At 37.0% G+C, this 72089-nt stretch overlaps 1 long non-coding RNA gene across 1 annotated transcript; it reads right to left on the reverse strand.

Moving 5' to 3' along the window:
* Positions 1 to 14576: 14576 nt before the first annotated feature.
* LOC311603004 lies at positions 14577 to 57236 on the reverse strand. Its single transcript, XR_014780920.1, has 5 exons — positions 57177 to 57236; positions 56271 to 56328; positions 54614 to 54772; positions 52361 to 52444; positions 14577 to 14668 (listed from the first exon to the last, which is right to left on the reverse strand). It is a non-coding gene; the product is annotated as an uncharacterized lncRNA (long non-coding RNA).
* Positions 57237 to 72089: the final 14853 nt, after the last annotated feature.

Consider the following 72089-nt stretch of genomic DNA (forward strand, 5'->3'; position numbering starts at 1 on the left):
CTTAAATGTGTTTGCTTCTTTTTTTTTTCTCTAAAGCTTTCAGGTGAGCTATTAATTTGCTAGTATGGCATCTCTCCAATTTTGTTTTGAAGGCACTTAGTGCTTTGAACTTTCCTCTTAGCACTGCTTTCATGGTGGCCCATAAGTTTGAATATGTTGTGATTTCGTTTTCACTTAATTTTAGGAAATCATTAATTTTTTTCTTTATTTCTTCCCTAACCCATGGTAATTGAGCAGGGAGTTGTTCAGTTTCCTTGCATATTTTTTTTATTTCTGTTGTTGCTGAGGTCTAGCTTTAGTCTCTGGTAGTCTAATAAAATACAATGTGTTAATTCAATTTTCTTATACCAATTTAAGTTTGCTATGGGCAGTTTTGGACACGGTTCTGTGCAAGTCCTGAGAGAAAGAAGTATTTTTTGTGGTTGGGGGTTAAAAGTTCTATAGATATCTATTAAGTCCATATGTTTCATGACCTCTGCTAATTTTATCATTTTTTATGTAGTTACTGTTTTGATGATCTGTCCACTGGTGAGAGTGGGCTGTTGAAGTCTCCCACTATTAATGTGTGGGGATCAATATGTGATTTTAGTTTTAATAATGTTTCTTTTACAAATGTGGGTGCCCCTGTATTTGGAGCATAGCTTTCAAGATTGAGATATCTTCTTGGGAGATTTTTTCCTTTAATGAGAATCAAGTGTACATCCAGTTCTCTTTTGATTGATTTTGGTTGAAAGTCTATATTTTATTAGATATTAGTGCAGCTACTCCACTTTGCTTCTTGTGTCCGTTTGCTTGGAAAACCTTTTTCTAGTCCTTTATGCTGAGATAATGTCTATCTTTGTTTCTGAGGTGTGTTTCTTGTACGCAGCAGAATGTTGGGCCCTGTATATGCATTCATTGTTAGTCTACACCTTTAAAAAAATTATTATTACTGATTTAGATTACATCCCAAATGCTATCCTGTATCCTGTAGCTTGTGTCTTCTTATTCCTGTCCTCCATCCCTCTTCTGCCCTATTCTTCTCCCCTAGACTTCTGACAGAAGGAACTTCCACCCCTTCCATAGGACCACACCTATCAGGTCTCATTCGATTAGCCTGTTTCTCCTTCTCTGTGTGCCACTGGGTCTCCCTAGCACAGGGAAATGATCAAATCAGGGACACAGAGTTCATGTCAGAGGCAGTATCCACTCTCCCTATAGCCATGGAGAATTACTCTTTTTTTTTTTTGATTCTTGACTATATTGATGTTGATAGATATTAGTGACCAATGATTGTTATTTGCTGTTGTGAAGTTACTTATATCCTGTGTTTTCTTGGGTATAGTTCACCTTGTTGGGTTGAAATTTTCCTTCTAGTATTTTTTATAGGGGTGGGCTAATGCATAGTAATTGTTTAAATTTGGTTTTGTCAAGGAATATCTTGTTTTATCCTTCTATTGTGATTGTAAGCTTTGGTGGGTATAGTAGTTTGGGCTGGCATCTGTCTCTTAGTGACTGTGTGACATCTCTCCACGTCCTTCAGGCTTTCATAGTCTCTGCTGAAAAGTCAGGTGTGATTCTGATAGTTCCACTTTTATCAGTTACTTGACTTTTTCCCCTGCCACTATATATATGCTTTTATGCAGATTTACTGCTAGAGTTATTATGTAACAGGAAGGATTTCTTTTCTTGTCTAGTCAATTTGGTCTTCTGTAGGCTTCTTGTATGTTTCCAGAGGGTCCAAATTTTAATTCTTTATGTGGCTATATTAAAGATAATTTGCTTTATAAAAGAGTATTATTTTTGTATTATTGGCATAGAGTTAGTGAATTATAATACTTACCTAAAAATCTTTACAATGATCTTTTTTAAGTACAGCAGATCTTTTCTTAGACCTAATCTTGTTATGGTTCATTCTCATATCATAATTACTTATCAAAAGTGGTCTTTAATCCTATCTCTGACCTTTAATATGTTCATTATTACTTCCTCACTCTGTATTTTTCCCTGTCATTTCTGAAAGAATTATTAGTCAATATGATATTCTTTTTGTCAGAAGGGGGCAAAGTCATCTATAATTTTAATAACATGGTAAAAATATCAAACCTGTGCCTCAGAAGACCTCAACAATTTTATTTAGTGCATGATCCTTGGACCTCTAGAACATCTGGGATAGAAGCTAGTGTTACTTATGAATATCAGTTAAAGCAAGATCTCAGATTCAAAATAGTTTAACTAGCTAAGCAAAAATGGGGCTCCACACATGTTTTTTTGTCATAGATTTTATTTCTATGCTAAAATTCCAGAGGAGACAACTAAAAGCAAAAAGGATTTATCTTTGTTCATGTTTTGGAGACTTCAGCCAGTGATCAGTAAGTTCCATTGCCATGGTCCTATGGTGAGAGAGAAAACCATTTCAGAGAGTATAGAGCAGAACACATAAAGAAGCTGATCTATTCACCTCACAGTAACCAGGAAGAAGACCTAGGACAGAGGGCAATGCTGTCAACATGTCCAAGACAAGCCCCCTAGTGATCTAATTTCTCAACTAAAACCCACTTTCTACTCTTAAATTTCAACTACAAAGTGACATCATAGTATGAATTTCTCATGATATTGACCTATTTGTTATATTAGACCCACAAACCTTTCAGATGCCCATTTTATATCTAAGCATTAGCAATATACTATATAGAAACACTGTATTATATAAACATTAACAGTGTCTCACTTTCCTCCTAATAATAATAATCATTGAGTTGTGGAGCATGAAAGAGCAATCTCATTGCACTCATAAATATTTGGTGTATGTGGACCTATATGTCATCCTCAGGAGAGTATTTCTACTAAAAAATGTTATACAAGGCCTTTGTAAGCCTCTCATAATCGGAAATGCTCAACTAAACTGGAATACAAACACACACATACACACACACACACACACACACACACACACACACACACACACACACACACTTTTTACCATCTCCTTAGGAAGGTACAATTTTTCTAACATTACTCAAGAATAAGAACTGAATACTAGAGCTGAAAAAGCATATATTGTTCTATGGTGAGAAGCAGAGCCCAGGTGTCTTAAAAGAAAGTGAAGCTCAAACGTCTCATTAAAGGCCTTCACCTCCTCCATCTGCTGGGTTATACCAGCCTCTCTGAAATGTGCTGGAAAACACAGAACTCAACCAAAATTATCAATAAGTAACTAACTCTTACCCATGATGCTAAACACTTTCAAGCAATTTTGAGGGAATAAGAGGTGTTTAAAAATTTAAAATATAAATCATATTGACAAATATTACAGCATTTGATAGAATGTGGTGTGAAGACTGACACCAAGCATGTGTGAATGTATGCATCAATCCTGTCACCTCAGATTTAAGATGTGTTACTTGCTATGATTTACAGGTACAGGGACCTAAAAAAAGATAGCATCATGTCTTTATGGCACAAAATGGTCCTGCCATACATTATTACATGTATTAGTATTGACCAGTGCAAACATGAAATTACGGGTCTATAATTCTGTTATTTTACGTGTGTGGTAATGCGCTAATGAATCCTAATTCGAGCTATTATTTTTTATGAGACTAACCTCAATACTTACTGTTGGTTACATTACTTAAAATGCTTTAAAGTAAGTGTGAAAAAACCTGAAGCTGCAATTTTTCATTTGTTTAATCATTTCTCAAAACATAAATAATATGTAACTATAGGTTAAATGGGCCTGCTTACAGAAATGAAGATAAAATGTTTCCATTTCTTTTCTATTACTATGATAAAAAAAAATAGCCCAGCAAACAACTTAAGAGAGGAAGAGACTATTTTGGCTTACAGTTCCAGGTTTCAGTCCATTCTGGAAATTAGGTTATAGAAAGAGCTTGGGGGAGCTGGTCTCATTGTATCCAGAGTCAAGAAACAGAAAAAGACAAAACATCATGGCTCACTGTTTCCTTTTATGACGTCCTACATGCCATCAGGGGAATTGGTTCCACCCAAGGGTGTGGGCTTCCAAATTCAGTTAACTTTCCTAATCAAGACAACCCTTCACAGACATGCAGAGAGGCCCATCTCCTAGTCGTAGGCTTTGATCTTTTTTTTTTTTTTTTTTTATTCTTGTTACATCTCAATGGTTATCCCCTCCCTTGTATCCTCCCGTTCTTCCCTCCCTCCCATTTTCCCCTTACTCCCTTCCCCTATGACTGTTCCTGAGGGGGATTACCTCCCCCTCTATATGTTCATAGGGTATCAAGTCTCCTCTTGGTAACCTGCTGTCCTTCCTCTGAGTGCCATCAGGTCTCCCCCTCCAGGGGACATGGTCAAAGGTGAGGCACCAGAGTATGTGAGAAAGTAATATCCCACTCTCCACTCTACTGTGGAGAGTGTTCCGTCCATTGGCTAGATCTGAGTAGGGGTTTAAGGTTTACCGCCTGTATTGTCCTTGGCTGGTGCCTTAGTTTGAGCGGGACCCCTATGCCCAAATCTGCCTATCATAATGTTCTACTTGTAGGCGTCTAGGACCCTCTGGGTCCTTCTACTTTGCCTTTCTCCCATGATTCTCTCATCTAGAATCCCACTAGAATGTCCTCTCCTCTGTCTCAGTTTCCTGGTAAGTGAAGGCTTTCGTGGGACATGCCCCTTGGGCTAATATGCAGATATAAGTGAGTATATACCATTTGAGTCTTTCTGCTTCTGGGTTAACTCACTCATTATGATCATTTCTAGCTCAATCCATTTATCCACAAATTTCGGGAATTTTAAAGACCTCAACATAAAACCAGAGACACTAAGTCACTTAGAAGAAAAAATGGGAAAGAGCTTGGAACATATTGGCACAGGAGACAACTTCCTGAACAGAACACCAACAGCCCAGACATTAATGTCAACAATTAATAAATGGGACCTCATGAGGCTGAGAAGCTTCTGTAAGGCAGGAGACACGGTAAAGAGAACAAAGCGACAGTCTACAGACTGGGAAAAGATCTTCACCAACCCTACGTCTGACAAAGGTCTAATATCCAAAATATATAAGGAACTTAAGAAATTAAATACCACCAAACCAAATAACCCAATCGAGAAATGGGGCATGGAACTAAACAGAGAATTCTCAACAGAGGAATATCAAATGGCTGAGAAACACTTAAAGAAATGCTCAACCTCCTTAGTCATCAGGGAAATGCAAATCAAAACAACTCTGAGATTCCATCTTACACCCATCAGAATGGCTAAGATCAAAAATTCAAGCGACACCACATGCTGGCGAGGATGTGGGGAGAGAGGAACACTCCTTCATTGCTGGTGGGAATGCAAACTAGCACAACCACTTTGGAAATCTATCTGGTGCTATCTCAGAAAAATGGGAATAAGGCTTCCTCAAGACCCAGCTATTCCACTCCTTGGAATATATCCAGAAGATGCTCCAGCACACAACAAGAAAATGTGCTCAACCATGTTCATAGCAGCCTTATTCATAATAGCCAGAACATGGAAACAGCCTAAGTGTCCCTCAATAGAAGAATGGATAAAGAAACTGTGGTACATATACACTATGGAATACTATTCAGCTATTAAAAACAAGGCTTTGATCTTTTAACACCTACTTTTTGGAGGTTCTTTAATGCCTCTACCGCCTTTCCAACACACTTGCCCTAGATAGGAGAGCAAGATGGTTAATAGGAACAGGAGTTGACCATTTCTAGACTCAGTTCCATGGGGTGATTATATTATTCATCATCAGGATTCCAGAATACCCATTAAACAGCAAACCAGAATTTCATAAAAAGTGACTGTAAGTGGAGCAGGTGGAACCTGGAATGTCAGAACATTCTCTGTAGCAGAGCGATGAACATCCAAGCAATGCAAAGCAATGCAAAAGCATTTGAACTTTGTTATTTGGACTATTTATACTCTCACGTAGTCTGTACAGGATATGTTGCAACTAGCAAAGACCATGCTTCTGTATGAGGCAGTTCCCTTTCTAGTGGACAAACATCGCACACTCTCTCACAAGTCTCTTTCCACCAGATAAACATCACATGCCTTCACACAAGTCTGTTTCACATCCCACACTTGGGACCAAAACAAAAACTTGTTTACATTCACTGCATCCAATATCATGCAATCTCACAAGTTAGGTTTTTAAATTCCTACATCTAAAAACTTTGTAGCTGGACCCCTGAGCCCAAATCTGCCTATCATAATGTTCTACTTGTAGGTTTTTAGGACCCTCTGGATCCTTCTACTTTGCCATTCTCCCATGCTTCTCTCATCTAGAGTCCCAATAGAATGTCCTCCCCTCTGTCTCAGTTTCCTGGTAAGTGAAGGCTTTCGTGGCACATGCCCCTTGGGCTAATATGCAGATATAAGTGAGTATATACCATGTGACCATGTCCCCTGGAGGGGGAGACCTGGTGGCACTCAGAGGAAGGACAGCAGGTTACCAAGAAGAGACTTGATACCCTATGAACATATATTCAGGGGGAGGTAATTCCCCTGAGGAACAGTCATAGGGGAGGGGAATAAGGGGAAAATGGGAGGGAGGGAAGAATGGGAGGATACAAGGGATGGGATAACCATTGAGATGTAACAAGAATAAATTAATAAAGGAGAAAAATAAATAAATAAAAACTTTGTAGCCAAATATCTGATTGTGTAAATATAAATTTCATATATGATGAAGTACTTTTCCAATGTTTTAAACTATTTAACATTAAAATACCATTTTAATCTCAAAGGGCAGGCATAAAAAGGGCAGGCAGCAGAGTGGACTTGGCTTGTAGAGTTAAGTTTGCACCTTTGATACTATATAACTTGAGACAATAAAAATAGTATAAATATTTTATATGAAGATGTAAACCTAAGGCTTGGCTAGTAACATCATATCTACTCTTCAGGAAGAGGGAAAGCCTGAATGTAGATGTTTGTATGTGATTATGGTATGAATGAATGTGGCCTTTGTTGTGTGTGTGTTAATGTCTCTGATAAACAATCAAATAGAAGAGACACCTCAAGTTGTGTCTATGACACTGTATCCAACTGAGAGGATTCACCTGAATTTGATACTAAATAACAAGAAAAAGTGGAGAAAACAAGCTCAGCACCAACATTCACTGTTCTCTCCTCCTCACCAGGCAATGGGCCTAGGTACCTCAAACTCCTGCTTTTACACCTAGAATTGCTTTAACCATGATGCTTTCTCATCATGGATTATACCTTCAGCTGTGAGCCAAGAATCCTTTCTTCATTTCCTAAATTGCATTTTTCACAGCAATTTGAAACAGAGAGGACAGAAAAGTGATTCTCAGAACTAGGGCCATTACTTTCATTAATATATCCGTGTGGTCATCAGGCATTTGAAGCTGGTTTTTAATGTAGAAAACTATGTTACAGCATGTTGGAAAACTTAGAGAATGCCATAGGCTGAGCTTAGTGGGCAATTATGGAGTAAATTTGGGACATCAGAATTTTGAAACAGCTGTGGACGTTTCATCAGGTATCAGAGAAGAACAAAGATTCTTTGGGGAAGTAGGCTACAGACCATTCATGTTACATTCTGCCAAAAACAAACAAACAAACAAAAACAGAAAAACCTCTTTTGCTTGCATTCTATCTGTGCCCTAAAAATTTGAGTGAGGATAATGTCAAAAGTAGTGGGATAAGGTGTTTTGCAGGAAAAGTTTGAAGAAGCATAACATACAGGTTTACTCTGGCTATTGTTCATTGCTGTAGACAGGAGGGGAAGAAATATATGTTTTTAGATGTGCATCTAGATGAGGAAAGAAATGTGAGTCTAAAAATGCAGATGAGGCAGACACACACACACACACACACACACACACACACACACACACACACATAAAACCCGAGCTGTATGTAATAGACCTTACAGTTTGTGCTGAAAGAACACAAAAGTACCATCAAAGAGTCCACAACTGAAGGTTGAGGGTTGTGGAATTTCAAACTTACCTGAAAGAAGAAAGTATTGAAAACTGGAAATACCATTGGAATGTTTTTTCCACTGGTAAACAATTACCTAGTAAACATTCTTCTGCATTCAGCAGCCAAACTCACAGAAATCACTATAAGTGTGGTAAGATTACAGCTCATGATGGTAACAGAAATGGTAGCATCATCCACAGGTTGTCATTTTATAGGCAACTAAAATTCAAGAGTGAAAAGATCACAGAGACATACATTGAGATTACAAAAAACCCCTAGGGCCAGGTGATGCATGGCAAGTATGCATTTCCTGGAAAAAGATCCCAAAAGGCCAGCACATGTGGCTGTGAGAAAATGAATCTTAAAATGTAATGGAATCCCAGGATGATGAAGATTTTAGGATTATGAGGTGTATGCCCAGGAAAGTTATAGGCACTCTGTAGAGTTAGGCCAAAAGAGAGGCTATGTGGGCTGTGGATGACAAGTCTGCTCAAGTCTGATAGATCCCAGATACCATTAAAAGCTGGAAATGTCATACACTAAGCTCCCTGCGGGACTTAGTCTTTGCCCTGTTTGGTTTTTACCTCAATGTAGCCCATTCTGGCCTTGCTAGGAACCCATTCATACCCCCCTTGAAATAGAACAAAACAAAAACAAACCCTTTTACTTTGGCACTGTATATTGGAAGTTCTTAACTTCTTTGGGGATTTTATAGGGAATCCTTAAGTATCAGAATCTTTGAACTTTTGAAGAATGTTGGGTCTATTAAAGACTATATAGAGTATTTAGTTGGATTGAATGCATTTTGTGTTCTGAGATTGGCGTGAGTCCCTGAGGGCAGCATTGTAAGGCTGTGATCTAACACTGACATTGAGATGTCAAGTTAGTAAGGGGTGGGATTTTGAATGTTAATCTTCAATGCCAATGAATGGGTTTAGAGTCACCTAGGAGATCCACATTTGGATGAGTTGTTGAGAGAGTTCATAGGTTTAACCTCCGAGGAAAGACCTAAATGTCGGAAGTGTTGTCTAGTAGATTATGGTGAATAAAGGGGAAGAAAGGAAAAAAGGAAGCTGAGCACCAGTATACATTGTTCTGTACTTCCTGATTGGATACAACATGACAATCTTCCTGACAGTTTGCCACTCTTTACTTACCCTGGTGGACTGTATCCCAAGGTATTAGGTAGAACAATCTATTCTCTCATTGTTGCTTTTGTCAGTCATTTTGTTATAAGAAAAGTTAATAGTGCCTGCATGGATGTATGAATGTACAAGTCTGCTTTCATCCACTGTACTGTGTTGATGTGTGATTTGATAATAGTGCAGGAAAACTCTCAATTTCTTTCTTATAAATCATACAAATGTCATTATGCATAAAAGATAATTTTAGTAATATTTTGGCTTTAGGATCCAGTTCTAAAATAAATTATTATTGTGCTCTGTTACAAAAGTTTAGATATATCTTTCTCAGTATCATTACTCATTTGACTACTTGATAAGAGATGAAGTCATCACAAACCTTTTAAGAAAAACTATTGATAAATATTCAAACATATCCTCCATAACCTTCATTTATTTATTATAAATCTTGTTTACAATACTATGTTAAGTAGTATGGGTCTTCTTAGAGAGTGAAACAATTTGTCATGCAGTTTCAACTGATTTTGCCTTCAAACATGCCCTTTTACTTTCAGAAGTTCTTGGAGACACTATGGATGAGAGGAGGAAGAATGAATATGAAAACTCTTTTATACAGCATGACCACAGGAAGGGGTAAAGGTAGGGTGGACTGGGCAGCACACATTTTCCTGCCAGTTCTGTATGTGAAATTCATGGGGCACTCAGAAAATAGTGTGTATCTCAATCGACTCAGCTGGAAAGTTGAATTTCATAAAAATGGCATGCAGGGAGAATATAGAAGGGATGGTGTGCCCAGCAATTGAAGTGGGCTGTAGGGGATTCCCAACACATTCCATGTTTCAGATGATGAACACTCCAAGTAATACAAGAAAGGGAGAAAGGCTATTATCAAACACTGTCTTAGTCAACCAGTGGATTCCCTGCTGTCTGTGGACACAGGGGGATGAGAAAACAGGAAATATTGTTTGCTCTAAAGCATTTAGAAGTAATTTTCTTATAAAATTTACTTCTATCCTGTAAGTTGTCAGAAATCACTGAGAAGAAAGAAAGCTTCGGGCAAAGGAGCAGTCATTGAATCCATCATGTATAAATTCTCCTTTAGTGAGAATTTCTTCAATATCTAATTATCTCACATTTTGAGCTGACAGTTTTAGATAGAAATTTGACTTCAATTTATACAAAATTATTTTTACTCTCTAATTTCAAGAAATATGCTAATAATTGATTTTTTTATGTTTTGCTTCTAGCAGTCATTAAGAAAGGTGGAAGTGAGTTTGATAAGTAATATCTCACAGCACCAATTACTCATAAATTTTCCTCCTGGCCTAAACAATATATTCATACACCTAATTTAGTAATAAAATACTAAATTCACTGGCTATCAAATGTATTACATGGTGATCATCTGCAAGGTCTATAAAAGGAAACCAGTCATGGAGAACTAATAATGAGCACATCAACCATTATTACAACTCTCAGTAACAAAGAATAACATGTAGATATAGCATGTTATCTGCTATATCTGAAAGGTTAAAAAAATTCTATAGTAGTAATAGTAAACTGTCTTTGAATGCACCATTTATGGCTATTAGAATTGTTTCTATGCTAAAATTACCAGCAATGGGGGGGGGGGTTCAGAATCTGCAAGAAATAGATTTCAAGTTGAGGGAGATGATGTTTACCTCGAATCCCCCTAAGACACGAAAAGATATTCTGCTCTGGGGCAGATTTGCAAAGCTGCATAGCTAATATATATTCCCTTGCCCCCCCCCTAAATCAAACACATCAAATGCATGGAACTTTATGAACCTTCACAGGGTACGAAGATTGCACAAACCCCAGGATTTTAGCATCTTTGACAAAAAAGAACTGTAAACAAGAAATTTCATTAGTCTATACTTTACTTCCAGATTGTCTGGATTTCTGGGGCTGAAAAATACATGAATTAGCCTACTTGCCAAACTGGGTCTTTGTGTTAGACCACCATTTTAGAAACATTCCAACTCAAGCACTATATGTCCAGTTCTTTCTTTAAAATGTTAGTCATACCCTCCACAAAACTGGTAATTACAACAAAATTCAATAAGTTTTAAAATATGTAGTATATACTTGAATGCTTGATCCTAACAGAACCTACTTATAAGTTTGGTTTCTCTTTACAGGTAAGGCAATATTATCCTAAAACTGATGGTCTTTATCTGTGTGGTGTCATTTTTTAAAAAATTATGTACTTTCAAAAAGTCCACATGGATATTTATCCATATGATGATAAACAGTTTATAAGGGGGCAAATAATCAACTGTGATTGTTAAACTACATGAAATGCAAAGAAAGAAAGAAAGGCAGAAAGAATGCAAGCTAATGGTTCAGAGCCCAAGTAAGAGTGAACTATTTCTTTTGGTAAAATTACTTAGCTGTACTGATTACATAATAATAAAAATAAGCAAAAAATTATTGAAAATTACTTGTTCATTATAAAGTTTAATTTTATATAACATAATAATAATAACATATGATTTATTTATTTATTCATCATTTATATATTTAGCAGTAAGCATCCTTTTTCCTGAGCTAATCTCTATTCTGAGCACGTTACTGTTTCCAGTTCTCATTGGGACCAAGAAGGATAAATGTTCAACACAGAGATATGATTTCATTGGCTTTATTGTGCTTCTTTCTCAACATATCATCTGTTTGAATCTATGCTGAAGACATCTGAAAGTACTCTGGCTAATTAAAAAGAGAGGATTTAATACACGAATAAACATTATGCAAACTTACTAGAGGTGTAGAGGACAGGTTGCCTTAACTCTAAAGTGAACAACCAGTCAAAAGAATTTCTACCTTTGCTTTAGTTGAGCCCCTGGGACACTGATACTAAAGGCGTGGGCTCTAGGAGCATCCATACCATTTTAGCTAATCCATATAACAGGAAGCTATATACAGTTGGTTCTCTGCTGGATAAAGTAAAATGGAATACCCTGATGCTTGTTAGTTACTTACAAGTTTCTGGGATCTGTGCGGATACTTTTGCAGTAACATCTAGAACCTCCGTATTTGTGTTGGTCAACAGAAATGATGAACTCATGGCTTCCAGATTCATACAACTTCGATTAAATCATATTACAACAACTACCCATTCCAGCCTAAACCACACTCATGCCTTCTATACAAGGCATAAAAATTGGAGACTTTAGCCTCCCAGCTTCAAAAGTTCTGGAAAGAACACCCAAAAGTTGGTGTCATAGATACTGAGCATAAACCTGTCAAAATGCCCTCACAGTTTTTGACTGGGAAAAACCCCCACCTACATGTGTATCTCAGTTCCATCTGTTAGGACACTGCCCTGGGTTTTGTCACAAGCTGTTTTTTAAATTTATTTATTTATTCACCTTACCTCCTGATTGCAGCACCCTCCTCTTCTCCTACTCCATTTCACCCATTGCCCCATTCCCCCTCTATTCTCCTCCAATAAGGGGGGAGGTCCCTCATGGGTACCAACCTACCCTGGCACATTAAGTTGCTATAAGACTAGGCTCATTGTCTCCCCTGAAGTCAATCAAGGCAGCCCTGTTAGGGGAACAGGATCCAAAGGGTGGCATCAGAGTTAGAGAGGGCCCCACTCCAGTTATTGGGGAATCCACATGAAAACCAAGCAGCACATCTGCCAAATATGTGCAGGAAGCCTAGGACCAGTCCATGCATGTGCTTTGATTGGTCGTTCAGGCTCTGTGAGTCCCCATGGATCCATGTTAGTTGACTCTGTAGGTCTTCTTATGGAGTTCTTGACCCCTCTGTCTCCCTCAGTTATTCCCTCAACTCTTCCATAGGACTCCCCAAGTTCTGTGTAACGTTTTGACTGTGGGTCTCTGCATCTGTTTTCATCAGATGCTTGGTGAAGCCACTCAGAGGAGTTACGCTAGGCTCCTGTCTAAAATCATAGGAAAGTAAAAATAATAGTCTCAAGTAGGTCCAGACTTTGGTTGGCCATTCCCTCAGTCTTTGCTCTGTCTTTGTCACTGCACATCTTGTAGGCAGGACAAATTTTGGATCAAAGGTTTTGTAGGTGGGTTGGTGTCCTTGTCCTTCCACTGTGGAAGTGGTCACTCCATATCTCCCACTGCTAGGAGTCTCAGCTAGGGTGACCTCATAGACTTTCTGGGGTGTCCCCTATCCTAGGTATCTGGCAAGACCCAGAGATGACCCTCACCTCAGATTTCAATTCTCTCCCTGGACCTTTCTCCCTTGCTCTCTTTACTCCTAATTCCCACCCATCATCCTGTCCCCATCCCTTCTCTTACCCAGTTCCCTCCCTCCCTCCACCTCCAATGCCTACTTAATTTGCCCTTCTGAGTGAGATTCAAGCATCTTCCCTTGGGCTTTTCATGTAACTTTGCTTCTTTGGGTCTGTGGATGGTAGCATGGATATCCTGTAATCCATGGCTAATAACCACTCAGGATATTTTCAAGTTCTGTCCATTTTCCTGTAAATTTCAAGATGTTCTTTAAAAGAAAGCTTAATAATATTCCATTCTGTAAATATACCACATTTTTATCTATTCATTGATTGAGGGACATCTAGGTTGTTTCCAGATTCTGGCTATTACGAATAAGCCTCCTATGAGTATAGTTGAGTAAAAAATTCCCTTGCTGTATGGTGGAGCACTTTTCTGGTATATGACCAGGAATGGTATAGCTGGGTCTTGAGGTAGAAATATTCCAAATTTTCTGAGAAGCCACCAGATTGATATCCAGAGTCATTTGTACAAGTTTTCAGTCCCATTAGGAGTGGAGAAGTGTCCCTCTTTCTCCACAACCTTGCCTTTAGTCATATGGTTGCCTCTGGTGTGGCTGGGTGTTTCTGATACCTGCAGGAAGGCACATAGAGCTCTGATCAGGAGGCGAGATGTTCCTGGCATTTGACAACCTTCCTCGGTAAGTCAGGTTGGGCCGTGGGCCAGAGGCTGCAATCTGATGTCCCTGGGGTCTCAGTAGGCCTCCTTAGAAAGTTGAGTAGATCTGTGGGCCCAAGGCTAGAACTCAGGGAATAACCAGTGGCTCTCCCCTGCTGCCTGTGTCCCAGTGGGATCTGCTGGCAAGGGACTGGGATTAGGGAGTCTGAACTCGATGATCCTGAGATCTGGTCCAGCAGGTCTCAGGAAGGTGAGCCAGAGGCTGGGTGATCCTGGGGCCTGCGAGATCTCCTCAGGAAAGTGGGCAGAACTGTGGGCCAGAGGCTGGATTGTCACAAGGTTTTATTCTCTGTGTAGCTTCTTCCCGACAACATGAGATAAAACACTAAGGAAGTCTAGATTCAGGGTTCTTTACTTCTGCTATTCCACAGTCCGTGTGTCTTGAGGTTTGTTGCTGGAGTCCACATTGTCCTTCTGTTGTTTTGCCTGTAGTTTTTCCACAGGTCACCAGCAGGACTGATGTGATATGTAGTTCAGTTTTCCATATTTGTGGGCCTTTCTCCCTTCTCTAGATGTCAGCATGGAATGGGTAGGCATTCTTCAAGTCAAGGTCTGCTTCTGCAGGCGTTGCATTCTTCGTGCATTCTGTGCCATCACAAGGAAGCCTTGGCTGATAGCACTCTGCTATGGACAATGTGGAAGGAGGAAAACAGAGTATTAGGGTCCTCTCGGTTTTATACTCCTGTACCTCATATCTGGGACTCTTGAGTACTCTTGTGCTCCCAGAGTGGGTCTCTAGTCGTTCTTACCAACATGCCTGTGTGCTGGATCCCCAAAAGGGCTGTCCCTTGTGTCATACATGCACTGGGCCCATGGAGCCCATGGATCTAGCAGCCAGTGGCTGCTGCCCCAGCTGGGCTGTGGAATGTTACCTTTTTATTGCTTTGCTGCTGGGACAATCTGTATATTTTCTTTGGTAGTCTACCACTTATTTCATAGATTTCCTAAGTTCTTATTTAGATTCTCTTTGCAATAATGCCTTTTTTATTTTATCTTTATTTTAACTCGCTCCTTCACCTCTTCACCCTGGGGAAACTCGTATTCTGCCATCATTCACAGAATTCTATCTTTTAATCAACTTCAAATAAAGAATTACAGCACCCACTCTCTGATATTATATCCACTGATTCTATAGATAACCCACTACATATCTAAATATGGCTAGCTGAGTGAATGATAAATTTTGAATTAATTTATATTTTAATTTGTTGAAATTTTTGTTCTTGAGTACTATCATTTTTATTGATTTCATTTTTTATAATATGCTTATTCTTTTCATCAAGTATTTACTATGTCTTATCATGTGTATAGTAAATTCCTATGCAGTTTGTGAACATGACGCCTGATAAATGTGCAACAGCATCTTTCATATAAAAAGGCACAGTTGTGTATATGTTGTGAACTATGGATGTCCAAATCCTATATGCTTAATTCTTACATTATATACTTTTACATTACACTAAAACTGAAATATACCTGAGTTCTTTTGTGGTTGTTTGTTACCAAAGAGTTCTAACTTGGAAATAAAAATAAACACTGTACAGGTAGCTTTTACTATTTTAAATGTAGCTGCAACAACATCAACGTAATTTACATTGTCCAGCTAGCTCACTGTTTAGTGTATTTGAATTAAAGGATTATTCCACAAATGAAGTATTAAAGTTCAAAAACTATTCAATGAGAATATTTGGATAGTAATCAATTCTTTTATCTCTCTACATAATGGGATTCAGTAAGTAAACATTTCTTTTAGAAAAGGAGAATAAACAATTCATAGCATTACTACATTCCAGCATTGTTTTTAAAGGTAGTTGTTTATTTCATATATGTAACCAATCAGGTGCACAAAATAAGTTAAAATAAAATACTTCATACTATACTCATTTGTTTATATCTGTATAATTCTGTGCATATTTACGCAGTAGATATATGTGTTTGAGTGAGTGTGGGCATGTGTGTGTGTGTGTGTGTGTGTGTGTTTATGCATGTATGCATGGAGGTCAGAACTTAATATTAATGTTAGGTTTCTCCATTGTCCTACATTTTATCTTGTTAGACTGAATCTCTAACTGGTCCAAATTTCACCAATTGCCAAAATAGGAAGTTCTGAGCTTATCTCTGAATGAGTCTTCTGCACCAGGGTAAAAATTTCTTAGGTAGAAAAAGTTGGTCATAGATTCATTATTGGTTTTGTTGTTGTTGTGTTATGTAGCCAATATGTTTTCTGTCTGGCCTTTTGCATACAAAGTTTGCTCATTTCTGCCATAGACTAGTTAACAACTGTATCCTTCTACCTAGAACTGTTTTTACGGCCGAGGAACCAAAGGAAGGTTTATTTGTCCTTTCTTGGCAGTGGACGGAAGTGGGTATGGAATGATTTTCTTTTTTCAATGGCATATATTTCTAAGGTAAAAATTTCTATTCTATTATAAAATATATATTATAAAAAATGAGTTAGTTCACTTAAAAGAAGCCTCTATCCTATTTTCTGTCATTCTAATCCATTGTACTTTAGGAAAGCTTAGTGTCCAAATAATCACAACTGAAGAATACAGAGTTGTGGCAATTTATATCTACTAAATTTTGTCTTTTTTTAAATTACTCACATGGAAAGTTCATATTTACCCCTTTCCTATTATGAATTTTAGTTATTTCTTTTAACACTTCTAGCTTTAATCATCAAAATTCACATTAGTAACTGACTACCCAGGTCAACAGTTTGTGTTATTAGACATAAGTAAAATCCTGTTGATAACATATACTAAGACTAAAGAGCATGCCATCATGTCATGTTTACTTTCATCTCCAAGGTGTGGAAACTGCTGAGATGAAATTCTGTTTTTTTTTTTCAACTTGAAAGCCAAATTGACTCCCAAGCAGGAAACACCTCACTCCCTTATGATAGATAATTACAAAATGAACCCCACATGAGTTGATTAATGAGCAGTGCAGATCCCATAGCATCCTTATTAGCTTAATACAGCTATACTTTGGGATAAAAGCTATGGCACACTGAATAAACTTAATAATCAGGAATTTTGCATCAAGCAAAATGTTAGATTGAGTGTGAGAGAAATAAATAAGATGCATAAAGAATAAGCATATAAAATAAGATAACTTATTTCTCTGTCAACTAATATTTTCCCTCAATTATTGTAAACAAAAATCAATAATCAGCTTTCAATTTGTTTTCCATTTAATAATTTTATAATTTTTTTATTGTCTTGATAATGAGTGCTTCTTTATTTCTTTTTTTTCTTTGTCTACAGGTCATAAAGTGAATAAGATTATATGTTGAATTGTCTTAAAATAATTATGAGGATACTGGATGTTGATACTTTATGTTAAAGAATATTCATTTTATCCTATAATGTTCTCTTAAAACTCTCCTGGACAATTTGTTGTTAACATGTTTTGCTCTATTCTTAGTTATACCATAGTTACTTTGGTACTGAAGTTAGTCCTAGGATATAGGAAGTGCAGTAGGGTGTATTGCTCTTCCTTAAACATAATTGTTCTGAGAACTCTTCTGAACGCACAGTGGCTAAATTTTACTGTGGTTGTAGTGGAATGTGAATGCACTTCAATGCCACCTGACCTCAGAACCATATGCCATCTTTCTTTTTTTTTAATTTTTTTTATTAATTTATTCTTGTTACATCTCAATGGTTATTCCATCCCTTGTATCCTCCCATTCTTCCCTCCCTCCCATCTTCCCCTTATTCCCCTCCCCTATAATTTTTCAATTATTTCTCATTTATTGTTTATACTAAACTCTGACAAATATTACAATAAGCTTGTCTTCAATATTGCACAGGAGAAATATGTGGCTAATATTAACTTTAGAAATATACAAACAGAATACAATTCATTTCTTACACTGATAAATCATACAATTAAAAATATTTCATCTACTTGTGTTATTTTGATACTCTGAAACCCTCTTAGGTAAATAATTATTGTCTACTCTTTAAGAAACTAATGCTTGGGGACTGAAGAGATAGCTCAGTAATTAAGAGTACTTGTTCTTCCAAAGGACTAGAGTTTGGTTCCCAGTACTCAAGTGAGGGAACTCACAACTCTAGCTCCAAGAAATCTGATATCATCTTCTGGCCCTCAAAAGCACCCACAAACATATAATATATACACATGAACACACATAAGTAAAAATAACTATTTTTAAAAGAAAGCTGATGCTCATCTTCAATGATTAAACATTGAGTAAAGGTTTGCAATCTTTAATCCAGCAATTATTATATCTTATTATTTTCTTTACAATATATTTTGACACATAGATTTCACATATATCTGAGCCTTTCATAGGACTCTCTGGTAGCTCAAGCTGGCATCAAATATGAATCCACCTGGCTTATCTTCCTGAGTGCTTGGATAATAACTGTGGGCCAGCATGTCTGAATCTTTTTGTTCTTAGTAATAGACTGTTTTTCCTTTCAATGTTAAGATTTGGAGGGGGAAAAGCATCAAAAAATTTCCTTGATTAGCCATAGTTTCTTAATGGTAATGTGGTACTTATACTGCAGATTTGAATTACTCTTCATTTATCTTTCTGTTCCAAATATTGTTAGTTTCTTATGTGCGAGTTTGTATGAATTACATCTTTACCCCTTTGAAGAATACTACACTCAAATTCTTATTTGTAAACTGTAAACCATTTTTATAATTCTGCAACTCAGCCTGAAGTACAGCACATTTATTTTTATAATAGATGTAACTATTTTAAAGTGCAAATATTATCGCTCTAGAAAGAAAATATTTGATATTCAAAGTTTATTAGGTTCTTCTAAATGGACTCCCAAACATGATTACAGATTTCTCCAAAGCTGTCACATGATTAAAAACAAAAAAAAAGAAACAATAACAAAAAAAATCCAAAAAACTACTGCATGAGTACTGAACTTACATAATATCCACTTCCCAACCTCGTTCCATGTATCCGGTAACTCTTTCAAACTCGTAACTTCTTTAATTAGATAGATGATAATGATGATGGTAGGTAGGTAGATAGATGATAGATAGAAAGATAGATAGATGAGAGAGAGAGAGAGAGAGAGAGAGAGAGAGAGAGAGACAGAGAGAGAGAGAGAGAGAGAGAGAGAGAGAGAGAGATATGATAGGTAGATAGATAGATAGAAATATAGATAGATATCCTGCAGAGTACTTTTATTGTTGCTTGTATGTGTGTTTTCTTTGACTAATTATTTGAAATTAAATAACCTATCACAAAATCTGACGCTGGAGAAGACTTATTCACCTTTTCTCCACAACCATTCATTGCCAAGTAACTCATTATTTGGCTGTTGGGCCTTGTAAGATTTCCCTTACCCATGTAAGCGTGTCAACTGAGATTGTCCTCTTGAAGTCTTGTTTAGGCAGCCATGGTTTTGAGATTCATGGGTTCAGCTTCCCTGTCATCTGTAAAAAGCACTATATCACAGCAGATGCCCTGGTCCTCTTGCTCTTAGAGTTTTTTGTACCACTACACTTTTCTGAGATTTTCCCTTCACCTTAGGTTTTTGGGGTTTGTTACAGATGCATCAACTGAGGCTAGGCTCCTAATAATCAGTTGTTATCTGCAGTTTAATCAGTTGTAGACTTCTGAAATGGTCTGCATTTTATTCATAGAGAAGCTTCTAATGGGATTTTATACCAATTCCTATCTGTGGGTAAAAGAATGAAACAGCATCCTCAATAAATAATTATATATCTACCAGTAATAGCTAGAGTCATATATGTCACCTTGCACAAAAATCAATTCAAAATGAGTCAAAGATCTTAATTTAAAATCTGAAACTACTCGTGGGAAACACTTAAATATATGTACATGGGTAAGAAAAATAGCAATCAAAGTTGACAAATGAGTTACCTGAAATCAGAAACCTGTACAACAAAGAAAACAAAGAGAGGAGTAAACAGATATCCTACAAAATTGAAGGTTATCTTTGGCAGCTATACTTTGTACAGGATTAATATCTGGACTATATAAAGAATTAAAAGGAAAAACAAACCCCCTATCAATCTATGGCTGTGCTGACAAACAGAATTTCTTAAAAGAAGACATGTAAATACCGAGTACTTATTTTTAACTGCTCAATATCTCCAGAAATGAGATTCTATCTTACCCCAGTCACAACAGATGTCATCAAAGAAACAATGACAACAAATACTGACAAATATATTGGGGAGAAGGAGCCACTATCTAAATGCTTGTGGGAATGTGTGCTAGTAATGTACATACACATACACATATACATACACACATACACATAACACATACACATACACAGGCTAATATAGCCACTATGGGAACCAGTATGAAGGTTTCTTTTCTTTGGTTGGTTTTTGGTTTTTTGACACAGGGTTTCTCTGTGTAGCCTTGGGTGTCCTGGACTGGATTTGTAGACCAGGCTGGCTTCAAAGTGACAGAGATCCACTTGGCATTGCCTCCCTGAGTGCAGAGATTACAGATGTGCACCACTGTGCCCAGCATGTGAAGCTTTGTTAAAATGACTAAAAATAGAACGATCACATGGCCCAGATAAACCACTATTAGAAGCATGCAGAATGACTTTATATCCTACAATGTGGATTCATGTGCATCCATGTTTTACTGCTGCTCTATACACAATGGCTGGGAGGAGGAATCAGCCTAGATGCCCATCAACAGATGGGTATAAATAATGAAAGTATGGTAGATTTTCACAATGAATCTTATTCATCCACCTAGAAGAATACATTTTCCAAAATGTCAGAAAAATGGTTGGATCTGGAAATTTTAATATGAAGTGAGACAACCAGACTTGTAAAAACACATGCTGCAAGTTCTCGATTATGGAGATTTTAATGTTTTTATTATACATTAGAGTGCTAATATTGGGTATAAAAATAGAAGACAGTCAAAGTCATTTTCATTAATTGGGGATAATAGAGCATAAGTGATATGAAAGCAAAAGGAGGCTATCAGATGGAAACGAAGAAGGGTGTGTGAAGAAGAGAAAAGAGAAGATGATCAGCACAAACAGAGTATGGGTGAAAAGGTTACAATGAACCCAAATTTTAAAACAATCATTTTTTCATTGATATGGTCTCCATTTATATAGGCAGCAACTAACTATTTACCTGGCATAACTTGCTATTATTGTTATTATGTAATGTTGGAAAAATTAACAAGCAAAAATTAACTCCTTGAGAAAAAACTCTCAATTCTGGATGTTGAGATGGTCTAGATGGAAGCACCCTATCCAAAAGGGATACCTTGCTGTGTTATTCCATTGCATGATGTAGAAGGACAAAAAAAATGAGCAAGAAGTAAATGTGTTCTGTAATGACCACTCCAGTTCTGTTCAGTGGTACAGAACCAAATCACCTTCTGAGTCTACTTCTTAATACCATTAGATTCAGAATGCCTTTGTAAGGAGAAAAGCATTTTATTCACAGCAACATATGATGGAGAGAGGGTAAGAACAAGATCCGCCTATCTTTCTCTGGGAGGATGGACAGTTGATAGGCCTCTGTCTGCTGATAAACTGAACATAATGATGCTCTCAGCAACTTAGTCTCACACTCTACTGCAGAGACACAAGTCACTACAAGTCTGATGTGATCAGGATGACAATGCAGCTGATACCTTCTAGTACTTCTATTTCTAGGGGCTTTTCATGTCCATGCATATTATAACATTTGATATTTATAGATAAAGGGCTGGCTGGCATTTTATGGCCTGTTTAATTAGGATGGTTTGTAAATTCAGAAGATTTTATTTTCATCATTAAAAAAAAATCAAAATGATGTTCCTCCATCAATGTAATTGTAACTCAATGTTTTAAATACTCCAAACATAATCCTGACTGTGTGGGCAAGAATAATTACACAATTTTAGCATGTTCTTATCATTATTTGTTATTATGACATTACTTTTACTATTTTTCTTATCATGTAATGAGTTATACTCTTATATATAATATGATAGCCAAATCTTGGTCAGTTGTACTAGAAATGTGTGCTTTATTTTTCTTATACTATGAAGTGAGCTACAGAGGTTTAGTTCTGGACTTTCTTGACCACTCAATTATTCTTTGTGTCTTCATGACAGTACTACACTTTAAAAATATTTATTCTTATTTTATGTATAATCATGTTTTGTCTTCATGCATATATGTATGCCATGTACATACTCAATGTCTAGAGAGTTTGGAAAAGGGTGTTGGATGCCCAGAAAATGTACTTGTAGATGGTTGGTAGCCACTATATGGCTGCTGGGAATCAAACCCTGCTTCTCTGGACCAGGTAGTGTTCTTAAACTCTGACCTATCTCTCCAGATCCAGTGCAATATTGTTTTGATTGCTGTAGCCTTAAAACAAGATCAGGTCTTTCAAGAATTTTAACTCCTTTCTAGGATTATTTTTAAGCTACTTAAGGCCCTTTGATATTCTATTTAAATCTGAGGTTGAAGTTTCCTATTCCCATATAAACATAGTGCTAAGATTTTGAGAAGCATGAAATTTTTACTGTTATTATCACTGTTGTTTTTGATGATGATGATGATGATGTATTTTGTGAAGAATCAGAAAGCTTAAGCATGATGCACAGCCATAGATATTCTTACTGATATGCTGTCAGCTTCATCTTCACTAAATATATAGTTTATTCATTTTGCCATCTAGAAGGAAATTCCTATCGATAGTAGGAATTCCTTCCATATTTTTCTTTTTTTTTCTTTCTTAAAACCTCTTCTTGTTGTGTTTTTTCTATTTCTTGAGAATTTCATACATGGATATATAAAATATCATCATATTTACTCCTCATTCACTTTCAACTTCCTCTGGATCTCATATTATATAATTTAACTCTTTCTCTTTTCTCCTCAGTGCTCAAGTTTAACATTTTTTTCACATAAAATTTTTATTTTATTTCTATCAACTAATTAAGATAATTCTGGCTAAACTCATTGGCCCAAAGAATGAACTGATTAGTAGATTTTCCTTAAATTGCTTGTGGTGTCCCTGTGGTTGTTCTTATTTTCTTGTTTGGTACCCTGTATATTTTTACTGGTACATATGTCTTCATACACTAGTATGCTGAGTTCAGGCAAAGGCTACAAAGGTAATGCTTCTACTGCCAGTAGTTCTTTTTCTTTTGTAGCTTTATTCTTCTGCTGGTTTCTGTGTGGAACATGTAGCATAGTATGGCTAATTATTCATTTATTATTCATATTATACAGTCAAATTATTGCATTGCTCAAAACAATAAGGTCTACAATCCTAATCAGAATTATAGCAATCTCTTGTATATTTCAGAAGAAACCTACCTCAGATGTTTCAAAATATTTGTTCATTTACTTTCTAGAGCATCATTTCAAAGCAAAATCCTACTGAAGGATTGTGGGAAAAAGAGAGTCATTATCCTCATCTGAGTAGGCACTGGTGACCCTATCAGGCTCCAGTGGCTAATTCCAAATTTGCAGTTATTCAGATAACTCTGGCTAAACTCATTGGCCCAAAGAATGACCCGGTTAGCAGGAATCATTTATAGTTCAGTTAGAGAAGCTTCATTGGGCATGGCTTTAATAAAGATATTGCAAATATTCATGCCCACAGCTCAAAATTTTGTGCCATTGCTACACAAATGTGAATGATGGAACAATAGCAATCCAGGTTCTAAGGAAACAACAGCCATATTATATTCTCAAGAAAGGAGAAATGAATGTGAATTACTGAAAATGTAAAACATTTAATCACTCTGATGTTTATGTATTGTCCTTTTATTGGCATTTTAAATAGGGAGTGTGAGTAGTAGTGCTTGTAAAGCAAGAATAATAATGACCATTGAGAATTTTGTTCTGCCCTGTGGGATTTGAGAGTGTTTGAAAGAAATGAAAGCCAATCTGCATTATAATGCCATATATCAGTAGGAAGGAATGCTGCAAAAGAACGCCTGTCTGCCTGCCATAGGAGTAAGGACTGTGTGCAGGAGATGAACAAAGTGTATGATTGGAATCTAAAATACTTGCCTACTATTTACAACAATTTGTTGTATATATAAAGCCTCTTTTCTATTACAGAAAAGTAGAGATTACACAAATTAACAATAATCAGAGTCATTATTACTTAAGTGATAGACGTTTAGTCTCTTATTCTGTTTTCCCCAAAGAAAATACACATAAATAGTAAAAAAAAAAAAAAAAAAAAAAAAAAAAAGATTCTTTTAGAGAACTGTTTTGATTATTTTTTAAAATTCAATTTACATATGCCAATTGTGTCTAATTCTGGCCTTAAATTCCAGTTTTTGCTGCTGGTAATGTGCATGACTTTACAGATCCTTGTAGGCTTTGATCTTTTAAAACCTACTTTCTTTGGGGTTCTTCAATGCTTGCACCTCCTTTCCAACACACCCACCCTAGATAGGAGAGAAATGAGGTTAATAGGGACAATGGAAGTAGACCTTTTCGGACTCAGTTCCTTGGGCTGATTCTACTCTTTGTGCTCAGGATTCTAGCAGTCCCACTGAGCAGCAAAACCCATGATTCAGTAAAAGTGACCACAACCACAGCAGCCAGAACTCTGAACCTTGAATCATTCTCTGGAGCAATTCTTTCTAGGAGCATCTTGAAGTGGATCAGTGAACAGCCAGTCGATGTGAAGCTATACAGAAGCCAAAACTAACTCTCTGTTTTAGGTCTTATATTTATCTCCTCTCATAGTCCACACCAGGATGTTTAACAGCTGGCAAAAGCCATGCTCCTGCATAAGGCAGACATTCTTTTTGTGGATAAACATCATTTGTTTTCTCACAAGCATGTTTCACACCCCATATTTGGGATCAAAACAAAAGTTGTTTATTATATCCACTACAGTTTCTGGTCAAATTTCCTTTATTCTGCCAAATAAATAAATAAAAGAAACTTGTATTTAATGCTAGACTATACTCAGTGATAACTGTCATCTTAGCCATTTGTTCTTGTCAATTATGAATATCCTCTGGTCTGTCTAGCACAGTAAGTATGTTTCTATGAATACAATGCTTCTTGAATTACTAAGTCTTCAAATATCTTATTAACTTTATTCTTAATTGTAATACTTTATGTTAACACACATCAGTTAACACAATCTTTAGCATATTTAACACATCTTCAGTAACTCATGCAGCCTTTGCAGTGGCACAGTGAGATAGGTTTCATCACTGTAAGTTTTTTTTAATGTTAAGAACAAATGCCTAAAAAATAGCAGAGGTCCAATTTGAAATCATAGCGTCTTACAAGAAAAAGCACAATCATACACCAGAACTCCCTTCTCACATAGACCTCATCAATACAGAGAATCTGTGGAGGTGATCTGAGTCATATTCAAATTTTCATCTTGGGAAACAAGATCATTCAAAAGTCTATTCACATGTGATTTTTTAATTCAGATGGTCATACTTGGGTACTAACTATTAAGGCCTACAAAATGTGTCCTTATAATATGTGGTATTATTTTGAAAACACAGGTTACTAAGACAATCTATAAATTAATAAATATAGTTTCCATGGACTTCATGATGCAATTTCTACGAGGTTGCTACCCATGGTGCCTGGGACTTTACTGTGATGCAATTGGTTTTGTTTTACCCGTGCCCTTAGAATAAAAACATTTTCTCAATTTGAAATAAACATCATAAAACTCCAGAGTACTGTGGGCATTGTGTTCTGGAAAACCAGAACTCCAGAATGAGGTGACACTCTGCTACTGCTGCCTGGTAGAAAAATTCCATAAAGGAATGGAATTTTCAACTTGAAGATCCTTTGGAAGACAAACAATAAAGCATCCAAACTTCCTAGCCTAAATCACATATGCAGTCATTACCCAACATCTGAGGCTGAGGTATCACTGGAAACACTGATGTGAGCTGCTGTCAATGACCTCACTCCAGCTTGTGAAAAGTCTAGGACTTCTTACTCTTAAAAATATAAAGAAACTTTTAAAAACCTTTAGCCAAAGAATCCTTAAAGCAGTAAAAACATCTTTAAATGTCATATTCTGTAGAACTCTGAGGTTTTTGAAAACCTTCCCCATTTTGCCTTATCTGTTTATAGAATCATATCCGCTCTGTTACATCTAGGACGGTTTTAGGTCTAGATAGATGTTCTATATTGATAAAGATGAGATATACTAGATATTGATTTACATTCAGAATTTTAGATAGACCAAGATAGGAAATATGTTTTCTTCAAGGTTGCCAAATACAAATAGCCAAAACACTAAGAAAGTAACATTAATATAATTCCCGATTGTTTCATGGTTCTTCTTGCTGTATGTAGTTTATTTTATATCTGTGTAATAATGAAAATGAATATGTAAAAATTAAAAATATGTTTTAAAATCCATAGCCAAACTAAGAAAAATAAAAATGACACAGTTAACAAAATTGAAGATTAAAAAATATTTAATCTCAAAAATAAAAAGATAAAATAAAATAATAAAAAATCTAATTTAAATTAATAAAATTGAAGAGAAAAATCTATATTTGTAACTATAATCAAATGCCATTCTCAGCCTAAATCAGAAAAACCTTTCCTTATAGTTCAGGGTGATTTATGCAGAGGCACATGACTATTCAAGATACTGAGAATAAGTGATGGTTGAGAATTCACTTCTAAACAAGACATTTATACTACCCAATCTGAGGTGAAAAGAATGCCTCACAGAAGGGCATAGAAAGAACATAAGAGCCGGGAGATATAGAAAAAGGATGTAAAATGCCAGCTTCTAGTCAGGACATAGCTATTGTAACCAGAAATCCAAAGAAGCTGTGGTTACCTGCTGTTGGACATGGCAAGACTGGCTCTTCCAGCTTTCAGTCATGGATGGGGTGTGCAGCACATGGGATGCTACCCTTCCCTACTGCACTATTGGCTACTGAAGTATTCTGGGAGAAGGGGAGTCACTGCCTTCCACTGTGTAGCCACTGATGACTACTAAGTTCCAATGGATAGTTTCACACTTGTGGTTGTAGAGATTACCAACATTAAAGCAAGTGGCTCATAACATCAACACAAAAATCATGAATATGAGAAAAAGATGTGTAGAGAAGAGGAGAATAGTGACTGAAAGATGTATACAGAAACTAAAAGGGTAGAAGGAGAGCAATCTTTTTTAAAAATATATTTTTAAGTTTTTCACTATACATTCTGATTGTAGTCCCCTCCCATGTCTTCTGCTGGGCATAAAATCCCTCCTTCATCCATGTCCCCTTCCTCCAGTCGGCAGAAAGGGGGAGCCCTCCTCCCCAATCATCTGATCCCACCCTATCAAGTCTCATCTGCGTTGCTTGCATCCTTTTCCTCTGTGGTCTGGTAAGGCTGCCCTGCCAAGGGTAAATGATAAATAAATGGGCACCAGAATCCAAGTCAGAGGTAGCCCCTAATCCCCACATTATGGGACCCACAAAGAGTATGTGCTGCCTATGGACTGCATCTGAGAAGGGAGTCTAGGTCCTCACCATGCATAGTCTTTGATTGGTGGATCAGTCTGAGCAGCAGCACCCCCAACCACCACCAACCCCAGCGCCTGCCCCTGGCCCCCATTGGTCTCTTTGTGGATCTATGCTCCGCTCCAAAGTTTGACTGTGAATCTGCTTCAAATCCCCCACAGGGTAGAGTTTTTCAGAGGACCTCTATGGTAGGCTCCCAACCTGCTCCTTCTCTTCAGTCTATTCTATCTGCCCTTCTGAATGAGAATTAAGCATCCTCCCTAGGGTCTTCCTTGTCATCTAGCTTCCTTAGATCTCTGTATTTTAGTGTGGCGACCTTGTTTTATGTGGCTAATATTTGCTTATAAGTGAGTATATACCATGCGTGTCTTTCTGGGTGTGGGTTACCTCACTCAGAATGATTGTTTCTAGTTCCCTCCATTTGCCTGAAAATTTCAAGATTTCCTTGTTTTTAATAGCTGAGAAGTATTCCACTGTGTAATTATACCACATTTTCTTTATCCATTCTTTGATTGAGGGACATCTGGGTCGTTTCAAGATTGTGGCTATTACAAATAAAGCTTCTATGAACATAGTTAAGCAAATGTCCTTCCTGCATGGTGGAGTATCTTTCGGGTATTTCCCCAGGAATGATATAGCTGTATTTTGAGGGTAGAACTATTTCAAATTTTCTGAGACATTGCAAGATTGACTTCCAAAGTGGTTGTACAAGTTTCTACTCCCACCAGCAGTGGAGGAGTGTTCCCCTTTCTCCACATCCTCGACACCATGTGCTGTCACTTCAGTTTTTTTTTAAATGAGAGCAATCTTAATGTCTTACATACATGTATAAAATTCTCAGAGTATAAAAACATTTTTTAAAATCCCATTCATAATAGCTTCAAGAACAAAATATATATAAATGAAACTGAAAAAGAGTATAAAATATCTCTATGGAAACTTTAAGATACTGAAGAATAAATTAAAGAAAGTGCTAGAAGATGGAAAGACTCCTCTCCTCATGGGTAAGCAGAATATTGTAAAAGAATAGTGGCATTCTCAAAAACATTCTACAGGGGTATCACAAACCCATGGACATTCTAACGCAATTCTCCACAAAAATAGAAAAGGAGAGGTAGTCTTTCCCATGGAAAAGCACACCAACATTCAGCCCTGAAAATATACGTATAAGTGACATTATATGGGTTAAAAAAGTTGTACTTAGGAATATGTATCTATACATGCATCAATAAACATTAGCAGAAGGAGGCACAAATTTAAAGAAGAATGATCAGGGCTACTGGGACAGTTTTGAAAGAGAAAAAGGGGAGAAATATTATATTATAATGTAAAAACTTAAAAACCTTTAAAAAAGTAATCCTAAAATATACATAAAAGCAAAAGTATCTCAAAGGAATCAAAATAGAAAATAATTTAAATAGAAATAATAATTCTAAAGTTGTCACAATACCTGGTCTCAAATTACACTAGAATCATAGTAATAAAACTGCAAGGTAATGAAGGAAGCATGACATGTTGACCTATGGAATAGAATAAAAGACTCAGAATAAATTCCACACAGCTATAACTTCCTTTTCATGACAAGGTTGTAAATACATACATTAAAAAAGAAGGCTTTTTTACTAATAGTTTACTAGGAAACCTCCATATCTACACACCAAAAAGTAAAACTCTGTCCATCATCTCTCATGATGAATCAAAGATCTTAATTTAAAATCAGAACATTGAAACCATCACAAGAAAACATGAAAAAAATACTTCAAGATGGAAGCATAAGGAAGAATTTTCTGAAAGGAACTTCAATAACACAGGAAATAGTCCCAAGAATATACATATGGGTTACATAAAATTAAAATGCTTCTGCACAGCAAAGGAAAGAATCTCAGAGTGAAGAGACTACATACAGAAGGAAAAATGATTTTTCCATCTATACTTTAGATAAAGGATTCATTTTTAGAATATATGTTATATGTAAATTTCTAATATATATTTTATTGTCTTATAAGTTACTAAGCTATATGTGTGTGTGTCATACATATACATATATAACAAAACTTAAACACAAAAAATTAAATTTATCCAACTCACTCACCTCAGTCAGAATGGCTGTCATCAAGACAAGGGACAGTAAAATTTGGTGAGAATTCAGAGGGAGAGGAATCTTTATTCACTACTGACAGGAATGTAAACTCATGAAGCCAATATAAAAATCAATGTGGAAGTTTCTCAAGAAATTATAAACATAACATGTATATATAGTATAGCATTCTTTAGTATGTCTCCTAAGGAACTATAAGTTAGTGTACCAAAAAGATAGGTAGGAAGTGGAACATACCTATAGATCCATCAACAGGTGAGTATACAAAAACAAAGTATATATACAAAATTATTTTTATTTATCTATACAAAATAATACTTTTAATTTTAAAGGGAAATGTATACAATTGACAACATTGTATTAAACAATGTTGTAGTTTGCTTTCTATTGCTATGATCAAGGCCACAACTAAAATCAAATTGGGGAAGAAAAAACATCTTTCTTAATATAGTTTACAGTTCATCAAGATGGAAATTCAGGGTGGAACACAGGCAGAGGAGTGGAGGGAAAGTCTGAAATAGAGGCCAAGAAAGAATTATTCCTATTGGCTTGCTCTTCATATATTTTTCCTATATGCTTTTTTATATAATCCAGGATCACCTTCCCAGGAGTGGCATACTCATAATAATCTGGGCCTTCTCAAATCAATCATTTTTTTGTTTTTTAAAATATATTTTATTAATTTATTCATGTTACATGTCAATTGTTATCCCATTCCTTGCATCCTCCCATTCCTCTCTCCTTTCCATTTCCCCCTTACTCCCCTCCCTTATGTCTGTGACAGAGGGGACCTCCTCCCCTGTATATGCTCATAGGGTATCAAGTCTCTTCTTGGTAGCCTGCTATCCTTCCTCTGAGTTCCACCAGGCGTCCCCACCCAGGGGACATGGTCAAGTATGGAGCACCAGAGTTAGTGTGAACGCCAGTCCCCGCTCTCCATTCAACTCTGGAGAATGTCCTCCTGTCCATTGGCTAGATCTGGGTAGGGGTTCAAAGTTTACTGTACATTTAGCTGGTGCCATAGTTTGAGCAGGACCCCTTGGCCCAGATCTGCCCATTATAATGTTCTACTTGTAGGATTCTAGAACCCTCTGGGTCCTCCTATTTCCCCATTCTCCCTTGTTCCTCTTACCTAGAGTCCCAATAGGAAGTTTCCCCCTCTGTCCCACTTTCCTGGAAAGTGAAGACTTTCATGGGACATGCCCCTTGGCCTAGTGTTCAGATATAAGTGAGTATATACCATTTGACTCTTTCTGCTTCTGGGTTAACTCACTCATTATGATCATTTCTGGGGTCTCAAATCAATCATTAATCAAAAAAATTCCCTGCACACTTTCCTATAGACCACCTTCTTGAGTCTCAATCTCCATAGATGAATCTAGACGTGTCAAGTCAACAAAAAAGCCACCAGCACAATTGACCCCTGTCAATATGACACACAAACACACAGTACTAAACCATGGCTTTTTATTTCTTATTTATGTGCAAAATCTCACATAAGTATAAGACATAACTTTAAAAGCTCCAAAGTCTTAAGAAATTTTTAGAGATTTCAAAGTCAAGTTCTCTTTAAAAATTCATCACCTTTAAAGGTTTAAACTCTATTTGCTGTGAGATCTAGTAAACTGAAAAATAAACTTTATAATTCTCATCAAGGAGAGAACCAAGACACAGTAAAAAAAATAATCACACTGAAGCAAAACCAAATTCCAGTTGTGTTAGATTTCTGGAATTCTTTCTTTTTTTAATACTTATTTTTTATTACTAATTTATTCATATTACATCTCAGTTTTTAGCCCATCCCTTGTATCCTCCCATTCCTCCCTCCCTCCCGCTTCCCCCTCTACTCCTCTCCCCTATGTCTGTGACTGAGGGGGACCTCCTCCCTCTGTATATGCTCATAGGGTATGGAGTCTCTTCTTGGTGACCTATTATCCTCCCTCTGAGTGCCACCTGGAGTCCCCATCCAAGAGACATGGTCAAATATGGGGCACCAGAGTTTGTGTGAAAGTCAAATTTCTTTTTCCACTTAATGGTGGAGAATGTCCTGTCCATTGGCTAGTCTGGGTAGGGGTTCGAAGTTTACTGCCTATATATTCCTTGGCTGGTGCCATAGTTTGAGGAGGACCCCAGGGCCCAGACCCGCCTGTGGTTTTCCAGGACCCTAGGTGCCTGGAATTCTTTCAAGACCTTCTGGGCTCCATAGGGCTTGGGCAGCTCCATTTCTCTAGCCTCGCCATCCTCAGCACATAGCTTGACTGATAGGCTCAAATCATCTGCTCTTCATACCGGTTATTGTCATTAGTGAGTACTCTATGATCCTGACACGTACAATATGATGGAATCCCCACTGCTACTGATGTTGTGTCTTCACCGATGGCCGGCTTTTCCTGGCCTCTCACAATGCTAAACCTCAACTTCACTCTATTACTCCTTAAATCCTGTGAAACCTCATGCCACCAAAACCAAAACTACACAGGAAACTATTACACTCTACCAAGGTCAGATGACAGTATGAAATGCAACCTTGGCTCCCTCTGGACCAAAATTCTATGAACTGATTCTCAGAAAAAGCTCCCAAAAGGTTTCAACTCGTTGATTCTTTTCTCTTGTAATCACAGAAGCTTTTCAGTGTCAGCCAATTAGCATCAATAGTCCCCATTTTAAAGAATGCTTTCACTTCAGTTATGTTGATCTCTCATTAATAACAATTGACTCTAAAGCCACAGCCAACCAAAAATCACAAGTCTGTAATATCAAAGATTATGTGAACAGCCAGAATAGAGTCGTTGAGAGACTCCAACTTCCTTCTCTTTCCAGATGACTCTGGTTTGCATCAAGATGGGAAAAGGGATCCTAGCCGATACAGCCAGATTCAGATTGACAAATGTCACATGATCTTTTTGTATGTATAATATATAACTAAATATATGTTTTGTGTGTTTATGTGTATGATATGTATTATGTGGAAAGGTGATCATGAGAATGAGAGAAAAAATCTTTAAGTATAGAGCAAAAAAAGAAGTAAGAGAGTGATATAAGTGAAGGCTTTCATGGGACATGCCCCTTGGGCTAATATGCAGATATAAGTGAGTAAACTGAGACAGAGGGGAGGACATTCTAGTGGGACTCTAGATGAGAGAAGCATGGGAGAATGGCAAAGTAGAAGGATCCAGAGGGTCCTAGACGCCTACAAGTAGAACATTATGATAGGCAGATTTGGGTTCAGGGGTCCCGTTCAAACTAAGGCACCAGCCAAGGACAATACAGGTGGTAAACCTTAAACCCCTACCCAGATCTAGACAATGGACAGAACACTCTCCACAGTAGAGTGGAGAGGGGGATATTACTTTCTCACATACTCTGGTGCCTCACCTTTGACCATGTCCCCTGGAGGGGGAGACCTGGTGGCACTCAGAGGAAGGACAGCAGGTTACCGAGAAGAGACTTGATACCCTATGAACATATACAGGGGGAGGAAATCCCCCTCAGGAACAGTCATAGCGGAGGGGAATAAGGGGAAAATGGGAGGGAGGGAAGAATGGGAGGATACAAGGGATGGGATAACCATTGAGATGTAACAAGAATAAATTAATAAAGTAAAAAAAAAGAGAGTGATATAATTCATAGGACATAAAGACAGATGGAAACACTATTTGGGAAAGGAAAGTGATCAGCAAGAGTATTCAGTGGTTATGGGAAGGGGGTCTATGGAAGAAGAAGTAAAAATAAAATATGTCATGTACATGAAAGAAAATATAATAAAACCTGCTCTTTTGTATGCTAAATTCCAAAACTAAGCAAAGATCTGGTTATGCAGGTGTATACTTTTAATTGAAGAACTCAAGATACAGAGGGAGGTAGAGCTCTTAGTTTAAGGCCAGCCTGTTCTACATAGTGAGTTCTAAGAGCTATGCTGTGAGATATTGTCTAAAAAAATCAAATAAGGAAATAAATTACAAATAAAAGCTAGTATTGTATTGTTTAATAAAATAAACTGTCAGTTTTGGTAACCCATATATATACCCATGTTCAAATATTATCGTAAAAATAAAATATTTTGTCACAATATCATTGTAAAAAGAATCCAATTGCTTAGAAATAATCTAATTGCAAAAGAAATGTCTTTTTCTTTACACAATGTTGACTTTTCTGGTTTGATAATTTTATTTAAATTGAATTTTAGCAAAATAATATACTGATACATTAACAAACACTTTCTCAAAAACATGCAGTTTAAATAGTAGATAGTGATTCCTTATTTATAGCAATTTTACATTATTCTCCATGTGTTGTTTATGTACATTCTGGCTTTTATAATAGTTTTATTTTTAATTTCATACGTGACTACTACTTCTACATCACTCTCACTACTCATCTTCCAACTCCTCTTCTTTTCTCCCTCAATTTTATGATCTCTATTTTTGTTACACACACACACACATACATATATATATACAAATTAGATGGCTCTTCTTGCTTGTCAACTGGACTACATCTGGAATTACTAAGACCCAAAAATGGAAAGCATACCTGTGAGTTATTTCAGCTTAATTTGAGTAGGAAGATTACAACTAGAAGCAGTTCTAATCCAGATTTTTGAGGTAGAAAGACACAATTTTAATTGAGATCTAATCTGGACCAGGACTCCTGCTGAAAGCCTATATGAGGACATGCAAGGAGGAAGATTTTGCTCTTTTTCTGCTAGCTCTTGTCTTGCTACCTTGCTAGCAAGTCCATTTCTTGACTATTCTAGAGTATACTGGATACCAAATGAGCCAGCCAGCTTCATGGACAGAGAAATTATTGGGTTCTTGGAGTTTCTGTTCATATCCAGCCATTGTTTGGTTGTCTGGGCCACAGATTGTAAATCAATTTAACATATTTAAATATTATATATACATATATGTGTGTATGGACTTATGTATATATACACACATATATATGTAGGTATGCATGTATATATACATATATATTGGGGGAGAGAGATACAGTCTATAAGTTCTGATACTGTAGAAAAACATGACTAATACAACATATATGTGTGTGAATAAACATTTGCACACATTTTTATATAACATATTGAGTCCATATAGTTTTGTTCCTATGTATTTATCTAAGGTGACCACTTGGGATTGAATAAACTATGTGGAAGCTCATCCCTGAAGAAAACGGATTCTTACTCTCATTAGCTATTGACCATCTCTTTATGTAGAAGAGAGATCATGCTGAGTTCTCTGTGTCTTATTATCATGTCAACTGGTATTGCCATTATTCTGGTCTGTTCATCAAACACTTTGTTAAGAGTTCATGGGTATTCTGGACTTTAAAAGGTCATTTTCTCATCATGAGTAGGGGACACAGTATGTCATCAGGCATCCTTGGCATCTGGCTCTTAAAATCCTTCTATCCTATCTTCTGTGATTTCCCCCTGTACCTTATATGTGGGGGTTGCATTTCAGATATATCAGATGAGGCTTGGCTAAGACCCTATTTCTGAAGATACCATACACGTAGGACACAGTACTTGGAGTAATCAATTCAGAACTGACCTGCAAGCCTTCTCCCTGAGAATTAGCCTTCATAGCATAGAAAAGATCTATCCAAGCTCTCAAGGGAGAGGAGCATTGGTAGCCCAACATAGCTGCAAAGCCTATAAACTACAATGACTGCACCATCATGATAACCACAATAGTGCAATATTAGCACTTACTGTTTGGAGTATCCAACAACTGTTTAATTAATTATATTAAAATTCCACTTAACAGGATGGAATCCTAGTATTGTAATTTTAACCAATTACTTGACTACTACAAATTAGTTGACTATAGAGGTCATGGATCTGAGAGGAGAACCTACTACTGTCCGTTTCTAAAGCAATGTAATTTCTGTACAAATCCACAGGTAAGTGTAGCTCTCAATCGTCACACACAAAAAAAAGGCTTCTCTTTGCAACAAATAGAGACTTTTGATAGAACTGATCAAAATGCAGAAAATGTTTTAAACTTCTCAATAAATAATAAACGACTTCAGAATTAACCCAGTTAAATTTTTCTATAACTTACTGCCCTACATACTGGAGTGCAACTGTAACTACATAGAAACCTATTTCTCTTTCTAGTAAAGATTTAAATAGTTTCCTTATTCATCCCTTCCTCTCTCTCTCTCTCTCTCTCTCTCTCTCTCTCTCTCTCTGTGTGTGTGTGTGTGTGTGTGTGTGTGTCTGTGTGTGTGTGTTTTTTTATGTTAGTGTTTGTGTGTGTGTGTTGTTGGGAACCAAGACTAGAGCCAAGACAGATGCCATTTCCTTTAGACATAACCAATAAGACAATTGAATACTTACTGATTTTTGAGGAATCTCTTTGCAGTATTGTGTAGTAGATGAAATAAGTTACTTCATTATGGAGATTGTTTCTTTAGTTATTACTTGATCTTGCTTCATGTTGATGTTTTTGAAACTATTTCATTTACACTGATAATCCATATGCAATGTACTTTGATTATATTTGCCTCTGCTTCTCTTCCTCCAACTCCTCTCAAAACCCACCACCACCACATTTCTCTTTTCTTAACCCAGTGAAGCAAATCAGAATTACTACTGTAGGCATGTGTGTAGGATCATCCACCTGTGTATGACACATTACCATGAGCTGCATCCTTAAAGGAAACTTACTCTCCCTTTTCCAACTGCCATTGACTGTTAAAAGTTCCTAAGATGGAGGTCAGGTTTCATGAGCCCTTCCCAAAACCGTGGTGAAATTTTGACTGGTTTGATATTGTGCAGCTCTTGTGTAGGAAACCACACCTACTATGAGTTTATGTGTACAACAACCATATTAATTCTGAATAATGGTGTTTTTCAGTGGTTCTCTCCAATTCCTCACTCTTATATGCTTTCTGCTGCTACTTTCACAAAAATATCCAATGCTTGTGGGGAGTGGGGCATGATATAGATGTTCTGTTTAAGTCTGAGCACTGCACAGTCACTCATTCTCTGCACTCAGTCTCTGTGTTAACGGCTATCCTGCATAAAAGGAGGTTTCCTTTTTATTTATTTATTTATTTATTTATTTATTTATTTATTTTCTCCTTTATTAATTTATTCTTGTTACATCTCAATGGTTATCCCATCACTTGTATCCTCCCATTCTTCCCTCCCTCCCATTTTCCCCTTACTCCCCTCCCCTATGACTGTTCCTGAGGGGGATTACCTCCCCCTGTATATGCTCATAGGGTATCAAGTCTCTTCTTGGTAGCCTCCTATCCTTCCTCTGAGTGCCACCAGGTTTCCCCTTTCAGGGGACTTGGTCAAATATGAGGACTCTCTGGATCCTTCTACTTTGCTATTCTCCCATGCTTCTCTCATCTAGAGTCCAAATAGGATGTCCTCCCCTCTGTCTCAGTTTCCTGGTAAGCTGTACTAAACTACATATAATAAGCAAACTTGTTTTTATAGAGCAGTTTGATACTATCTTCATTTAGAAAATTAACAGAACCTAGTTCTCACCTAGTCCCTATAAACTTCCAAGACACAGGTTCTTAAGAAACCTTACAGTACCAAACATGAGTCCTATCTTGTTAAGTGGACCTTAAATATAAGCAGAAAGTGGTTGGCCACCTTCATAAATTTTACGCCACTATTACACAAATGGACATATGTTCCCCAACCAATGACTATTGTATATTACAGTGTCCACCAATATGCAACACACACACACACACACACACACACACACACACACACACACACATACACACAAAACTGCAACCTGCAAGTTTATGGTGAAGATACTAAAGGTGGGTCTATAAACATGAAAATAAAGATGCTGGAAAACAAGTCATGAATGTGAACTTGTTAAAAAAATCTTTTTCTAACGGACTTTGCTGACAGATGATTTAAAGTAAGGAAAGACTCAATAGGTGAATAAAATATAATTATGCAAAGACACAAAAATTATAAGTAACTTATAATACTGTTGTTGATAGAACTATGTGGCATAGTTATTTACAAAATACATAAAATTAGAAGTGACTCACACCTGCCAGGTACAAAGTGTCCCTAGAAAAACGGGGACATTTTGGTGGATGACTGGGGAAATGATTATATGGAAGCTTGACTATCAAAAGCTATTCTCTGGGATCAAAAGGAACAATACTGTTCAGTTGAAATTTCCTACCAAGTCAAAGCCCACTTGAAAGGAGCATAAAATTGCCTTTAATGATTTCTTCCTGTACTCACAAATCACCTGCTACCTCTGTGAATCCCAGCTTAGATCTTGGTATATCTGAGCATGTGGCTACTAGGAGGCATGTTGAAGAAAACTTTACTGAAAATAAGAGAGAAAAAGCTGCCACTTCTTAAGTTTAGAGCAATAGACTCCTTGAGTGTATATTGCATTACACAGAAATATTTTCTTTGAGAATGTTTTGATTTCAATTATATGAAAAAAAAGTTGGTATGCATTTTGGAAAATGTGTCAAAGCAACAAAAGCGTATTAATAATAGGAGTGGTCTCACTGGAAATTTCTTGACAAAGTGAAACATTTCAATGATGGCAACCTTCCTGAGGTAGAATTCAGCTATTGTTAAAATAGAGACAATTTATCTTTTAATTCAGCAATAATTCCAGTCCATTTAAGATGAATTCTCTATGATCTGAACAATAAGTGGTATTGTGTTGAATTAATGCTACTTATAAAGAATATTTTTCATATTTTCATTGTATTTTTGAAAAAGAAATACTTAGCACAGTTATCTTTGGTGAATTATACAAATTAGTATTTTTCCATTCCAGAATTCACACACATTTTGGTCTCTGTTCAAGATACTTGAGAGCACCATGAAATTAAATCCTTGGTAATGGAAGACTACTTCAAAATGGTCGGTAATCCAGAAAAAAAGATAGGCATGAACAAATTGCATGAAATACTAACTTAGAACAAATTGGATAAAATAATTTATTAAACAGTCAGCATGATAACCCAGTGATGCCATCTGGTAAAAAGGTAATTTTTGTTAGGAAGAAACTGTACAGAATATATCTAAGTTTGAATAAACTTCCTGAAGGCTTTAATTCAAAACTCCATTTTAAAAATTAAAATCTACTTCTAAAATTAAGCTAATAAATATATAGATGCCCAAACAAGAGATTAGGAGGGAAAACAACTGTTTTAAGAATTTATTCATAAATTAAAGATCTTATTCACTTAAACATACATCAATTTTTTATGTAAAATAACTTTTATTTTATTAGGGACATAATAGAGCTTTGTGTGTGTGTGTGACAGAGATATTTTTTCTTTTTTTTTCTCCTTTATTAATTTATTCTTGTTACATCTCAATGGTTATCCCATCCCTTGTATCCTCCCATTCTTCCCTTCCTCACATTTTCCCCTTATTCTCCTCCCCTATGACTGTTCCTGAGGGGGATTACCTTCCCTTGTATATGTTGATAGGGTATCAAGTCTCTTCTTGGTAACCTGCTGTCCTTCCTCTGAGTGCCACCAGGTCTCCCCCTCCAGGGGACATGGTCAAAAGTGAGGCACCAGAGTATGTGAGAAAATAATATCCCACTCTCCACTCTACTGTGGAGAGTGTTCTGTCCATTGTCTAGATCTGGGTACGGGTTTAAGGATTACCACCTGTATTGTCCTTGGCTGGTGCCTTAATTTGAACGGGACCCCTGGGCCCAAATCTGCCTGTCATAATGTTCTACTTGTAGGCTTCTAGGACCATCTGGATCCTTCTACTTTGCCATTCTCCCATGCTTCTCTCATCTAGAGTCCCACTAGAATGTCCTCCCCTCTGTCTCAGTTTCCTGGTAAGTGAAGGCTTTCATGGGACATGCCCCTTGGGCTAATATGCAGATATAAGTGACTATATACCATTTCAGTCTTTGTGCTTCTGGGTTAACTTACTCATTATGATCATTTCTAGCTCAATCCATTTATCCACAATTTTCGGGAATTCCTTGTTTTTAATAGCTGAGTATTCCATAGTGTATATGTACCACCATTTCTTTATCCATTCTTCTATTGAGGGACACTTAGGCTGTTTCCATGTTCTGGCTATTATGGATAAGGCTGCTATGAACATGGTTGAGCAAGTTTTCTTGTTGTGTGCTGGAGCATCTTCTGGGTATATTCCAAGGAGTGGAATAGCTGGGTCTTGAGGAAGCCCTATTCCCATTTTTCTGAGATAGCACCAGATAGATTTCCAAAGTGGTTGTACTAGTTTGCATTCCCACCAGCAATGAAGGAGTGTTCCTCTCTCTCCACATCCTCGCCAGCATGTGGTGTCGCTTGAATTTTTGATCTTAGCCATCCTGATGGGTGTAAGATGGAATCTCAGAGTTGTTTTGATTTGCATTTCCCTGATGATTAAGGAGGTTGAGCATTTCTTTAAGTGTTTCTCAGCCATTTGATATTCCTCTGTTGAGAATTCTCTGTTTAGTTCCAAGCTCCATTTCTCAATTGGGTTATTTGGTTTGGTGGTGTTTAATTTCTTGAGTTCTTTATATATTTTGGATATTAGACCTTTGTCAGATGTAGGGTTGGTGAAGATCTTTTCTCAGTTTGTAGGCTGTCGCTTTGTTCTCTTGACAGTGTCTCCTGCCTTACAGAAGCTTCTCAGCCTCATGAGGTCCCATTTATTAATTGTTGACATTAATGTCTGGGCTGTTGGTGTTCTGTTCAGGAAGTTGTCTCCTGTGCCAATATGTTCCAGGCTCTTCCCCACTTTTTCTTCCAAGTGACTTAGTGTCTCAGGTTTTATGTTGAGGTCTTTAATCCACTTGGATTTGAGTTTTGTACAAGGTGACAAATATGGGTCCAGTTGCATTTTTTTACACATAGACATCCAGTTAGACCAGCACCATTTGTTGAAGATGCTATCCCTTTTCCATCGAATGGATTTGGATTCTTTGTCAAAAATCAAGTGACCATATGTGTGTGGATTCATATCTGCGTCTTCGATTCGATTCCACTGATCAACCAGCCTGTTGCTGTGCCAGTACCATGCTGTTTTAATTACTATTGCTTTATAGTACAGTTTGAGATCAGGTATGGAGACTCCTCCAGAGCACCTTTTATTGTACAAGATTGTTTTAGCTATTCTGGGTTTTTTGTTTTTCCATATGAAGTTCAGAATTGAACTTTCAATGTCTTTAAAAAAAATTGTGTAGGAATTTTGATAGGGATTGCATTGAATCTGTAGATTGCTTTTGGTAGGATGGCCATTTTTATTATGTTAATTCTCCTGATCCATGAGCAAGGAAGATCATTCCATCTTCTCATGTCATCTTCAATCTCTTTCTTTAGAGTTTTGAAATTTTTTTCAAACAAGTCCTTCACTTGCTTAGTTAGAGTAACTCCTAAGTACTTTATATTACTTGTGGCTAATGTGAAGGGTGTAGTTTTCCTAATTTCTTCCTCTGCAAGCTTGTTATTTGTGTATAGGAAGGCTACAGACTTTTTGGAGTTAATTTTGTATCCAGCCAATTTGCTGAAGGTGTTTATCAGCTGTAGGAGTTCTCTGGTAGAATTTTGAGGGTCACTTATGTAGAGTATCATATCATCTGCAAATAGGGATAATTTGACTTCCTCCTTTCCCATTTGAATACCCTTGATCTCCTTTTGTTGTCTTATTGCTCTGACTAGAACTTCGAGTACTATATTGAAGAGATATGGAGAGAGTGGGCAGCCTTGCCTTGTTCCTGATTTCTGGGGAATTTCCTTGAGTATCTCACCATTTACTTTGATTTTGGCTATTGACTTCCTATATATAGCCTTTATTATGTTGAGGAAAGTGCCTTGTATTCCCGATCTCTCTAAAACTTTAAACATGAATGGGTGTTGGATTTTATCAAATGCTCTCTCTGCATCTAAAGAGATGATCATGTGGTTTTTTATTTTCAGTTTATTTATGTGGTGGATTACATTGATGGATTTCCGTATATTAAACCATCCCTGCATGCCTGGAATGAAGCTTACTTGGTCATGATGAATGACATCTTTGATGTACTCCTGTATTCGTTTTGCAAGTATTTTATTTATTATTTTTGCATCGATGTTCATATGAGAAATTGGTCTGAAATTCTCTTTCTTTTTTGAGTCTTTGTGAGGTTTAGGTATCAATGAGACTATGGCCACATAGAATGAATTTGGTAATGATCCATCCCTTTCTATCTTTTGGAGTAGCTTGAAGAGTATCGGTCTTAGCTCGCCCTTGAAGGTCTGGTAGAATTCTGCACTGAAACCGTCTGGCCCTGGGCTTTTTTTGGTTGGGAGACTATCAATGATTACTTCAATTTCTGTAGGGGAAATGGGAGTATTTAGCTTGTTTATCTGTTCTTCACTCAACTTTGGCAAGTGAAATTGATCAAGAAAATCGTCCATTTCCCTTAGATTTTCAAATTTTGTGGCATATATGCCTTCAAAGTAGGATCTTATGATTCTTTGTATTTCTTCAGTGTCTGTTGTAATGTCTCCCTTTTCGTTTCTGATTTTGTTGATTTCAATACTGTCTCTCTGCCTTTTAGTTAGTTTGGCTAATGGTCTGTCTATCTTGTTGACTTTCTCAAAGAACCAACTCTTGGTTTTGTTGATTCTTTGGACTGTTTTCTTAGTTTCTAATTTGTTAATTTCACCCCTGAGTTTGATTATTTCCAGACGTCTACTCCTTTTGGGTGTTTCTGCTTCTTTTTTTTCTAGGGCTTCCAGTTGTGTTGTTAAGGTGCTTATGTGTGATGCTTCCAATTTCTTTTTAAAGGCACTTAGTACTATGAATTTTCCTCTTAGCACTGCTTTCAATGTATCCCACAAATTTGGGTATGTTGTTCCTTCATTTTCATTGAATTTCAGAAACTTATTGATTTCTTTCTTTATTTCTTCCCTGACCCAGGTGTCATTTAGCAGAGAGTTGTTTAGTTTCCACATACATGTAGGCTTTTTGTTATTTCTGTTGTTGTTGAATTTCAGCCTAAGCCCATGATGATCTGATAGGATACAAGGTATTATTTCAATCCTCTTGTATCTGTTGAGGCTTTCTTTATGAACTACGATGTGATCAATTTTGGAGAAGGTTCCATGGGGTGCAGAGAAGAAGGTATATTCTTTCTTGTTTGGGTGAAAAGTTCTAGAGATATCTGTTAGATCCATTTGACCCATGGCATTGGTTAATGATGTTATTTCTCGGATTAGTTTCTGTTTCAATGACTTGTCCTTCAGTGAGAGTGGAGTGTTGAAGTCTCTCACTATTATTGTGTGGGGATCGATGTGTGGTTTAAGCCTTTTTAGCAGATCTTTTACAAATGTGGGTGCCCTTGTTTTGGGAGCATAGATGTTCAGAATTGTGATGTCATCTTGGTTGACTTTACCTTTGATGAGTATGAAGTGTCCATCCTCATCCCTTTTGATTAATCTTGGTTGAAAGTCTATTTTGTTCAATATTAAAATGGCTACTCCTGCTTGCTTCTTGTGACCATTTGCTTGGAATATTTTTTTCCAACCTTTTATCCTGAGGTAATGCCTATCATTATGGGTGAGATGTGTTTCTTGAATGCAGAAGAATGTTGGATCCTGTTTATGCACCCATTCAATTAGTCTGTGTCTTTTTATTGGAGAATTGAGACCATTGGTGTTGAGAGATATTAATGACCAGTTACTATTAAGAGTCTTAATTTTGATGTTGGTTCTAGTCGAGCATTTGTGTAGTTGTGTTTTTGCCATGGTATAGTTATCTATTTCCTGAGTAGTTTTGGTTGTAGCTTGACCCTTTGGGATGGAATTTTCCTTCTAGTACCTTCTGTACAGCTCGATTTGTGGATAGGTACTGTTTGAATTTGGTTTTGTCATGGAATATTTTGTTTTCTCCATCAATGGTTATTGATAGTTTTGCTGGGTAAAGTAGTCTGGCCTGGCATCTGTGGTCTCTTAGGCTTTGCAGGATCTCTGTCCAGGCCCTTCTGGCTTTGATGGTCTCTGCTGAGAAGTCGGGTGTAATTCTGATAGGTTTGCCATTAAATGTTATTTGGCCCTTTTCCCTTGCAGCTTTTAATATTTTTTCTTTGTTCTGTATGTTTTGTGTTTTGATTATTATGTGACGGGCAATTTTTTTTTTCTGGTCAATTCTATTTGGTGTTCTGTATGCCTCTTGTATGTTTATAGGCATCTCTTTCTTTAGATTGGGGAAATTTTCTTCAATGATTTTGTTGAGAATAGTTTCTGGGCCTTGGAGTCTGATATCTTCTCTTTCTTCTATGCCTATTATCCTCAGATTTCTTCTTTTCATGATGTCCTTAATTTCTTGGACGTTTTGTGTCAGGAGTTTTCCAGATTTGGCATTTTCTTTAATGGTTTCTTCAAGATCTGTGATTGTATCTTCTAGACTTGAGATTTGCTCTTCCATCTCTTGGATTCTGTTAGAAAAGGTCTGCACTGTGTCATTCGCCTTCTTCTCTGATGCCTCACGTTCTCGTTTTTCTTCTGTCTGTGTGTTTACCATTGAATCCATTTTCATCTTCATATCTTGAACAGATTTTTTATTTCTTTCATCTGGTTGTTTACATTTTCCTGAAAATTTACCTGTTCCACCCTATGTGCTTCTTTTATGTCTCGCACCTGCTTGGCTGAGTCTTCCTGCATCTGATTTCGAATTTTATTCATTTCCTCCATTATCATCCTCATTACCAAGGATTTGAGGTCATTTTCTTGTGTTTCCGTTGTATTTCAGTTCCTCGGGTTGTTTTCTTTGGGATAGCTGGGAACTGGAGACGCCATGTTGTTTTGGGTTTTTTTGCGTATGCTTTTACGCTGTCCTTTAGACATCTTGCCATCCGTTTTTGTTGGGTAACTTCCAGAGTTGGGTAGAGGGAGTCTGATGATAGATTCACTTGTTTTCTCACGATTTCCGTAGTCTGTAAGCCCTGATACTTCACTGGTGTGGATGTCAGGAGGTTAGCCCTGTCGTTTTGGGCTCTCACAGCCAGTGATCCTCAGCTCCCCTTTGCTGTGGGTCCTGCAATTGTTCTGGGTCTCTGAATGAGCGTTGGATCAGGCCAAGGTATCCACAGCCTTTTGGGTTCCCTGCCAAGTCCAGCCAGGGATACTGGGCCCGAACCATGCGTCGAGCTCAGCTAGTTTCTCAGGGCCTGAACCATCTGCCCCAGCAGGAGAACTGTGACTGCACTGAGCAAGCACCTAGGGTGGAAGTGAGCCCTCCACCCAGCCTGAGTCACAGCAGAACTGCAACTGCACTGAGTAGGTGCCTAGGGTGGAAGTGAGCGCTCCACCCAGCCTGCATCACAGCAGGGAAACTGCGACTGTGCTGAGCAAGCGCCTAGGTTGGAACTGAGTGCTCAGCCCAGCTTGCATCACAGCAAGAGAACTGGGTCTGCGCTGAGCAAGCGCCTAGGGTGGAACTGAGCTCTCTGCCCTGCTTACGTCACAGCAGGAAAACTGTGGCTGCGCTGAGCTGGAGCCTAGGGTGGAAGTGAGCACTCAGCCCAGCCCGTGTCACAGCACAGGAGCTGTGCCTCGGGCAGAATTGCTTACTGAGCTGAGCCAGCTTCTCCACGGCACAGCTCACTGAGCAAACCCAGGACTCTGGGGCTGAACTGTCTGCTGAGTCCAGTTTAGGTCTCAAGGCACCATGCGACCCAAATCCTGTCCAGAGTCCCCTCTCCTGCAGCAACTCCTACCATCCACCACACCAATCACCTCCACTGGAAGGCTCTGAGCTGCAAACCTCAGCCACCGCCGCTGGTGCCACTGGAGCCACTGGTGCCGCTGGTGACACTGCTGTCTCTGCCTTTGCTGCTCTGATCCGAGAAAGTCCCTGCTCCTCCCATGTGCAGGGGCAAGCAGGTCCTCCGCACCCTGGTCCCTCCAAACCGTGGAGCACTTCTGCTATCGTGGTGTGGGGACCTTGGTGTTCCTGGCTCAGAAATCTGTGCAATTCCCTGAATTGTTCACTGGAGCTTTCAAACATGATCCACACTGCTCGCCGCCATCTTGGATCTCCTCCATACATCAATTTTTAAAAGATTTATTTATTTATTTATTTATTTATTTATTTATTTAATCATGTATACAGTGCTCTACCTGCATGTCTGCCTGCAGGCCAGAAGAGGGCATCAGATCACATGCTAGATGGTGTGAGTCACCATGTAGTTGCTGGGAATTGAATTCAGAACCTCTGGAAGAGCAGCCAGTGCTCTTAACCTCTGAGCCATCTCTCTAGGCCCCATACATCATCAATTTTTGACTCTGTTTTCTCCACTAGAAAATGTGATGATTTAACCCACAGAGATGATAATCTATGAATTGTGCACAGCTTAGTAAAGGAGGGTGACAAGGAAGAGTGTGTTTACTCAACTGGAGCTAATCCATACCTAGTACTATAAAATTCATGGATGGTGAGGTCATGAACACCAAAGGAGACCCTACTACTGCCATTTTCCTAAACCAATGTCATTTCTAACTGAATTATAAGTACTTGCCCTTATACTCACAGATAGATTTAGTTCTCAAACCTTATCAAAGAAGTTTCTTTCTTTTCTTGTTCAGCCGACCTACCATTACAGAAAGTAAAATCTGGTCAAAATGTAGAGAACAACTGACTGTAGGATGACCATGATACATTTACAGGATACCTTCTACAACTAAGACCCAAGAAACCTTGTGGAAGTGTAGGAGGAAAGATTGTAAGAGTCAGTGGAACAAGAAATCCGCTGCAGCATTATGTCTTCTAGCTATAACCAGGAAATCACACCCATGAAATCTTAACAATATGGCTGCCTCAGTAAGACCAGAACATTGACAACACCAGTTGCCATGCCAATGTGGGAGGGAGAACTATCGCAGGGCCCCACCACTAGCTGAAGAGCTGCAAGAAGTTAATTACTGCTGAGAAGGGAATAGTCAGACTTGTCAAAAGATGAGAGCCCTAAATGGTTATCCAATGCCAAGCAGTCAGCTCTAAAAACATATACAAAAAAGAACCCACTAAATAAATCTTGTAAGTTCCATTTCTGTAGTTATTTTCACATAATACAGTTATTAAATAAGAAGGGGTGATCAACTTGAGAATGTATAGGGAGAAACAGCAGAAATTTGTAGAAGAAGGAAGAGAAATGAGATAGATATAGTCCTCATGTATGAAATTCTCAAAGCAAAAATTAAAGTTAAAAAAAATTGAAATAATGAAGGAGTTCCAAGATGGAGGTGCCTATCACACACTGTATCTGATCTGCTGCATGGAGACCAGGGACATGACTGGAGTCACAGACTGAGAGAAGTGGAGAGCAGTAACTAGGTGAGTGATGACCTGCACAGTGCACACCACAGGTGGGCTTGGTCCTGGGCCAAACAACAGCCCACGGAGGACCTGAACCCACTAGGGAGGAAGTGAGGGAGGGCTGACTATGATAAAATATATCATACTAAATTCTCAAAGAACTAATAAAAATGTTCCTAGAAGAAAAGTATGTAGACCAATTAGTTTCCCCATGAACTTGTTAACAACTATAACAATTAAACAATGGACTGAAATTTCTATGAAGAAGACAAAGCAGCATGTCTGAAAGGTTACTATATAAAGGCAATGCTACTATGCAGCTGGTTTATGATGTAATGGTAAGGAGTTGTGTAGCAAGAATCAAAGGACAATTCCAGGAGTGGTGGTGCAGGTCTTTTCTTTAATCACATCACTTGAGAGACAGAGGCAGGCAAATCACTGTGATTTGGAGGCCAACCTGGTTCACATAACAAGTTCCAAGACATCTTGGCCTACAAAAAAAAATGTACCTGAATCAAAAAACAAATAATAAAATAAAATGATGAACATGGGTAGTTGGTCAAGCAGACTTGCTAAACCCAGTTTGCACAACACAGAACAAAAGACTCAAACATGAAACAAGGACTTGAATGGTTGGAGTAGAGGTGTACAGGAGTGAGAGCCAGATAGTAGAGGGTGGGTGAGAGTAACCAGGATTTCCTAGATGCCTGTATGAAAATTGTCAGAGAAAAAATATAATAAATGTCTCAAAAGAAAAAGAGAGTGATGTGATGGCTTAGCAGTTAAGAGCATGTATTGGATTTTCAGACAGCCTGAGTTCAGTTCCCTACATCTGCTTTGAGTGGCTCACAACTGCCCGTTTTGGGAATTATAGAGGATCTGACACCCTCTTCTGCCCATGTCTACATTCACATACATGCCTGCCCCTCCCATCATGCACACAAGCACAAATACAGATAGATACACAGAATTAAAGGTAAACTATAAAATGACTAAATAAACATGAGAGTATATTTTGGTAACAGGGAAGCAAGAAGGAAGAAAGAACAAAAGGAGTGATTCAGGTATAAGTGCTCCCTCACCAGGGACTGTATATTCTTGGGTCTTTCCATGAAATCCATGGAAATAATTGCTGTAATTGCTATTTTGTGAGTAAATGTCTCAACATATTATTTTAGGATGACATAAACTAAAAGAGAATCAAATCATCTTTTGAAACTAGGTGATGAAAACAAGTAAAAAGTAGCATTTGTAAATTTTAATTTCATATTCTTGTATGTCAAATTCAGTAAGAATAAAGAACCAGTAAATGTTCAAGGGTTGAGTTTTTTTTAAATATGGTTAAATTTTCTATAGCAAAATGTAGACATCTTAGCAGTGACTATTTCATCTCTAGCTCCTAGTTCATTTATATTGTTATGGTGGAGATGCTAAATAATTCAGAATGTAATCAATGAATAAATCTTATTCTCTGATACACACTCACAAACACACACACATACACACACACAAGCTCACGTACACACACACAGAGAGTGATCAAATTGGAAAATATTCTGGATACTAGTGTGAAATCTATAAGCTGTATGCAAATGATAAAACACTAATATTAAAGACAGAACATACCTTAGTAGCTTCATAGTAAGCTTTTCACTTGGGGTATTATGCAATGAACAGGCTGCATAAGCCAAATCTTATGAAATATCTAAAATTAATGAATATCTCATATCTCAGTAGAACATTTATCTATATACTTTAGAATAAAAAGAGCCACTGGCACAAATTTTTAACTGCCAGTGTTCTATCATTACTCTACTTTAACTACCTTGTCATATTACTTGTCCTGAGTCTTCTCTTTGAATTTAAGTGGTGGACAGTGGAGAATGGCATGCTTCCCATGACCTTGACACTGTGACAAAATGATTAATCATCATGAACATAAGCTAGGATGCAGCCATAGGGACCTTAGCTTCACCCATGTAATATGATTAATGGGCTTTATGGCTGAAGTGCACTGTAAAAAGTAGATTAAAAGCACCGGAGTTTAAGATAATTGTGGAATAACTCACCTATATTTTAATAAAATAATAGAAACCTAAAAACATCTTAACCCCTAAACAACTAAGTTTCATTGTAAATATAAACTACCTGGTCTTCAACTCCTTCAGAGACTTGAGAAGGAATAAACTTGATATTCTGAGTATTCCGGGAATGCAGGTTAGTAGCTTTCTAAATGAGAAGATGACAGAGACAGTTTTCTACCTGACTCTCTACCAAAACTCTCTATAATGTTGGAGCATCTTCTTCAGCCTTCTGACCCAATATTTCTGACAGACATATTTGTGAGGCAGGAACTATTGAGGACTTGCTTACCATATCTTGAAACAGTTTGACTATCAACTCTGCCTACATCCAAGTTTGCCCTTTTTTAGGCAGAATTCTGTCTGTGGTAGAAACAAGGACATTTTGGCCAGTGGCTTCTTTGCCACCTTTGAAGCCATCTCTATAAGGAGATTCTGTGGTGCTCATCATCCACTTTCAGGTAGTCTGGGTGTTGCCAAGAGTAAATCTGTCTCACTGGCAGTGAATCAATGATAGAAACTTGACCATAAGATTTTTATAGTTAGAGGATTTAAAAATTCACTAATATTATGGATTATATGAGATCACAAAAGATTGCAATATCTATGACACTCTGAAAATTCTGAAGTTAAAAAAACTTTCTGCTATTTGTTTTCTAATTGATAACTAACAACATATTATTATACAACCATGAACTTCGATATTCTTTAAATCAGACTTTTACAAATTGAATGGTGCCAATAATTCAGGTCTCCAGTATATTTTCTTTTAGGCATTGACTGGGGTGTAATCCTGCCAACAAATAATGACTACCAGCTTCAGTTTCTACAACTTGCATAAATAATTATCAGACATCTGGAATGTCCAAGGCAATGTAAACTTGATTGATAATTCTACAGGCCAAAAGTAAAAAATAACATATAATGTTAGCAGGGCCTTTGCCCCCTCTGAAGGTGCTAGGTGAAGATCCTTTTTCATCTCTTCTGTTACCTCATGGATCCCATCATGGTAGTCCGTAGCTTGTGGTTTATCACTCTCATCTCTATCTGATAGGCATGAGGCAGATCAATATATTTTTTATGAGATAGTATCTTCAATAGATGACAAGGAGACTACAACCATAAAATCTCAACAATATGGTTGCCAAACAAGATCTGAACAATGACAATACCAGTTGGCATGCCAATGTGAAGAAATCTCCTAAGGGCCTTTAAAAGTAGAAATAAAATTTTAAAAGGAAAATATAAGGACAGTCACACTAGAAGGAATAAATAGAAGTATAAATAAGCAAATAAGATATGTCAAACTAAAAAGTTTATACAAGGCAAGGAAAACAATCAAACAAGTGAAGATTCTGTCTCAGAATAGGAGAAAATATGCACATCCTGAAACAGTGTACACTGTACATTTATCATAAAAATTATGTAGCATAACACCAAACAGTGTGAATTAAAAATTAATGAATGCTATGAAAAAAACCATATCTTTTAAATAAAATCAGATAGCAAATACTGCTTGTTATAAGTCATCATCAGGGTACTCAAAATCACAGTGTGGTGTAGACTTGTTTCTCTAAGAATGGCACTGATTGGTCAAACATCTACATGTGTGTAGAATCCTACCATATATAGAGTGGGAATGTCACCCTAGCCAAGAAAGCAGGTAGGCTAACTGCAGATAGTCACCTGTATCTCCTCTCTGATTTCAAGCTCTACTACAAAACTATAGTAATAAAAACCACATGGTCTTGGCATAAAAACGAACATGTTGATCAATGATCAATTGAAGTCCCAAGCATAAATCCACACAAATTTGGACACCTGGGTCTTTTTATAAAGAGTCAGAAAGACACAATGAAAAGAAGACAGCATTTTCAACAAATGGTTCTGGTCTAACTGGATGTCTACATGTAGATTAATGTAAGTATATCCATACCTATCACTGTTCACAAAACTCAAATTCAAGTGGTCAAAGGTCCCAATATAAAATTAGATACATTGAACCTGATAGAACATAAAACAGGGACTGTCCCTGAAGACATTGGCACAGGAGACAACTTCTTGAACAGAACAATGTTAGTATGCAGGCACTAAGATAAAAAATTAATAAATGGAGTGTCATGAAACAGGAAAGCATCTAAAATGCAAAGGGCACCATTGATAGGACAAGTTAGCAAACCACACAATGGGAAAAACTTTTCACTAATTCCACCTCAAACAGAGGGCTAATATTCAAAATATATAAACATCCCAATAAACTAGACATCAACAAACCAAATAATCCAATGTAAAAAATGGAGTTCACTCCCATGTAATTGGCCACCGTCTAGGCCAGGTGTTGGTTGAACATTCTCTTGGTCTATACTGTAACTTTATCTCTGCACATCTTGTATGCAGGCTAAATTTGGGCAACATAATTTGTAAGTGGATTGGTGTTCCCCTCTCACTAATATTAGTCCTATCTAGCTGGAAGGTGACCTACTCAGTCTCCATTCCCTCTCCCACCCCCACCCCCAACTGCTGCTAGGAGGACCAGCTGGAGACAGCCAACCCCCCGATATGATTAACAATACTCTGCTATGTTTACAGACAGGAGACTAGCATAAACCATCCTCTGAGGGGCCATAATAAGCAGCTGATTGAATCAAATGCTGAGACTCACAGCCATGCATTAAGCAGAGATTGGGAAGTCCTGTGGAAGAGTTGGGGGTTAGGAAGGATGGAAGGACCCAGAGGGGACAGGGATGCCACAAGAGGATCAAGAGAGTCAACTAACATAGACCCATGGGGGCTTATGGAAACAGAAGCACCAACCAAAGACATGCATAGACTTGACATGGACTCCCTACACATATGTAGCCAATGCAAGTTTGATCTTTATGTAGGTCCCCTAGTTGAGCAGGTGCAGTTTATGGCAAGGACTTTGTGGTTTGCTTTTGGTCACTTCCTTCTGGTGGGGCTTCCATGCCTCAGTGGATGAAGATGAGCTCAATCCTGATGCAACTTGATATGCTGGGGCAGGGTTGAGGAACTCTCCTTTTCTAAGGAGAAGGGGAGGAGGGACATAGGGAAGATGGTGGGAGGGTGAGACCAGGAGGAGAAGAAGGAATGGGGTACAATCAGAATGTAAAGTGAATATGTTAATTAAAAGTAAAATAAAAAATAGACTTCAGAAACAGAAGAAATATTATGAAATTCATTCTATGAGGCCACAGTCACCTGGATACCCAAACCACACAAAGACTCAACAAAGAAAGAGAATTTCCAACCAATTTTTCTTATGAACATTGATAGAAAAATACTCAATAAAATACTTGCAAACTAAATCCAAGATCACATCAAAGATATCACTCACCATGACCAAGTAGACTTCATTCTAGGTATGCGGGTGTGGTTCAATATGCAGAAATCCATTAGTGTGATCCATCTTATAAACAAACTGCAAGAAAAAAAGCACATCATCATCTCATTAGATGCTGAAAAAACATTTGACAAAAATCCAACACCCTTTCATGCTAAAAGTCTTGGAGAGATTAGGGATATGAGGCACATACCTAAATATAATAAAGGCAATATATGGCAACCTTATAGCTAACATCAAACTAAATGGACAGAAATGTAATCAATTCCATGGAAATCAAGGAAAAGACAAGGCTGTCCAGCCTCTTTGTATCTATTCAGTATAGTACTTGAAGTCCTAGCTAGAACCATATGACAATTAAAGGAGATCAGGGGAATACAATTTGGAAAGGAAAGAAAAATTTCCCTATTCTTGGATGATAGCATAGTATACATAGATGACCCTAAGAATTCTACCAAGGAAGTTCTCCAACTGATAAACACTTTCAGCAATATGGCTGGATAAAAAGATCAACTCAAACAAACAAACAACAAAAAAACCCCAGTAACCGCCTGTTTACAAATGACAAATGGGCTGAAAAAGAAATTAGGGAAACTACACCATTCATAATAGCCACAATAATTAGTATTTTTGTATAACTAACCAAGCAATTGAAAGAGTTGTATGAAAAAAAGCTTCAAGTCTCCAAAGAAAGGAATTGCAGAAGATATCAGAAGATGGAAAGATCTCCCATGATACTGGATAGAGAGAATAAACATGGTAAAATGGCCATCTTACCAAAAGCAATCTACAGATTCAATGTAATCCCTTTCAAAATATCTACACAATTCTTTACAGACCTTGAAAGATCAATTCTCAACTTCATGTAGAAAAACAAAAAACCCAGAATATCAAAAACAATCCTGTACAATAAATGATATTCTGGAGGAATCTCCATACCTTATCTCAAGTTGTACTATAGAGCAACAGTAATAAAAACCACATGGTACTGTCATAATGATAGGCTGGTTACCAAACCAAATAACCCAATAGAGAAATGGGGCTCAGAACTAAACAGAGAATTCTCAACAGAGGAATATCAAATGGCTGAGAAACACTTAAAGAAATGCTCAACCTCCTTAGTCATCAGAGAAATGTAAATCAAAACGACACTGAGATTCCATCTTACTTGCATCAGAATGGCTAAGATCAGTAACTCAACTGACACCACATGCTGGCCAGGATGTGGAGAGAGAGGAACACTCCTTCATTGATGGTGGGAATGCAAACTAGTACAACCACTTTGGAAATCTACCTGGCGCTTTCTCAGAAAAATGGGAATAGCGCTTTCTCAATACCCAGCTATTCCACTACTTGGAATATACCCAGAAGATGCACTACCACACAACAGGGACATATGCTGAACCATGTTCATAGCTGCCTTATTCATAATAGCCAGAAAATGGAAGCAGCCTACGTGTCCCTTAGTAGAAGAATAGATAAAGAAACTGTGGTACATTTACAGTATGGAATACTACTCAGCTATTAAAAACAAGGAATTCCCAAAATTTGTGGACAAATGGATTGAACTAGAAATTATCATAATGAGTGAGTTCACCCAGAAGCAAAAAAAGTCAAATGGTATATACTCACTTATATCGAGACACTAGTCCAAGGGGTACGCCCCCATGAAAAACTTTACCTACTAGGAAAGTAGGTCAGAGGGGAGGACACCCTATTGAGACTGTAGGTGTGAGAAGCCTGGGAGAATGAGGAAATAGAAGGATCCAGAAGGTCCTGGAAAACTACAGGCAGGTCTGGGCCGTGGGGTCTTCCTCAAACTATGGCACCAGCCAAGGAAAATATAGGCAGTAAACTTCGAACCCTTACCCAGTCTAGCCGATGGACAGGACATTCTCCACCGTTAAGTGGAGAAGGAGATCTGACTTTCACACAAACTATGGTGCCCTATATTGGACCATGTTCCTTGGATGGGGAGGCCTGGTGGCACTCAGAGGAAGGATAGCAGGCTACCAAGAAGAGACTCGATACCCCATGAGCTTACTCAGGGGGAGGAGGTACCCCTCAGTCACAGACATAAGGGAAGGGAATAGAGGGGGAAGCGGGAGGGAGGGAGGAATGGAAGGATACAAGGGATGGGCTAACAATTGAGATGTAATATGAATAAATTAATAAAAAAATTTTTAAAAAAGAACAACAACAACAACAACAAAAAGAATGACATTTTTCCTGACTACACCCATTTACCTATGAATTTCATGATTTCATTATTTAACAGCTGACTAACAGTTCTTTGTGTAAATGCACCACAATTTTATTGTTCACTCATCTGTTGTTGGACATCTAGGCTGTTTCCAATTTCTGGATGTTATAAATAGGACAGCAATAAAATGGATAAACCAGTGTCTGGAAAAAAAAAAGATAGGCTGATTGATCAACAGAATCAAATTGAAGACTCAGAAATAAATCCACAAACTAATTAACACTTGAGTTTTGACAAAGAAGCCCAATCCATACAATAAAAAAATGATAGCATCTTCAACAAATGGTGTTGGACTAACTGGATGTCTACATGTAGAAAATGCAAATAGGTCCATATTTATCACCTTGCACAAAATTAAAGTACAAATGGATTAAAGACCTCAACATAAATCCAGACAAACTAAATCTCTTAGAAGAAAGAGTGGGGAAGAGCCATAAACTCATTGGCACAGGAGACAACTTTCTAAACGGAACACCAATAGCTTAAGCTCCCAGATCAATAACTAATAAATGGGATCTCACGAAACTGAAAATCTTCTGTTCTGTAAGGCAAAGTGCACTGTCAATAGAGCAAAACAACAGCTTACAAATTTGGAAAGAATCTCCACCAACCCTACATCTGACAAAGGGCTAATATCTAAAATATATAAAGAACTCAAGAAATTAAACACCACCAAACCAAATAATCCAATTTTTAAAATGGGGTACAGATCTAAACAGAATTCTTAACAGAGGAATATTGAATGGCTGAGAAACACTTAAAGTAATGCTCAATGCCTTTACTTATCAGGGAAATGCAAATCCACCTTACACCTATCAGAATGGCTAAGAGCAAAATGTCATGTCACAGCACATGCTAGTGAGGATGTGGAGAAAGGAGAACACTCCTCCATTGCTGGTCAGAGTCAAATTTGTACAAACTTTGTAATTTAATAGCATACCTGAAACCTCTAGAAGAATAGCAACAAAAAAAAAAAAAAAAGAAAGAAAGAAAAAAGAAATCATACCTAAAATGTGTAGGCTGCTAGATAATGAAACAATGGCTAAAATCAATAGAATAGAAACAAATACAACAAAATGTTCAATGAAGCAAAGAGATGACTCAGACAATAAAACTGACAAGCCCTTATCCAAATTAACTAAATGGCAGAGAGCAAATTCTAAGTTAACAAAATAATAAATGAAAATGGAGATATAACAACAGTCATGAGAAATCCAAAGAAACACAAAGACACACTTTAAAAACCCATACTCCACAAAATTGGAACATCTAAAAGAAAGGGATAATTTTCTTGATAAGTATCACTTAACATATTTAAATCAAAATCAGATAAGTAATTTAAACAACCTATAACCCATAGTGAAATAGAAGCAGTCATTCAAAAATCTCCTAACAACAAGAACAACAGCCCAGGACCAAATGGTTTTAACACAGAATTCTACCAGACTTTTACAGAAGATTTAATGCCAATACTTCTCAAATAATTCTACAAAATAGAAACAGAAGTAATATTGCCCAGTTTTGTTTTATGAGGCCACAATAATCCAGATACCAAATCACATAAAAGCCTAACAATGAAAAATAATTACAAATCAATTTCCCTTATGAATACAAATGCAAAATTTCTCAGTAAATACTTACAAACCAAATACATGAATACTTCAAAATGATAATCCACCATGATCAAGTAGGTGTCATTCTAGAGAGGAAGGGATGATTCAATTTGAATAAATATATAAATGTAATCCACTATACAAACAAACTCAAAGATAAAAAGTACATAATCATCTCATTAGATGCACAAAGACATTTGACAAAATCCAAAACCCGTTCATGATAAACATCATGTAGAGATTAGAGACACAAGAAATATATCCCAACATAATAAAGGGAGTTTACAGCAAGCCCATAGAGCATCAAAATAAATTGGGAGAAACTTTAAACAATTCCACTAAAATCAGGAACAAGACAAAATCTGTTCACTCTCTCCCTATCTATCCAATATATTACTTGGAGTCTTAAAAAGATCAAGGGGATACAAGTTAGAAAAAAAAAAGATGTTAACAGCACTGTCTGTTCTTCCAAAGGTCCTGAGTTCAATTCCCAGCAACCACATGGTGGCTCACAACCATCTATTATAAGATTTGGTCCCCTCTTCTGGTATGCAGGTGCATATATGGATAGAATACTGTACAAATAATATATAAATAACTCTTAAGAAAAAGAAAAGAAAAAAGAAGCTAAAGTTTCTTTATTTGTACGTAACATGATAGTATATATGTGTCTCTAAAAATTCCACCAGACAACTCCCATAGCTGATAAACACTTTCAGAAAAGTAGCTAAATACAAAATTAACTTACATAAATAAATACAAAAAATAAGTGGGATAGGAGGTGGAAAGATGTCTCAGTGGTTAAGAGCACCGGGTGCTCTTCCAGAGGATCTGGGTTTAATTCCCAGCACCCATGTTGCAGCTCATAACTGTCTGTAAATCCAGTTCCAGAGGATATGACACATATGCAGGCAAAACACCAATGCATATTTACAAAATGGATTGAGAAAGAAATCAGGGAAACAACACCTTTCACAATAGCCTGAAATTAAAACAAACAAACAAACAAACAAACAAACAAAAACTCCAAGCAAGTAAAAGACTTGTATACTAAAAACTGTATAGCACTGAAGAAAAAAATTGGAAAAAATATCAAATGATGAAAAAACTCCCATGCTCAGATTTCTTCACATATCTTGGAAGAATGATTTGCAGCTCCATCTGTAAATGCACAAACAAAAAGTACCGGATAGTTTTAAAGAATTCTGAATAATGCAAGAACTGCTATAGATATTACTAAACATGACCTCAAATTGTACTACAGAGCTAGAGTATTTAAAGCAACAAGGTTTCCCCACTGGCAATGGGCAAAGAGACACGTTGTTTGTGGTGTTATTCTCATATTTTTCGAGAGCAGGGCAAGTGGCAGCTTTTTATCTATCTTAACTTGATGTCTGTCTTGGTGGCCAAAGCTGTTTGTTTACTTACATGTTCATGTGTTTTTTATTTTGTAGGAAGGCTGTAAGAGTGAAAGGAAGGTAAGAGGAGACATGAAGACAAGTGGGACTGGGGTGCATGATGGTAAATTCTCAAAATGTCAATAAATTTTTAAGTGTTTTCACCAAAAGAAAAAAATCATAAATTGTGATCATTAGAATCAAATTGAAAACCCAAACATAAATCCACACTTATAGCATATTTAACAAATGTTGTTGCTCAAGCTGAATGGGTGTATGAAAAATAATCCAAATTGATTAATACTTATCAACTGCACAAAACTCAATAACATTGGCATCATCAGATAAATACAAATCAAAACTATTTTGAGATATCATCTTACACCCCTCAAAATGGCTAGACCAATAAAACAAGTGATAGCTTATGTTGGGGGAATAATGAGTAGACTTGTCCACTGCTTTTGAGAGTGCAAATTTCTACTGGCAATATGGAAATAAGTGTGGTTCTTCAGGAAAATAGGAATCAATCTACCTCCAGATCCAGCTATAACACTCTTGAGCAATAACCAGAGGATGTTTCTTCTTGCCACAGAGACATTTGTTCAACTATGTTAATTGTTGTTCATAATAGCCAGAAATTGGAACAACCCATATGTCCCTTAACAGATGAGTGGATGAAGAAAATGTGGTACATTTACACATGACATATTACTCAGCTACTTAAAAAAATGGCATCATGAATTTTGCAGGCAACTAGGTGGAACTAGTTACCTAATGTAACCCAGACCCGGAAAGATAAATATGGTATGTATTCATTATGTGTGGATATTAGTTGTTATGTCAATGATAACCAAAATACAATCTGTAGAATCACAGAGGGTAGGCACAGAGTATGAGATTAGGGATAGATTTCCCTACCAAAGGGAAATATAATAAACACTTATGGATTGATAGAGGAGAGCTATAATTAAATAATCAGGTTGGGAGTGGGAAGAGAGGTACAGGGGAATGAATAAGGAGAGAGACAGCCGAAATTAATATTTGAGAGATAATCTAATAGAGTAGAGGATTCTTATCCTAGTCACTGTCCTATTGCTGTGAAGAGACACAATGACCAAGACAACTCTTAACAGAAGAAAGCAGGACTTTCTTATAGTTTCAGAGGTTTAGTTCATTTTCATCATGGCAAAGAATGTCATGGAATACATGACACTGGAACTGGATCTGAGAGATGCACGCTGATCTATCGGCTAAGGAGCGAGATAGGGGTGAGGAAGAGAGAGAGAGAGAAAGGCCACACATACTCCAACAAGGCCACAGCTCCTAATTCTCAAATAGTGTCACTCCCTGGTGAATAAGTATCCAAATATATGACTATTAGGGCCATTCTTATTCAATCTGCCATATTCCGCTCCCTGGCCCAACATAGTACATGATCATAGCATACACAATACATTTAGTCAAAATTCAAAAGTCTCGATAGTATTTAACTATCTCAAAACTGCTTACAGTTCTACGGTTCAAAGTTCAGTGCTCATGAAGTTTAGGGCTCATGACAATGTCTTAACTGTAACCCTATGTAAAATTGAAAACAAGAAACAGATCACATATTACTAACAAATAATGTCACAGTATACGCATTACTATTCCAAATGAGAGGAAAAGGAGCATAGTGAGGAAATACTGGTTCAAAGCAAGACCTAAACCCAGCAAGGCAAACTCCAAATTCTGCATCACCATGTCCAATGTCAAAGCATTCTTCAGCTAGCCAATTCCTTTTGCCTTTGTTGACTGCAGCATACTTCTCTTTCTTGGGCTGGTTCCACACTGGGTCAGCAACTGTCCTTGATAGTGTCCCACAACTCTGTCTACAGCATACTGGGATTTCGAACACAATCCAGACTTCATTTTCAGGGATTCACACAATGCTCTTTCTGGGCCTCCATGCAGGAGCACCCCTGCCACACAAGTGACCTCAGCAGCTTTCCTTAGTCCAGGCTGAGATTCTACAACAATTGTCTTGTATCCTTGACTCCCCCCCCACACACACACTATTGGGCTTAAGCTGCCTAATTCTACTGTTTGAAGGGACTGGAATTTGGTCACCTTGTTCAATTACACTTGCATCTGTTTTCTGTTGATTGTTTCCTTCACTGCTTAAGCATTTTCTTAGTCCTTTTTTGGAAGATGGATGCTTACCTGGACCATATCTTGCCCTGAGGTCACAATTCTCATTAATCCATATAACATCAGGCTTTAATTTAAACTTTGTATCTACTTGAGCACAAAACTTGGCTCTTACAAAACATTTCCTTGTTCTCCTCTTCTCATCAAACTGTACATTTTGTACTTGCTGAGAGAACATCTTGTGTATTGTGTGAATGCAATATCTGTCAATAAAAGATCTGATGGCCTACAGCTTGGGCAGCAAATAGGAGATGGGTCATCCAGCAGGCAGAAAGAGGATTCTGGAAGAGAGCTAGGTGTGGGAGATTCTCCTGGCAAGATGTAAGGAGGACAGATGCATGGCACCTGGGCAGAGGCAACCAGCCATTGGCAAAAAGTAGATTAGTATAATGGATTACTTTAAGTTATGAGTTAGTCAGAGAAGAGTTTAACTATATGGTCTATGTATTTGTAAATCTATAATTTGAGTCTCAAGAGTCTTTACTCCAGAAGCTTAGGGCAGGAAGAAAAACTTCACTGCCCTACTACCTGTACTCTTTGTTCTGTTTGTTTCTTTTTGTATGTATGTATATATAACAGTGACCACTAATAACCACATGACATACTCAAAATTAGGTTGTCTTGAAAATTACTGTCAAGCAAAAATCCAAAACTCTTCAATTTTTGCCTCAGGTAGATTTTTAGAAAAAGGCCAAAAATCTACTCCATTCTTTGTCAAAATATCACAAGAACAGTCCCTAAGAACACATTAATATTCTTCCCCCAAGAAGCTTTTTATGCTGGGCCCATGCTGATTTTAGAACTTCAGGATTTTGCTTCTACTAGGATCGTCCACCAAGCCCCATTTAAAATATTCAACCATTTTTTTAGTCCAAAGTCCCAAACTCTTCCATGTCCCTCCAAGAGCATATGCAGGCCTTTCACTACAATACCCCACTACTGGTACCATTTTCTGTCACTGTTCTACTGATGTGAAAAGACACTAAGGTAACTCATAAAATAAAGCATTTAGTTGGGGGATTGCTTACACTTTCAGGGGTTTAGTCCGTTTTTATCAGGATAGGGAGCCTGGTGGAACAAAGTATGCTGGAGTAGTATCTGAGAACTACATCCTGATATACAGACCTAGGGGGAAGGCCCAGCATGAGCATTTTGAATCCGAAAACCTCAAAGCCTATCCCCAGTGTCACATATATTTTAACAAAGCCACCACTACTCTAGAAAGGCCACACTTCCTAATCCTTCTCAAATAGTGTCACTTCTTGGTGAAATTATTTATTCAAATATTGAGCCTAATGGGTGCTTTCCTATTCAAACCACACTTCCCAAAATATATATGAAGGCAATATAAATAAAATGTCAAAATAATGGAGAAGACATGGCCCCAACTGGATATATCATGTCACCAAATGAAGTTTCTAGTACCAGGAATGAATGTGTTATATCTAATTATAGTGTTAGCCAAAGGTATCCTATGGGAGGCCCCAAACAACCCATGCTATTTCCAAGACACAGAAGGACAGTAAAGCCTTATTGCTAAAAACAACACCTACATAACTCTTCAAATAAGAAGAAGTAGAGCTGGTGCCTACATAGAGCCCTCTCTCCTAGAGGGCCCAGGAATCTAGGATGAAATAAAATACTACTGTTCTAAAAATAAAAATTTAAAGTAGCAATAAGATGGCTTTTAATTACATTTGGGTATACTCATAGATTAATGCCTTGCTCAGCCATCATCAGAGGAGCATCTTCCTGACACATGGTACCAAATTCAAAGATGCACAGCTAAACATTATGCAGAGAGTGAGAGATCTTGGAACAATCAGCCCTGAAGGGGATGTCTCCATTGAATCACCCTCCCTCAGGTCTCAGAGAACCCTAGAGAAGAGTAGTTGGAAAGAGTTTAAGAGCCAGAAGGAATGTAGAAGACCAACAAAACTCCAAATCAACAGTACTAATGCACATATGAAACCTACAGAGAATGAGGCAGTACACACAGGACCTGCACAGATATGTATCAGATAGGGTCATAGACATGAAAGGAGCAGACACATGGCCCCATCCCTAACCCAAAAGCAATCTCCAATTGTTAATGAAAATTTTGCTTCCCCCAAGGCAATCTTACTGTAAAAGCAAACTACTCTTAATAGTATGTTGATTGTCCAGCAGTAGATGGCCAATAAAAACCAAAATGTTATCTTTAGAGGTTTATTGTCTCATAATGTTGTGTCAGGAAGTTTCTTTATACTTTTTAAATTTTACATGTTTTTGTTTTTTATTTTAATTTTGTTTATATTTTTCTTCTCTCTTTTTACCTACAGGTCCTTTGCATATATTTTAGGCCTTCCTATTTAGTGTTTTTATTCCTTAGTATGCTAACAAGTGATATTCTATGTGTATATTTGTTTTCTGTGTATTTTCTTAGGGTCTTTTCCTTTTGTTTGTTTCTTTTCTCCCACTGTGATATTTGTTTTTGTTCATCTCATTATATTTTTAAATTATTATTCCTTTGAAAATTGTTTGTTTTCTAGTGAGAGACAGTAAGGGGTGGATATGAATAGGAGATGAGGTGAAGAGGAACTGGGAGGAGTAGATGGAGAAGAAACCACAATCAGAATATATTACCTGAGAAAAATTCTATTTTTAATCAAAGAAGAAAACAAAGTGGGGATGGATCAAGGATATACTATGACAGGAGAAACCGTGATTCTTACACATTAACTTTTCTCCAAGTTAAAACTGTGCAATAGAAGTCTGTAAGTCATATACTCTAAAAGATGACATAACTAAACTGCATGGACAACATAGAAAAGAATGTTGGCTGCTGTTCATACTAGAGTCATTCATGTAACGTGTGCAGCAATGATATCAGATAGATGTCCCAAACTAAAGAGAGGAAACAGTGGTACCCAAGAGTGGGTTATTCACCCAGGCCACCTGCCATTAGTAACTTTACCAACATTTGCTCACATGTGGCAAAAGGCTCATAGAATCCCCACTAATTAAAGGGTTATACCAGGTTCTTAAGTTCATTCCACAAGCACCTCTTTGTCTGTAGATGCATAGGATGGGAAACGGGGGAGTAAATTTGAGTTGTTTCAAAAATTTGACTACAGTGATGGATAGAAAATAAAAAAACATCAATAATAAAATAGCCTGTGCCAAACACCTATATCTATAGATAGCAATAGTGCTGGGAGTGGCAGGTTTTGAGCTGAAAGGCCCAAAAAGCTACTGTGAAAAGAATGCAATCTTTATTGGGTAAATTTGCTCAAAAAGGAAGAAAATGGCTAACGGAAAAGCATACTATTCTTCAGCAAGTCTGTGTCTGAGATCTTTGTTAACAATGTCACTGCCTTTGGTATTTCTAACTAAAGTAGTTCTAACTAAAACTCTCAGCACAAATCTTTCTACCTAAGTATTAAAGGCATAGCAAAATGATATGAGTAAATATAAGGCAAAGTTTGTAAGCATGAAATGATGCATTTATGCAATTAATCACATTTTTAAACAAAATAATGATAGAATTGCATGTAATTTGATGAAAGATGTTTTTATCAAAGCAGAAACATTTCTCCCCTTGTTTATAACAGGAGTCTTTCCATTGAGTCATATCAGAGGTCTCTTTCATCAAAGTAAATCAGTTCCACGCACCCTTTGGTGTGTCCCTTTCTTTGTGTTATGGTGATATTCTTTGACATAAACAGATAAATGTGGATTTTGAGAGGATAAGAAAATTCATTAATCTGTTAATTACTGCATAAGACAGTCTGCTGAATTCTAAATCTAAAAATGGCTAAGTATCATCTCTTAACAAATACCCAGTTTCTGACACATTCCCAAATGATTTGGAAATTTTGTCTCACTGTTTTTCAAAACATGGGTTTGTCTATGTAATAATTTCCCAGGTTAATAATTTCCTCCCTGACTTTACTCAGTTCTGTTCAATAGATAGAGCTTAGGTGATTCTCATAGAAACTGCCAAAATCAAGGAATTATTCTTCCAAAGTGCAGAGATATCTCTATCCTGGTAAGCAAACACAATAATAAAATGAATAATAATGGAAGTGTGACAACAATAATATTATAACCAAAGCTGTGTTCCAGACACTGTGTACAAGTGCTTTATATAGATTCAATTTTCATGAAACTCTCAGAAGCAGATCCCATTTTCCTTGTTTTCTATGACAGAAAGCTGAAATTTCAACAACAGTAAGTTAAAGGCCTGTCTTCACCTAAGGAATGTTGAGACCAGAAGTGAAACTTAACTGGCCTGAATCTGAAGTTGCTATGTAAGGGCAACAGAAATGCTATAGTGTTTAGCATCAGTTAATCAGTTATATAAGACAGTGTCTGGAAAACAATTCATCACAGGCTTGATTTTTTCATACTGCCCAAAATCCATAGTACACATAGTTATTGGTGAACCAATCTTGGACAGTCTTTGCTGGGACAGTGAATGGGCTTACATGAAAGATCAGTTAGGCCAATTAACAGGTTTGTCCTTTATAAATACTTTTCTCATAGGAAGAAATATTGTTGTCTTTCAAAGAAGAAAAACAGCTAAAAAAAAAAAAAAAAAGACCAACCACACTACCACTTTGTAACCTTGCATTGGTACTATGGTTAATCCATTGTGCCTTAAAGCAAAAATGTCCCTTGAAAATTATATTTGGAACATTCTAATGAAGTGACAGAAATAAATTTAAAAACAGAAAAAAAATGAATAAATGTTGTCATTTCCTGAAGTTGAGTAGAACTTTCCCCTTTTTTTCCAGTTTCACTTTTTAATCCTGAAGCATTACTTCAGTGTGTATACATTTATGCTAATCATATACCACAGGCATGGGTTCTTCTATCAATATGAAATGTTTTGTACTTGCTGTTTTTGTGCATCTTGTATTGTTATGTGCAATATACAAAATAATGTGTCTAACTATGCCATTTATGCTTTTGAAAGAAAAAGCAAATTACTTACTGAAGAGAATGGCATTTGCATGCATGTGTGTCAGCTTTCAAGCCATTTCCTTCTACAAAATATTGCTTTCTACACTTAGAAAATGCATCCATCCATCAGTTACAAACCATTTCAAAGCACTTTATGAATCTACAGAGCAAAATGTACTTATCTTACATTGGCAGTGTCCCAGCTGTTACAAAATTGCTATTGTCCTAATACTTACAAGGCAATTTTAGCATCAGTTAATAATTTTACAGGATAGATAACTTCTAAAGCATTATAAAATGACAGACATTAAACAATAGCAACTTAGCATTTTTTGAAACAGTTCATGACAGCTTAAAAACTAAAGTGATTTTAATGTATAGTCTATGTAGTTTTAGTTTCTCATTGACAATTCCTTTAGAAGATAAAAATGTGAAAACCCTTTTAAATAGTAGGTGAAAGAATAAAACAAATTTGTCTTTAAAGATATTCAGTAAAAATCTCAATTAGGAATAATGTCTCAAATCTTCCTGTTCAGATAGTAGGTGACAAGAATTCGAATTTATTTAGGTAGAAAAAAATGATGGTATCATTTAATGGTGGGGTACCACAAAATAAAAAGGCATATCTATTCATTAAAGTTAATACAAAAAAGAAAAATACAATGAACAGCATTTTATATGAATCAGTATGCATTATTTTTTTTCCTAAACACTGTTTTCTATCAATCTTGGTTTAAAAGCTTCAGTTAAAGGGCAAATCTGGGTAAATGTATCATATGTGGTCTCTCTTGCTCCTTTTGTTTAAGTTTGTGGGATAGCCCCACTACTCACTTTTAGCTGGATATTGTGCCAGTCACCTTGGATAGCTATTGCTTTGATGGTACACAAAGAAAAACAGCTGTAATCAAACTTTATTAATTGAGGACTTGATGCATTGCTTGTGTAATATCCTCAAACGAGAAAAATATTTTGATAAGAATAATTGTGCATCATAAGTTATTTTTACAAACAGATGACTTTTTAAATACAGCAGATTATTTTCAATATTCAGTAAGGCCTGTTGACCACCTCCGACTTCCAAATTCCCTTAGTATGCAACTACCATCTTCCCCATCACTGAGTCAATGACATGGTGTGGGCTCATTTTATACCATGCTAATGCAGAATTTGTTATTCTACCTCCGGAAAACTTAGATTTTTTTTCAAAATATGTAAGTCAAATTCACATATTTAATGTTGTCTGTCAAATTTACTACTGTTATTGTCTGAAAATACATTATCTTTTGTGAGAATAGAGCATGTTTTTTCAGTTTCAGCACTTTTCATGACACAAAAATAGTAAATTATAACTCTAAAGGCTGTAAGCACTTTTTAAAATGTCCTGTTAAGTAATTGTAGATACAAGCACCTGCACATGCCCTGAATATATGTAGCAAAATACATCAAACAGCCAGATGTCCTGTAGCTTCAGGACACGAGTGCAAGGTAACTGTGTTTGTCTCAGTTTGTCCTATTCCGGGCAACCTTCATAAAGTCTAGAAAATACTGGCTGAACAAAAAAGTTTGCTGAGCGCTTGCTGATTGGCTGAATCACCGTGACTCAATCTGGAATAATTAAGTCTTCCCTAGATGTGTGAAATTTCGAGTTGCTTTATTTTCGATGTGCATAGAGAGTTGTTCCCAACTAAGAATAACATGACTCTGACTTCGAAAATCAAGCACCTATTTCTTGCCAGAAGTGATTGAAAAGTACGAAACTGTATTTAAAAAGCATGGATGTGCCTGAAATTTCAAGTATTTTTCACTAGAGAAATCTGTCTTAATACAAAACTGACATATTTATGATGATAATGTAGAAAATTAGATTAATATTAGGTAGCTCTTTCTTTGCCTTTATACATTATCAAATATTTAACAGACTTACTTAAGATATCAAAATAATAATATTAACAAATATATTATTGTTAACACATACAAAGTATAGAAAGGACTGGATTTCACGTCTACAGGTTTTAGCAAATAAATACTCTTGGCACAAAAAGTATCATTTTTATTAAAGTTGTAATTTTAAAATGTCATTTAATTCAGTAATTTATTTTTCTCTTTTATTTATTCTTCTCTTAGCCTCAATTTCAAAATTCATGGTAACCTATATAAACACGCATTTAATGACTGTGATAATAAATTTCTACATGAGGTGCTAAAGAGAACTTATTTTGTAGAAGAAGTTACTAGTCTTTAAATACTGGAAGACCCTGGGTTTCACAGAGAACCAAAGACACCACCATTCAGAATCTAGCACATTGTAGTGTTTTCATACCTCCTAGAAAGGCCTTGAGTTGGGATGCCATTTCCTTCTTAAACTATGATATGCCTATACTCCCTCCCATCTCTCTTGAGTTAGCCAAGTGAGAAGATGCACTGCCTTGCAGAGACATGAACCTGAATCTCTAGACTCAATCACAATAAAGACAAATCCTAGAAGTAAAACTACCCCCAATCACTCCTAAGTTTTAAGTGTGTAAACAGATTTTTAGTTGGATTTTTATTACATTGTTGAAATCGCTACATCTAAAAATTTGTTGCTAACTTGGATTTCTTTGCTAATGTTTCATACACACCTGCATGGCATGAATTATTAATATAGACAAATTATAATTTAAAATGGTTTGTATTACTAAGATGTACATCAAGCAGTTTTAGGCAAGGAAATGTACAGGACAAAATAAAACAATTTAGAGGAGCTATTATCAAAATCTCAGGAGATTAATCCTGTATTAGTGTTTGTAAAATTTTTTTCCAAGGATTGGTCATTGCTATGAATGATCTGATCTGTTTCCGGGCGGCACAAATCTGAGAGAGAGGCACCCTGGTTTTATTTCTGGACCACCTTATATCCTAGTTAGGGTCATGGATGTCAGAAGTTTGCTTGGAGTCGGCATATTCTAGGCCAGCTTCACTAAAACATTCATGTCATGCAGCTCTTCCAAAGCTATTGTCTCCTTTCAGAAGGGATATCTTTATTTGCTGTGTAATGAATTTGCTCAACACTAGTGTTCACGTTAGAATCTACCCATAGCTGTTCTCATCCCTCCCATCAAGTAAAACAATCCAAGACTTTCATGTCCTTAAATCCCCAGAATGACTGTTACTTTGTCTATTTGAACATACTGTGGAGCCACAATGCCTGCATTTGAATGCTTCTGTGTTATTTGCATTATATGTGGCCTTGGGAAAAATGCTTTATATCTCACTTACCATAGAATACTATATTCAACAGATCAAATTCATATTAAGTGTTAGGATTAGTGCCTGGTATATAGTGAACAAATACCCTAAGTATTGACTCAAGTTCCAAGCAAGTTGGTTATTATGCTTATATGTTTTAATTGTTCATAGCTTCCTTATTAAGTCAGTGTGTATCACAGCAACTTGGAACTCAGCTCAATTACATTTTTGGTGCTGTTCACAAAATCATAAGAAAATACTTCCAGCTGAGAAGATAGTAGGAGAACATAGTATTATTATTTGAAAGTAGGACATACTTGCAATATTATAAAATGATGATCAAGTTATAAGTGTTATATTTCAAATTATTATTCAAGGGTCTATTTTATTTCAGAAAAGTTGAAGACCAACATTAGTTGATAACTATAAACACTTACAATAATATGTATTATAAAATAAATACTATAACACTAATCTAGTAGAAAAATACTAAATGTACAAGTAAAGACTACATTCAAATCCTTAAAGTTCAAGGCATTATGACTAGACATAAAATTAAAGCAGTTTCAAAATTCTAAAGCACATTTCCACTATTACAATCATTGCTACAAGTGCAGATACTGATGCTATTGATAGTTTATGATTGTCTTTAATTTTTCAGCAACCTCACTATTGTATGTGACATCCCACTATCAAACTAGTACATATATAGTCCCATTTATTCAGACTCACCTTTTGATCCCATCTCAGTTTTAAGTAAAAATTCCTTATATTTCACATTTCAAATAATGGAATGAAGAGATTCATTATAGAAACTGGATTTTCTCCAAGAATTTCCTCAAGTGTGAAGGTGTAGACCAATTATGGGTTTTTGTTTATTGGGGTTTTTTGTTTGTTTGTTTGTTTGTTTTTCAATTAGATGCCTTCAAATTCTAGGATTATTTTTGTGTCTTCCACAGAAGATCTTCAAAATTCTTCATAATCTGTATTAAAGTTTAAGTAGTGGGTAGGTAGGATGATTTTGTATAAGTGTAATAATTCATGACATTAAAGGGCCAAGTAGCAAATTTCGTTTGCCAATGGGCAATTGTTTTCTCAAAATTGAAAAACTTTAAAAAAAATAAGAATTTGTTATTCAAAGTTTACTTCTCTCACTTTTTAAAATACTGTATTCAAAGTGACTTCTGTTTAATTTACTTCAAGCAGCACATAATATGCATCAACTAGGGTATTTAGTTATACAGTCTACAGAGATACAAAGAGCATCTAAGCTATCAGTCTCACAGAGGGGACGAGGGGACTGCACACACACACACACACACACACACACACACACACACACACACACAAACACACACACACTTGCTAACACAGCATTCCAGACTCTGAGGCTGGATGGTCTTCATTTACAAGCTAGCCAAGTTATAGCTTGCCTAAGTGGAACTTAGAACATTAAGTATTGGGGAAATACTTGGAAGGCCACAAGGGGATGCATGGTCTTAATTAGAGTCCTATTGCTGTGATAAAACAACCCAACCAGAAGCTACTTGGTGAATCAAAGGGTTTATTTTATCTTACACTTCCAGGTAACAGTCCATCATGAAGAGAAATTGAGGCAGGAACCTGGAGAAAAAACTGAATCTGAAGCTATGGAAGAGGACAGGTAACTGGCTTTTTCTACATGGCTTGCTCAGTCTGCTTCTTTCTTGTACCATCTAGGCCTTTCTTTCTGGGAGTGGTACCATCTCCAGTAAGCTGGGTCCATCCACATAAATCATTAATCAACAGAATGTCAAAAGCTTCATAGACTTTCTTCCAAAAATTATAGAAGATTGCCAATGCTATTGGTTACCCTTCACAACCTTATAGGAAGGCCCCACTGCTGAAGTCACAACCTATTGCTATCACTGAACATGGAAATATAAAGATGAAATCCAGCCAGAAGTTTCATTCCTACTGACTAGTATTCATGGTGCTTGAAGGTCCTACAAGAGGAGAAACCTAATGCTTTATCATGCTGATATCTGTGACCGACAATAGCAGCCTGCCTGCATAATATACTGTGGCAATAGTATCCCAAATGCTATGGGAGTAAGCAATTCCTTTTTAAATTGGACTTTAAGCACACTCCATGGGATGGAGTCCTCACATAAACTGTTAATGACACCAAGAAATGGATACTAGATAGTCCATGAACCTTATGGGAAAACCTACTACTATTATTCTGCTAAATGAAAATAGCAATGTAACAACTTCTAATGACATACTTCTATACCCATTGCTCAACTGCCATCACAGAAAATTCTTCTTACAGTAGATGGTAATTAACCCTGAGCCCACAACTGGAGAATGTGAAGATAGTGAGAGACATTTAATACTCAATTCTAACTGTAATGTTTATACCAACATCAACACCTGAATGCTCAGAGATCTATGCAGAAGAGAAATCAGAGAGATTGCAAGGGAAAGAGGTGGTGGATGACTCCAATGAAACAGTGTCTTTCAGGCTCAATAGGATTAATAAAGATTTAATCTCACAAATTTTGTACAGCATGTGTAAGACAAATTTAAGCCAGACAGAATCCCAGCACAGAGAAGATGAATTGGCCACAAAGCACCACCAACCACAATCAAGAGACTACTCAAAATCAACAGCTGCTGGAAGAGGGAGATTTCATTTTCTCCAGTGGACACTATGCATTAACTATACTCCAGGGCAGCCTCATGTTCAGAGACAGCTGACCAACACAAACTGGGCGTGGGGTGTTGTTTTATTTTTTGGAGGCTTGGTGGTTTGGTTTGGTTTTCTTGTATTTTTGTTGTTGTTGTTGCTGCTGCTGCTGCTGCTGCTCCTGTTTGTGGAGTTGTTTTCTTTTTTTGGTAGAGAGAAAGGACATAAAGTTGGGTGGGTAGGGATATGGGAGGACATGGACAACTTAAGGGGGAACAGGACTATGATCAGAATATACAGTATTCCCCATGTTACCTTAAGGTTTATATGAGTTCAGAAGTCAGGAGTGGCTTTTGCTTGGAGTTTGAGCTGTGAATTACACATGAGGTCACAGACAGGTCAACCAATGCTTACAACTGCTGATGTCGTAGTGAGAGGCCAAATGTCAATTTTCCTCAAGTAGATGTTGTCAAGAAGCTTGACTTCCTCTGTAGATGTGGCTTTGGGGCCCAGCTCTTGTTATATGCCCTTACTACAAGTATTTCTTAGTGTCCACATGCTGAAACATGTTACTTCTCTTAAGAGTGACACAGAAGGAGGAAAGTATGATGTCTTAATGCCCCAATCTCTGGAATTATACACTGTCAATCCCAGCAAATTAATTTGATCAAGGAAAATCACTAAGTAAGAATACACTCAAAGGGAAGAGAATTAGGTCCAAATTTCAAAAGGAAACAAGTATCAATGAATACAGGAGATACTTTCTACCACAGTGTCACTTTAAAATAAGCTACTTGTACTTGAAATTTTCACTCATAAATTGCACTCTAGAAGAAGATCAGTACATAATGAAGGAAATTACTTTTTGAACCTAACTTATGGGTATGTCATTACCCTACTGAGAGGGGATACAGAACATTGAGTTGGAATGCTAAAACAGACAACATACATTTTGCAAAGACTTTTTAAAATATTGAATTTACAGTATCTTCATGAAGTGACTGTTGGCATAACATTTCCCTTCCAATCACTACCAGTAATTCTGAAGAAATTTTCCAATCCTCATTTCTTTTTTCTATATTTCCATAGTGTAAAATATTTTAAGAGTAGAAATAAACTGGGCGTGGTGGCACATGCCTTTAATCCCAGCACTCGGGAGGCAGAGGTATGCAGATTGCTGTGAGTTCAAGGCCAGCCTGGCCTACAAAGTGAGTCCAGGACAGCAAAAATATCATAGAGAAACCCTGTCTCAAAACAAACAAACAAACAAACAAACAAACAAAGATTAGAAATAAAGATTGGGGGCTAAAAGTATATATATATAATCATTAATGCTTCAACAATATTACCAAAGTTCCACCTGGAATTGGACAAAAGACTACTTCTAAGTCCCCACCCAGATACAAATGTCTGCACA

This window comes from Acomys minous, assembly GCF_964271855.1.
Source record: "Acomys minous genome assembly, chromosome: 8".
In the NCBI taxonomy this organism is placed as follows: domain Eukaryota; kingdom Metazoa; phylum Chordata; class Mammalia; order Rodentia; family Muridae; genus Acomys; species Acomys minous.